The 72,089-nt window shown below is 42.5% G+C and overlaps 1 protein-coding gene across 8 annotated transcripts; it reads right to left on the bottom strand.

Annotated features, from left to right (window-relative positions):
- Window positions 1-17,220: 17,220 nt before the first annotated feature.
- PIK3CG (phosphatidylinositol-4,5-bisphosphate 3-kinase catalytic subunit gamma) lies at window positions 17,221-51,530 on the bottom strand. Of its 8 annotated transcripts, none has more exons than XR_011539402.1 (11): window positions 51,309-51,449; window positions 47,182-49,188; window positions 44,123-44,188; window positions 43,785-44,010; window positions 41,986-42,089; window positions 38,326-38,472; window positions 36,927-37,017; window positions 35,992-36,263; window positions 34,891-35,002; window positions 33,161-33,318; window positions 17,221-20,615 (listed from the first exon to the last, which is right to left on the bottom strand). XR_011539402.1 is itself a non-coding variant. In XM_070617138.1 (11 exons), exons 2-11 carry the CDS (start codon window positions 49,174-49,176, stop codon window positions 20,337-20,339), a joined length of 3,309 nt encoding a protein of 1,102 aa, XP_070473239.1. In that variant the 5' UTR covers window positions 49,177-49,188; window positions 51,385-51,530; the 3' UTR covers window positions 17,221-20,336. The 8 variants fall into 8 exon arrangements, 5 of the variants coding, with proteins under 5 accessions (XP_070473239.1, XP_070473237.1, XP_070473238.1 ...); XM_070617138.1 differs by having other exon boundaries at window positions 35,992-36,122; window positions 51,385-51,530; XM_070617136.1 differs by having other exon boundaries at window positions 35,992-36,122.
- Window positions 51,531-72,089: the final 20,559 nt, after the last annotated feature.

Genomic DNA, 72,089 nt, shown 5'->3' with positions numbered 1-72,089 from the left:
TTAATGTAGTGTATCACATTGATGGATATGCAGATGCTGAGCCATCCCTCAGTCCCTGGAATAATTATGGTGTGTGATCCTTTTGGTGTATTGTCTTTGATTTGCTAATATTTTGTTGTGTGTTTTTGCACCTATGTTCATCAGCAATATTGGCCTATAATTTTCTTTTTTTGTGTTATCCTTGTCTGGTTTTGATATCAGGGTGGTGTTGGCCTCGTAAAATGCGTTAGGAAGTATCCTGTCCTCTTCAGTTTTGGGGAAGAGTTTGAGAAGAACAGGTGTTAAATCTTCTTTGAATGTTTGATTGAATCCACCAGAGAAGCCATCTGGTCCTCAACTTTTGTTTTTTGGAAGGATTTTGATTACTGTTTCAATCTCTTTACTTGCAATTGGTCTATTCAGATTCTCTCTTTCTTCTTGGAAGGCTTTTGAATAGAAGACAACTACTCAAAATAATGATGATGGTGATGATAATACATTCATTGCATGCTTATCAAGTGCCAGATCTTGTTCTACAAGCTTTAATATTATTGATTAATTTAACCTCTGCTATGTTGTAAATGCTTCTATTATCATTCCCATTATGGACATGAGAAAGGGAGAGAGTGAGATTCCCTTATCTTCTCAACATTTCTTAGTTTAAATTGCCAAGACAAGGACTCATCAACTCTGCACCCCAGGATATGTCGTAGGTCACTAGCCAAGCTACAGGTTGGCTCATCTTTAGCTTTAGTTGGATAGTCACAATCTCTTGCAAAAAGCAGAGCTCCCTAGCTCGGACTGTGGAGGGACAGACACCATGGCTGATATATCTGGTACATCCTCTGACTTATGTCATGTGGGCAGAGCTTTTTCTGTTTCCTTTAATGTCTGTTCTTGAGAAAGAACCCCATGTCTACTTTGTGATTCTGAATACGAATGAGCGAATGAACTTCAACAAAACTTATGGGGGGCAGAATGAAACTGCCATAAGAGACGCAGGTGAATTCATCTGAGATCGGGGATTTTTGCCATGTCAGTGCAAGTAAAAATATTTAACAGGTTCACTAGATGTGCTGGGTAGTCAGACTTACCAGTGAGCTTTATCTGGTTGGCCTATCAGAGACTAAACTTTCCGATTTAATAGTGGGTCTGATTTTAAGGTAAGTAGTTGAAGCGTTAGAGGAAAATGAGAAACTATAACGGATGTGACATATGCTGAAAATAGACGACATTCACAGCCAGAGGATTAAGACTCTTTCATCTTCTTCTAAATAAGAAGAATAATCATCTTCTAAAAGCAAATGCTTTTCTGTAACTCTGCCAGTGAGAAACCTCACTGTTTGCTCTAGGAGAACATTCCATTAATTCTGTGGTGGAGAAAGGGAGCTGGAGTTTAGCATTTGTCTGTGAATGTCTCAAATATTTATGCAGAACAGTGGCTGATTTTAAGGTGTTAGCATTACCCATGTGTTTGTGAGCTGTCTAAAGAAAAATCCAACTGTTGAGGGAACCTGAAAACACCTGAATCTTTTAAGATCATAAAATATAATTCGTTTCCCACCAGAGTCTCTGGCTTACTTTGGGAAGCTTCCTCTGCTTTTCTGGCTTATCACTGTTCTTTCTTTTAGAGGATACAAATCTCCCACTGAAAAGAGATTGAAATGCTAGAGAGTGGGGGCTTAGATGTTGCTTTTCCTAGGACAGCCAGTTGGAGGAAATGATATATAATGGTGAGTGAAGACCTCATGTTTTGATGGTTGCTTAATATTTGATTTTATTCAAATTCTTAGGAGCTATTGGGAATTAAACATGCAAGGAAAGTTTTGGGAAATCATCAACTAGATACCAATGCTGATGGACACTTGTCATGCTCTGTCTTGTAGCAGTTATTTGTGGCCTGTGTTCCCTCCTTAGACTCTGAGATCCTTGGGAGTGGTATCTAAGTCATCATCTTGACCCTCACAGTGCTTCACATGGTATTCAATAATCATTGTGCCAAAATGGAATTTCATTTAAAGTCCTCTTTGCAGCCCTTTTCCTCATTCTCCCATCACTAGTTTCAGACTCTCAGAAGACCGTTATGTTTTGAAATGTGCTGGTACTAAAGCGCCTAGGGCATCAGGCAAAGAGAAGTTAATAACTTTAAATTAAGGCACTTAGAAGCACCTGTGGAAAGAAGGAAACGATCTTTTGGGTTTGGCAAAACTGTAAAATAGTAATCAATATCATATAATTTTTTTAAATGATGCTGTTGCTATTGGGTAATACTTTTGCTTTTGTCTATGAGCTCATTTATCAGACAATATCCCATGAAATTGATAGGATCAGGTAAACTTGTTCTAGAGAGAACAACAGGGAAAAATGAGAGCAGGGAGAAAGCAACTCATTTGTATAGCATCACTCTTGTCTTAAATGTGAGATTTCTACTCAGTATTTGCAATAAGAAAAACCAAGCCCGTGATGAGACCAGCAGAGCAGAGGCATAATATATTAGTACCACAGTCTTAGTTCCAGAATAGAAAGAGAAACATCCAGAAAAATAGAAAACACAGTCGTTGCTATATTAATCTCTTCTCCTCAAGGCAGATGAATCTTAGCCTCCAATCTAACGTGGGGTTGGTTTGAGGGAAGACTGTTAATTCATGGGGTTGTTGTCAGAACTGGAATGCTTTATTGAAGTACCTGATGGATGTTCCTTTCCTTAAGGGCCTACAAATAGAAGAGATTTTCATCTAGTGTTACACAGAGGTCATACCTGGAAGCAAGGTAGATAAGTTGACTTAATAAATTCTTGTTGCCTCTTCTGATCTCATGGTTCAAGGATACGAGCATTGATGTTTTTTGGTATTGTCTCTGATTTACTTTTTTTTTAATATGAAAGTTTTATTAAGATATAATTCACACAGCATACAATTCACCCATTTAAAGTGTACAATTTTAGAATATTCACAGAGTTGTGTAAGCATCTTCACAATCAGTTTTAGTACTTTTTATCACCTCAGAAAGAAACCCCATGGGGCCGGGCCAATGGTTAAGTTTGTGCGCTCTGCTTTGGTGGCCTGGGGTTCGTGGATTAGGATCCCAGGTGTGGACCTACACACCGCTCATCACACTATGCTGTGGCAGCATCCCACATACAAAATGGAGGAAGATTGGCACAGATGTTGGCTCAGCAACAATCTTCCTCAAGAAAAAAAAAGAGGAAGATTGGCAACAGATGTTAGCTCAGAGCCAATCTTCCTCACCACCACTCCCCCAGGAAAAAGAAACCCCATAACCATTAACAGTCACTCGCCATTTCCTCCCTACCACTCCCCACCCCAGGCCTAGTAACCACTAATCTATTTTCTGTCTTTATCGATTTGTCAAATTGGACATTTAATATAAATGAAATCATACAATATGTGGTCTTTTGTGACTGGCTTCTTTCACATAAACTTAGCGTAATGTTTTCAAGGTTCATCCATGTTGTAGTATATATCAGTACTTTATTCTTTTTATTACTGAATAACATTTCATTCTATATCACATTTTAACCCATTCATCAACTGGTGAATCTTGGGTTGTTTCCAATTTTTGCCTATTATGAATAATGCTGCTATGAACATTTTGCACTAGTTTTTATGTAGAAATGTTTTCATTTCTCTTGGTATATACCTAAGAGAGGAATAGCTGGCTCATACAGCTACTCAATCTTTAATCTTTTGAGAAACTGCCAGACTGTTTTCCAAAGCAGCTGTGCCATTTTTCATTCCCACCAGGAGTGTATGGGCGTTGCAGTTTCTCCGTGTCCTGTCCAACACTCGTCATTCGCCTTTTGATTATAGCCATCCTAGTGGGTAGGAAGTGGTATCTTGTTGTGGGTTAGATTTACATTTCCCCGATGACTATGATGTTGAGCATCTTTTCATGTGCTTTTGACTATTTAATATTTTCTATGGAGAAATGTCTATTCAGATCCTTTGCCCATTTTCAAATTTGACTCTTAATTCTAATCCATTGATCTGTACGTCCATCCTTATGCCAGTACCACATGGTCTTGAGTACTGTACCTTTATAGTAAGTTTTGAAATCGAGAAATGTGAGTCTACCAACCTTGTTCTTCTTTTTTCAAATGGTTTTAGTTATTCTAGGTTCACTGTATTTCCATATTAAGATCAGCTTGTCAATTTCTACTGAGATTTTGATGAAGTTTGTGTTGATTCTGTAGATCAATTTGGGGAGTATTGCCACTTTAACAATATTGTCTTCTGATCCATGATCATGGGTGCTTCTCCATTTATTTAGATCCTCTTTAATCTCTTTCAACAATGTTTTGTAGTTTTTAGAGTATAAGTTCTGCACATCTTTTTGTTCTTTTTTTTTTTGAGGAAGATTAGCCCTGAGCTAACTGCTGCCAATCCTCCTCTTTTTGCAGAGGAACCCTGGCCCTGAGCTAACATCCATGCCCGTCTTTCTCTACTTTATATGTGGGATGCCTGCCACAGCAGGGCTTTTGCCAAGCGGTGCCGTTTCCGCACCCGGGATCTGAACCGGTGAACCCCGGGCCACCGAGAAGCAGACTGTGCAAACTTAACTGCTGCGCCACCAGGCCGGCCCTGCCCATCTTTTGTTAAATTTATTCATAAGCATTTTATTCTTTTGGATGTTATTGTAAGTGGGATTTTCTCCCTAATTTTATTTTCTGTTTGTTCATTGCAAGTGTATAGAAATACAATTGAATTTTGTATATTTGATTTACTTTTGCTCTAAGGTAACACTCATGCTGGTAACAGGAAACAGCTAGAAGAAATACAGTTTGTTTTAAATAGATTGTGCTAATGCCGTAGCACATTATTGCCCAAGCAGTGGTTTTGTTTCATCCCAAGGACTGAAATATCTCATGAAAAATCGGATGCATAATCCAAGGGCATTTAAACATATTGTTTCCATCATCCCATAGATGGCTTTTGATGCATAGGTGCCCCTGGAATAGGTGAATAGCATCATCTGTTTTTGTATGTACTTAATTTTCTCCAGCAACAGCTAATAATAAACTACTGGCACCCTAATTCTCTTCATTCAGGTCTTGACTCAGATGTCAGTTCCCCAGAAGGCCTTTCCAGACCCTTCTATGCATGGTTGTCCTCCTGCATTTATTTGGTAACATATCACCTAGTTTATTTCCTCAATCACACTTACTACAATCTGTAATTATCTCATTTGTTTACTGTCTATCTCCAACACACCAAGAGAACAGGGATTTTCTCTTTGTTTGTTCACCACAGAATCTCTAATGACTAACACACGCTAATTTTTGGTGTACTAGTGAATAAATGAATTTTCCAACTACAAAAGCATAACGTAGACAACCACTAAACATGCAAAGCAATAAACGAATGACACTGACATCACCCTTGTGTATGCTTTCGATGTACACCCAAGAGAATTGTAGAGACATGAATATGATAGATCAGAAGACTCACTCGTGAGCCAAATGCCTCTGCTCCTCACATGAGCCTCAAAGCTTGGGTTCAGAGTTGGTTTCCTGCAAAAAATGATCAGGTAATACATACCATGGACCTTTGGTGTTGCCCTTTAATAGTTGAACTCCTGGGTGTTCGATCTACAGGTGTCCATGGTATCTACTTTGTGGCTGTCTCAGGAAAGTTTATGAGTGGATTTTTTTTTTTTCAAATCTGAGTACATTTAGATCCTAGTTGTCACAATATCAGTTAGTTGATTATTTATTCCAATAAATGAGACATTCTGAAATCTTTCATTCTATTCCGCAATTTCTGCATCCAGATCTGTGTAGCTGCAAAATGTTCTCAAGTCACTTGACATACTGGGTGAAGACAAGATATTCCAAGAATTCAAAATGTGCCCTACATATTGCACTAAGACAAATATAAAATTTTAAGAGAGCTCCAGGAAATTTGAGGAAAAGGGAGTGCAGCTTTTAGTTATCAATCAACAGCATATTTCACGTGTTATTTGCAGAAACAGAGGATTGAATTTAGAGGGCAGGGCCCCTAACAAAAGTGACAAGACTTTATTGAACTTTGCAGGTGAATTGATGGTAGTTCTTGTTTACACAAATCCTATGTTAATTTGGATTGCTGGCTCCATTTTCCTTCTAAGAAAAGCAAAGGCCAGGAAGGATAAGAATCATTTATCAGTGATAAACATTTGAAGAACTTGAGCTTTTGTGTTTTAGAAAACTTAGAAGCCATGTTGATTCAAGAAAGTTTTTTATAAATAATATTTTATCCAGATTAATAAGGGAACATGATTTTTCCCTAAAAGTGAGCCAGGGAAAAATACAGGCAGGAGACTTAATTACTCTGGCTCTGAAGGAATTGCATGTTATTAATTCTGAATTCCAAAGACTTCACATAGTATGTGGCACGTAAATGTTTGATAATTGTATTCAAAGAGAAAGCACATTATCTTGAAAATAGACTGATTACTTTCAGCCTTGACCCCATGGCATCTTAAGTGTTGAGGATGACTTCAAGTGGAAAAGGGGACACTTACGTTGGAGGCCTTGCCTACTAAGGGAGTCTGGAGTAAGTACTGTTCTGGCTAATATTTCCGTCTCTTGCTGTACAAGACTAGTTACTGTTATAATTGTCCCGCCCGTCCTGTAGTCATGCAGTCTCATCTGTATCTTAGAATGATACCTCCTTTCCCTTTGTGATCTGCTGGATTTTCATCTGCTGTGTTGATGTTGGACATCAGGGAAGATCTTGAAACCAAGATATTGAACCGATTCCTTAAAATGTCAAGAGCTCCCAAGGAAGAAATAACATAAGATCTTCTATGTAAGCATCCCTAAATTAGAGACAAATGTCAAAGAGACAGGCTGATCTCTTCCGGATAACAACCCTAGTTGTTATGGAGATGAGATGGGGAGGAAACACGAAGAGAACTGTGAAATGTTGCAGTGGACGAAGGAGTTACTTATATAAGGCTGGTGGTTTGTAATATATCCCTGAAACCCAGGTAGGATCATTCTCAACCTAGCTCCCAGGGTACTTCGGGAATCAAGGTACCAATAATTTTCTAAAATCCTGCAAACCTGACGGTTCTTTTTTTGGTAACCTTACCCAACAACTCTATAAGATCACAGCTGTTTAAAAAGGTCCTGGAACTGATACTAATATGCACAGCTCTTTTCCAGGTCATTTTTATTCTGATCTGAACATGACTGCATTGAGAACTCAGACTGAAATAACTCATAATAACCAGCGAGCTCTCCCTCTCTCGTTCCCTGAGGAATCCCCATCACCCATTCTGCTGTACACTGTAGGACTTCCTCCTCTTCCCCTTCACTGAAGCCAGAACTTGCAAAAGCTTCAAAAGCTGCCAAAAGCTGCCTGGGCTTATTTTTCTCATAAAACCAGCTGGTAAAGAGAGACTTGATATTAGATAGTCTTCAGCAAAATAAGGCCAACCATTGCTCCTGGAGCTACAGCTGAGGGGCCCTGGCCTGGACCCTGTAATGGATGCCCCGGGCAGAGAAGAATCCCCAGGTTGCAGCACCTGCTTCTTGAGAAAGTGCCTGAGTTTCCTTAGAAGAGGTTTCCAGGGAAACCATATAACTTCTATTCTTTTTTCTTAAACATATTAAACACGAAGCACGCCTGCTAGTGCTTGGGAGTTCTCATTTGAAGTCAGGAGCTGCTGGGGAAGAGTGTTTGCATGAAACACACCTACATAGCCAGGAATCATTTTTATGCTTCCTTCACTGACTGTCAGCTGCAGACTCAGCTGGGGAGAGCTAAATGACCTGGGTTCATTTGTGCGGTGAAAGATAGGCAAGATCAATTCCAGTTGGCTGAATTACTTTTCTCCCATTTTTGTGACGGCTCCTAATGAATGATAGTGACGTTTGGATTGAGAAGTTGTGTCTTACTAGTTAGATCTTATGTACATTAGACCATGTAGAAAATATGAATACCATAGAATGTCTTTGTGTATATTTTTTAATATGCAAAGAAATCTTTCAGCAAGAAAATCACAGAAAACTTGGCTGAAGTGTTTCTACACCTACCTATCTCCATCATGGCCCAAATCTTTCAGAAACGTGGTCTGTTACCCTGCCCATGTGTCCCATGTGGCAGGGGTAGATGCTGGCCGTGATGTGTTTACCACGTGACCCGGCCTCCTGGATCGTAACCGATTGGCCTTGAGGCGGACCAACCTGAGCTGAGCCAACCCACCAATAACCTTCAGTGCAGTATAATTGGAATTCAAAGATGCTGATATGCAGGGATAGAAGAAGAGAGACTTAAGCACACACAAGCAAAAGGTGAGGTGGTGGGGGAGAGAAGATAAAGAGATTGGCAGGATTCTTGATGCTTTTTAGTTCTGTTTCTTGTCTGCGCAGCTTGGACGTACTTCTTGATCCAAGGTTTTATGAGACGGATTTATATCCTCCAAATAAATCCCATTTTGTTCTTAAGTTAGAGTGGTTTTCTATTATTTCCAACCAGAAGGTCCCTCATAAAACACCCAGCTTTGCTAGAATCAGCTTTTTCCACGTTTCTTTCCACGGTCCCGGTGTGCGGGTTGTTGGTCTCATCATTTCTGACCTGCATGAGTGCTGTGGCAGTTGTTCCCCTTGTGGTCCCACAAGGATGCTGACCTCCTGCACTGGCCATTTGAGGGGTGGGCGTGTGACTCCAGTCACGCTCTTCACATGGGATGTGGTTGGGTGATCCGCATGGAAATGCTGCTCCATAATCATGTGACGGGTTCTGGTGGAAGCGCCAATGAAGCTTTTTATAGAACTGACATGGAGCGGGCTGACCAGACAGGGAAATAGATTTGAGGAGATTCAGAATTTTCCCTGGGATGGAGCCTCCCAGGTTTGGGGGACTTTGGAGTTCAGAACCATAGAAGGTTAGAGAAGGAAGGAACCTTATCAGACCCCAGCTCCACCCCTCCTTTGACCAGATAAGAATCACAAAGCCCAGGGAGGCTGACTGGTTTTCTCTGGGGTGGAGCCAGGACTCCTACCTCCAACACAGTGTTCTTTCCCCAACCCATTCTGCCGCTAGCACTTTCTTAATGAAAAGAGAGTTTAGATCCCTGTGTAGCGGAGAAAAAATTCTCCTCTTCCCCATGAGGGTCTCTAGCTGGGCCTAGGAATTAAACTGACATAGGACAGATTAATAGGAGAAAAGCATACAAGTTTTACTAAATTTTTACCTGCCCCTGGGGGCTTTCGTACCCGAGGAAGCAACCAAAGCAGAAAGCATGTATACCTTTCAGACAGGGAAATGGTAAAGTTGTGATGAAATGTCAAGACAAAGGGGTTTGGGGTAGCGGCAGTAAATTGCGGGGAAGTGATTAGGAGATACGTAGGGGAGGAAGCCAGTGGAAGATGAGGGTTATTTAGTAGTTTGGGTGTTTGTACAGATCCATTTCAGTGGCGATTCCCAGTCTCTGGCGATGAGGATGTTCTCTTCTTGGTCCAGGGAGTGCACCTCTTTCTTGGGAATTTTAAGACAAGTTTTCAGGTAGAAAAGGGGAAATCAGAGAGCCCTTCCTGTATTTGCTGTTTCTCAAGTGCTTTCAGCTCAAAACAATCAATACACCAAAGTGGCATATGTTGGAGTGGCATGGTCTGAACTCCTTCATCTGTGTTCTCCCTTCTGCACTAAATTTAGAATATACATAATAAAGCACTTATGCTACATATATAGCTAAGGATTTTATGGCCCTTGTGATGAAATTAAAGACATTTATTTTTAAAACGAAGAAAAATACAAGTCCAGGGATAACGTGAATAAGTAACTGGTTTTTTTTCCCAATAGATCTGCGTGTATGGTATTTATCTAACTTCAAACTAAGTTATCTTAGTTTGTGCTTGTTCTGATAGCCAATAAACCATGAGGACATACCAAGGTCACCTGAACTTATTTAACATGGGTAGAAACATGGTATATAAGATAAATCAAAGCGTTGACTTTGCACCACATGGTCACTAAATCGTATTCATTACACAGAGGATTCCCAAATTTGCCTCTTCAATCTTCTCTTCTCTCTTGACCCCTGGATCCTCTGTGTAAGGTCACAAACAGCTGCTTCGTTCCTGTCACACCCAGGGTCTCTGCCCTGCTTCTTTCTGATCTCCTGCCTGGTCTCCTGCAGAGGTTTTCTTCCCTCTGGGGAGACTCGCTTCCCTTTGTTTTCTCCAACAGACTGCCTTTAGAATTCCTTTTCTATTTTGTAATGGACAGTTATTAAATCAATCAGTTAATTAATTATTTTGCCAGCTTGGAACCTATTCTCTTTCTTTTGAAAATACCGCTTGGATTTTCCTTTGAGGACCTTCCCCCTCTGGTGAATGGGGTTTGGGTAGGCTGACCCCACCCTCTGTCTCCGGGGCCCAGCACTGCATCCCCCTGGCCACAATATTTACATCTCCAGTGCGTGATCCAGGTTGTCCAATACGATTCAGCCGGCTGACTCCTGATGGAACTAGTGGGGAAGAAGCTGTCCCTTCTCACAGAGAGCTTAAGTCTCCAGCTATCGATAACCATCTTAGCTACGGTGTGGAGACAACCCCCCTGAGAAAGAAGTCAAGAAGGGGAAAGTGGAGCTGAGAGATGACATTATTTGTTCCTTGGCACTAGCTGAGGCTGAAGCCAGATGCACCTCTTTACTTCCCGGTTACCTGAACCAATACGTTCTTTTTTGTTTAAGCCAATTTGAATTGGGTTTCAGTCACTAGCAACCTAAAGTGTACTGATTAATGCACGGCCATATCGCTATTGTCCTTAAAAGGCATCCATGACTTTCTGTTAAATGCAGAATAGTCCAGCCTCCTCTGCTCAGCTTAAAGGCCTTTTATAATCTGGCCCCTTTCAACCTTTGCTTCCTCTTTTGCGATGCTTACACTGCCGTTGTGGTGCTCCGCTTGGTATTCCTTGACTCACCTTGCATTTTTACACCTTATTGCTTTTGTCTGTGCCACTCTTGCCCTCACTCCACCTGGAGCACTCCTACCCACATGCTGAGATCCTGTTTGTTCCTCAGGACCGCACTCAAATGTTACCTTCATTAGGAACCCTCTCCCGGTCCCTCAGTCCGAACTAACTCTTGCTACCTTTGTAGTTTTTTGACTATTTATTTATACCTCTATTATAACACATCACAACCTGTCTCGTCTCTCTAGTCAAGAGGTCAGCTCTATGTCGCTGCCCCGACTCCGAGCCCAGGATGGAGCAGGCATCAGTAGATCGCGCTCCATCACGCATTTTCCTCCAAGATGGTCAAGTGTGAAGGTGCCTATTCCCTCCACCAGGTGGAGCTTTACTTATTTCTGTTTCTGGGGATCACTGAGCAGGGCTGAGGGCCAGGCACACAGTCTATGGGAAGAGTGGGCTTGGTCTCACCTGGAAATGCTTTCACATTTCTCATGGTGGTTTTCATATAGATTTCGGTGGTGCTGAGCCGGTTTCAACTCCTAGTTTCAGTGAAGGGCTGTGATCCCTGTTCCGAGCGGCAGCCCCGGGCCTGGGACTATCTTCCCTTAAATGTTTCTTACAGTTTCCATTTGGTTGGACGGTTGCCGGTTAACTTGCATCTTTGAATAAACTAGAAAGCAGGGGAGAGAAACAGGAGAAAAAGTAGGATTGCCAATTTACAAAACCTGGTTCAGTGGAGCTCCCCCTTCTCTTGTCTTCGTGGTCATCGTCATCAGTGCTTGAGGGTCTGCTGGGGTCCTTGAACACAGCTCTAAGATCCATGAAAACCAGACATATTTGACACCTGGGATGGTCCACATATGTCTGTAAAACACCCGTGGGCGCTGGTTATGTCTTTGTATTCCATGTACACGTCATCCTTTTTCGTCTGAAGTTTCTCTGACAAGGCTGAAACTAGCAGACTTTACACACACGGATTATTCTTAGGTTAGTGGCTGCAGCTGCTGTTTACGCAACCTGGTGATGTTTGTGACTCTTGCTGTTTTTAGATTCAAGCTGCTCCTCTGTGCCAGGCACTGTGCTACGTTCACTCACGTACATTAATTCCTTTGTCTTTTGAAATCTTCAAAATGACTGAAATGTCTTAGTTATCCATTACCACTTCAAAGCTCTGTGGCCTAAAACTGCAACACTTATTACGTCACGGTGTCTGTGGATCAGGAATCTGGGCACGGCTTGGCTGGGTGCTCAGGCTCTGGGTCTCCCACAAGGCTTGACTGAAAAGATACATTTCCCAACTGACTTATGCGGTTGCTGGCAGAATTCGATTCCTCACGCTCTGTTGGCTGGAGTCCTCTTTGGGTTCCTTGCCCCACAGATCTCTCCACAGAGCAGCTCACCACGTGGCAGGTGGCTTCCTCAAGGGGAGCAGCTAAGAGAGAGAGAGAGCTGGAGAATGCTGGTAAGAGGAAAGTCACAGGCTTTTCTAACCTGGTCTTGGAAGTGACATTGCATCACCTTTGCTGTATTTTGTTTATTGGAAGCAAGTTGCCAGACTCAGTTCACACTCAAGAGGAGGGAATCACCCCAAGACATGAACACCAGGAGTCAGAGATCACTGGGGATTGTATTAGAGTTCTACCTGCCATGGAGATAGACAGTATAATTCCCATTTTACCGATGAGAAAATTGAGACACCATTTGAAAAAAGAGAGATGATTGATGATGTATGTATATGTACTGATGAGAATTCATGTCTCTGAGCAGTATTTCTCAAGCACAGACTGGGACACATTTTCAGCCTTCTTGTTGGGGTGACCTTGCCCTACCCACAGAATCTACCTCCATGTCCTATGGAGCCTTGCTACGCAGTGTGGGTGGGGACCAGTGCATTGGCCTCACCTGAGAGCTTGTCGGAAATCCGGGATCGCTGGCCCCTCCCAGACCTATGGAATCGGAATCTGCATCCTTAGTGATTTGTGTGCACGTTGAAGTCTGAGGAATGCTGTTCCAGAAACTCCCCTTTCCAGGGCTCTCCGCTGACGTCAGGTGTGCCTGTGCTTTTCTCTCTGCTGGCACTGCCAGCTGTTTGCCCCTGGGCAATAGTGGAGAATATTACGCTCTATCCTTACACTGTTTCAAAAACAGGAAATGAAGCCTCTGAAATGAAGGCTGCTTATCACCTCCTTTCTTCTACAAACAGCAACAAGTAAGAGCAATAATGAGTCTCTCTCAGGAATCTAAGATGGAGCGGGAGCCATCGGCTTGATCGTCATAGATGGCAGACAATTAACAATGAAAGTTGGCATTTGGCTCTAGAGTAAACTGCAGCAAATCTTTCCAGAAAGTGAGCCTTCCTAAATTATATTTTATTTAGACGACATAGATGAAGCTCGAAAGCATTATGCTACGTGCAAGAAGCCAGGCACAAAAGACCATATATTGTTGATTCCATTTATACGAAATTCTAGAACAGACAAAAATCTATAGTGACAGAGAGCATTTCAGTGGAGAGGTGGGAGGGAGTTGACTGCAAAGACGCAGGAGAGAACTTTTCAAGTGATGGAACTGCTCTATATCTTGACTGTGGCGGTAGATACATGGGTGTACACATTTGTCAGAACTCATCAAATTATACATTTAATTCATGAATTTTACTTTATGTAAACTAATCTTTAATAATGCCAATGGAAAAAAGTAAATGGAGTGAGTAGCTTTGTCAATTGATTCTAGTTCCTCTAACTTTCCTGAGGCCTGGAACCCAAGGACGAATTTGCACTGATCAGAATAACTCATCAGAGAATGATGCTAGTTAGAAGATTTCCTTGGTGTCTGATATTGACATGGAATGGAAATTCTTTCTCCTTTGAAGTCCTACTGGGAAGACACCATACTTAGAAAGTTATTAAGATCTCCATCACTTAAAGTACTCCTAAAAGTCACACTATTGATGATGCTATTGAACTTTGTTTTGATTTCTTGAGATTTCTTCAGCTTTCCTTGGAAAGGAACACAGGAATGACAGCTTTCATTTATTGAGCAGTAACTCCAGGCCAGACATTCTCCTTAATGCTTCACTTCCATTATTTCATTTACTCTGCACAGCAATTCTGTAAATGAGGTCCTACTGCCTTTCCAGTTTACAGAGGAGAGAGCTGAGCTCAGAGAGATCGGACAACATTTTCAAGTGACAGTTAATACTTGAATTTGGGATAATCTAATGCCAAAGCCACTTTACTTTCTTTCCTGCCTCACCTACTCTAAACTGCTCCTACAGCATCTAGCTCAGACTCTAAAACGAATTATGCCCAAGTCACTGGCTTCTGGTCCACGTTGCACTTACAACCACGTACGCTTACTCTGCATTTCCGCCAGGATCTCTCAAGTCTCAGACTTTTAAATCTCCGTAGATTAAAGGAGTCAAACCATTTACCCTTTGCAAGCCTGCCAAATATGCTGTACCATTATGTGCAATTATTGCCTAAGCAAGGAGTTGCTTCCAAGATGAGGAATTGTCGTCTCTGGTTTCCAGAACCACGGGTTGGAGAGAGCAGAGCCCAGGACAGAGCAGGGAGTTGGCAGTGGTTTGTGTCCACAGGATCGCCCACGTGGAAACCCTCTGTAGTCACAGGCTGGTCGTTTTGTAGCACAGGTGCTTGGTGATGATGCAAAGGAAAGGTGCAGGGTAGCAGGTGCTAGGGACCAGTATGGCACATCCAGGGATGGGAGGTGCGCGTCAGCCACAAACCTTGCACACGGCTGGAAACGGTGGGTGTAATGATGGGGGCAACTCTGTAGATAGTGGGGACCCATTTTAACTCATAAGTGGAATCAAAAGAATTCTGAGTTTGATTCTCTGGGTATAAAACTTCTCAGACGACTGTCCATCTGCTGTGAGATCCAGAGACGTGCTGCCCAGGTGCTGCCGATGGAGTCTACATTCCTTGGTATGTCCCTGTCCCCATTCCAGCCTCCAAGGCAGGTGGAGAAGTGCGTTATGAACCCAGACTCGGAGCCCAGCTCCAGGAGCGAAGATTCTTACCAAAGCTGCAGACAGGGAGATTCAATCTAATGAGTGAATGCTTAGAAGACAATCGGACAGGCATGAGAAGTGGAAAGGAGGCAGTTTGCACCTCCAAGGGGGACCTTCACCATAAGTTAGAGAGCTCAGCACAGCCGCACGGAGGTTTGCAGAGCTGAGAAGGCCTGGGCCGGGCAAGGCATCCCTTACTGATGGAACAGGCTGCATCCCCAGAAGGGACCCCCTTCTCCCAAAGCATTGTCATTTTAGGGGATAGATCAGGCCAGCCTTCGCATGTAACAGATGACAGTCAGGCAGGGTCGGGTAAAGGGGGAAGCTGTGACACAGGCCTTTTTATGCCAAGAAGTTCCAACAACAGCATCGATGCCAGTGCTTGATAATTATTGACTTCACATGATTATTTTCCCTTTGACAAACAAAATTTTCTGAGCTTTTAATGAGGCTTGAGGGAAGCTAAAGGATACGATTATCACGCAGACTGCATTTTTTCTCCAAAATGAAAAGATTTATTTTTTTTCCCCTTGTTACGAAATTAAAATAACAGAATGTCAAGTTCCCCAAAACCAGGGAGAAAAGATAAACGCAAGGTAAATAAAATCACTATTAACAGTCTGATGCGAATATCTCCTCCCAGCTTTTTAATGCGTGTGCCAACCTCCGTTTTCCCTTGAGTATAACTGTAATGTAATGCTGTCCCGTAACCACCTTGTTCTCCTCAATAGCTCGTGGAGCTGCATGATTGTCAGTACATTTTGAGCTGTCTTATCTTTTCCAGGACTTCGCTTGCAGTCCATTATGTGGACATGATTTAATTAACCAGTCCCCTATTGAGAGACTTTTAGGCTGTTTCCAATTTTTGGTTATTACAAAGAACGCTGGTAACTGTTTTCGTCCATAAGTCTTTACAAATTCGTCCAATAATTTCTGCAGGATAAATTCTGGGATGTAGATTTGCTGGGTCAGAGAATAGATGCTTTGTAAATTTTGATAAAACTTGACAAAATGCCATGCTTGAATTTACCAACTTGCTTTGCTTTCAACAGTGTGATAGAATGCTCTTTCTCTCAAATTATCACTAACTTTGGGCATTACCAGTCTTTGCTAATCTGATGGTGAAAAGGAACTTAAGTTATTTTCATTTGCATTTGTTTAATCGATAGTGATTTGGGGTTTGCTGTCATGTGCTTATTGGCCACACGTATTTTTTGGGTGAATTCAATATTTCTTGATGAGGTATTTATCTTTTATTTATTGAATTATTAGAGCTTTTTATAGATTAAGAATATTAGTACTTTGTTACATAGTTTGCACGCAATTAAATCTTTTTGGTAACAACAGAATATATCAAATAGGTTTACTTACATAAACTCGGTGGTCCACTCAGCACTCCCAAAAAACCCACAAAACTTTTGATTATTGACAGACTTAGTTTCCTAGGGATTCCAGAACAAAGTGTCACAAACCGAGTGGCTTAAAAAAATAGAAATTTATTTTCTCAAAGTTCTGGAAGCTAGAAGTCTGAAATCAAGGTGTTCACCATGCTTCTAGGGGAAGATTCTAGGGGAAGCTTCTAGGGGAAGATTCTTCCTTTCCTACTCCAACTTCTGGTGGCCCCAGGTGTTCCTTGGTGTGTAGATGCATCATCATCATCTCTACCTCTGTCACATGCCTTCTCTTCCATTAAGTATACCAGTCACATTGGATTGGGACCCACCATCAGAACCTCATCTTAACTTGATGGCATCTGTAGAACCTATTTCCGAATAAGATTACACTCATGGATACCAGGGGTTAGAACTCCAACTTGTCTTTCGGGGGGACACAATTCAACCCACAACATTCCCCATTATGAAGTGTCTGCTATCACCAGCCAATAGAAACTCTTTAAGGGGTGGGGACTGGGTCTGTCTTGTTCCAGATTCTAATCCCCAGTACTTAGCACAGTGTCTAGTAGGAGTGGGCACTCAATGAAGGTTTCTGAAAAGAAAGAATTTGAATTTTAGGACTAGGTAGCCTTTAGACCTTAAAAGTTGTGTACAGAGAACACAAGATATCGGATTCTTTCTTTTCATTTAAGTTTATGTGTAACAATTTATAATTCAAATACAAAGGCTAGTGGGAGAACTGGACTGTCTCCACTTTCTGAACAGGTCTGCTGCCCCAGCGCATGTCCTGAAAATGAGTCTTCGAGAATACGCAGACAAGCACCCAGAATGGAAAAAAGTTTATCTGCCAGAATCATTAGGTTGGATTAAACAGAAAATAAGACAAAAGAACCTTTGACAATCAAAATTTATTTTATCTTTTCTTCATATGGTAAAATATAATTGACAATTTATTTCATAATCATGGCAAATAGAGCATTGCTTACCAAATAAAGGCCAGAATTTGCTCCAAAAACTTACTTTCTGAATTATTTCTTGGACTTATTTCAAAAAATAATTAATTTCCATTTATATAGGACTAACAGCCTCCAAATTAAGCTGTGCATTCCTACATCTAACCACTTTGAAAAAATAATTAATCTTTTGTAAAAGATAGATTTAATAAAGTTAATTTTTTTTAAATTCAGGAGTTCTCTCTAGGAATTGGTATATTTTATCTACCATGTCTCTACTTCCTCTTACTTTCAAAGTATCACCAAAGCCAGTCAAATGCAGTCTTATGGGACCAGGTCTAAAATACCCGCTTTGTTTTACTTTTAGTGGCCATGGTTCCAGTGCCAAAGCAATGAGCCTGTGTTTTAAGTCCTAATGTCCAGCCATTCAGATGAGGTATTTCAATTTGAACAAAGGCAACATTTTGATCTGGGCACTTTGCGCTCATACAGAAATGTTCCAAATGTAAAACTGAGCACCAAAGCCATTATTCAGATGCACACAGTGCCAGCCTCACGAGCTGGTGACCGTGCAGTGACCCATGCCAGAAGGGCCCGGTGCTTGGTTTAATGCTCTTTTGTTGCCATCTTGAATTTCTTAATAATTTCTGAACGACAGGCCCCGTGTTCTCATTTTGCCCTTGGCTCTGCAAATCCTGTCGCCAGTCCCAGAGACACATCAAAGGGCTTTGACCTGAATCATCTGACTTGTGATCTCTGTTTTCATTTGTCATTGAGGATAGAGTTGTGGGTAGTTTCCAGCATTTCCTCCCAAGCGAGATGACCCTAGTTCTAGAACATTTTCAAAGATATAAAAGTTGGGGGTCATGTGATTCACTGGGAACGATGCAGGAAGGAAGCATACAAGGATGATTTCTGTTTACTGCAAGTCGATAGAGTTAAAATTACACCTTCATTGGAATATGGAAGAATCAAGCCCAATGCGAGAGATATATATATACACACACACACACATATTCATGATAACGAAAGAACTTGCTCATCGAAAGAGCAAATATGTTTGCACATGTGCCAATAAGCTAAATATAAATACATTCCTCTGTAATTCTGTCACTAAGATGATTATTCCAGCAATTCCAACAAAAAGCAAAATCTGTGCAAGGTCTGAGCTTGGCTATTCTTTATAAGAATAATGAAAACATCTTCCTTTTCTGAATTAGAAAGCATCGTTCTTCCTGTTCTTTTTCAAAAGAATGGTAGGGAGCAGTTGGTCCAAAAATGCCAGAAGAATGTCTATCCTCCATTAACACAGAGGAATAAACATTTCATTACAGGGCACGGACCTCTGCACAGGGGGCTAGAGTGTGATTTTAGAATCAGGAGCTGTCAAGGAAGAGGAATTCTTTCTAGATACCTTATGAGCCAGGGCAAGGCTCAGTGGGCAAGAAAACAGTGTTACCTACACCTCCAAAGGCCACGCAGGGCTTTCTAACCTGGGCTGCATATTAGAATCACCTAGAGGACTTAGAAAAATAATGCTGTCTGGGCCTCATCCCAAACTAGGTAAATTATAACCTGAGGTTGGTGCTCAGGGCACGGTCTGAGCTTTCGCATCCACAAAAAGAAAGTTGTGGGCTATAGCAAAGTCAAACAGCTATCTACTTAGAAAACTTGAAAATTAAATATATATTTCTATCTGATTATACTTAAACATAGACGCTGTTAACAGAGTTATTTCTATGTAAAGTATTAACTATAGGTAATTTAAAAATATTTTATAAATAATTTAACCATCTTTCTCTAAGGTTAAACAACACTTCCAATAAATAGCAAAATATTTAAGAGATGAAAATAGTTTTTGAAGCAGACATTTCAGTTATTTTTAGGAAATCTGAAGAATGCATTGAAGTTTAAAAGTCCTTTAAATTCAGAGCTGGATAAGGCAAGTAGTGTTCTTCCTAACTTGGAGTACTTTTTAGATATCAAGTGTCTTCTTCCATTAAAGAAGAAAGAAAAAGCTGCTCAGACCAAAATTTAAAATTAAGGCATTTGGAAACGAATCCATATTTTCTAGAACATCTCCTTTAATAATATACTTTTTAAAAACTGCACCAAACATTTTTACAAGTAAGTACCTAAAGTTCTAGTAACCCTAAAGGGGAAATTCCTTTTCAGGTAATTTTTGAGTTCCAGGGTAAAGGTGTTCTTGAAGATTTCACAACTCTGGATAAGGAGTCTGAGAGGGTGGCAATGGAGGGCAAAGGGAGGCAAGGAGAAAGGGAGAGAAGAAAATATGGGTCCCTTTAGTTACAGAAGTTTCTAGGCTGGAGAAGGTTATCATAATTGTACTTGATAATTCCCTCTGTGGGCAGAGCAGAGACAAATGGTCTTGGTTCTGTGTTTCCTATTTACAACCTTGGAAGCAGACCAGCTGAGAAGGGCCAGGGCCCTCAGGTTCAGACTTTCCATGTTGTGTTTGTGTGTCTCAGTTGTATACTGCAAAAAACCTAATTACAGAAGACACTGGAAAGACTGACCTGCTCTCTGGCTCTTAGCATGTCGCTAACACTGGCAGTCTCTGAGGGGGCGTTTGGGAGCATCATTTCAGGAACGAGACATCGGGTACAACGATTACATCTTTTTCTGTAAAGAGCTTGAGGAACACAAGGATAACCAAAACTGAGAGCAAACCCAAATGAAAATTGATTATTATACCAATAATTCTTCACCAATTATTCTATAGAATTTCCAGAAGTAGTCAATAAGAAGATAGTCAAAACATCAGGCACGATAAGGAATAAACTTGGAATATTCTCCAACATCGCTGAGACAAACGAGAAAAAGCACATCTGCAAATATGCTTGAACTGAACATCACTGAAACAGCCATGCCAACAGTTTTCTCCAGTGAAGGGTTCAGCTAGGAAAAGAGCTATATTGCGGAAGTGCCAGCTCTCATAATGTCCTTTTACGTTTTAAATCCGAGGTCAATGATTGCCACGCTGACTTAAAGCTTTAGAACACCGACTTCTTTTTAATTCTAGCTCAAAGGGTTAGGCTGAATGTTTCTCTCCTTGTTTGATGCCAAGAACAAGATGTAGGAACCAGTTAAACTGCACAGTCCATCCTTTGTCTCTGCAAACTTCAATCTGATCGAGAAAATACTTCTTCGCATCCTCCTCATTTTTCCCCACTGTTAGGGCATCCCGAATATATTCAATGTCTTCTTTGCTTGTTAGCTGGGGCATCCCCGTCATCAGCATCATGGAGAAGAGGATGATCAGTAGGTTTGTGTGATGCCGAAGGGCTAGATAAGCCTTCACACAGACATCCTGGATAAAGAAGAAAATGCTATTACTGTGGTTGCTGTAACGAGGTAGGCTAAGGACCACTGGGCTGTACTGGAATTTACACGGCATTACTCCACCTGTGAAAGGAAAACATCATGAGCTAGGTGGGTATCTTGCTGCAGAGGAAAAACTGGATGAGAACCTAAGCTATTTTCCTAGCCTCTTAAGCACTTTAGTGTAATTGCACATATCCAGGGTGTGCGCAAGGAAAACTAATTGATACATTAAGTCGCATCTTATCTCTTACTCTACCTTTTTACTTCAATCTCAGTCGTAGGAAATTGAGGGTGGAAATTTCTGGAGTGTCTGAAGAGGAATGAGTCAGGTTTTGAACACCACACGGGGATCAATAAACTTTATGTCAGTGTAAATCATCTTTGCCAAGGGCTAATGGAATCCAAAGAAATGATGGGAATGTGGCGTTTGAGATTTAGTTTTCATCTTTATTTTACAATTTGTCCTAGTCTAAGAAAAGAGATGAGCTAGCTTTTCATTGTCTGACTTTCAAAATTGTTGAATGAACTTTGGGATTTTAATCCAAATTCTGAATACTGAGCGAGAGAGAGGCCTTTAACAAATGCCATGGCTGGTCCCTCCTCCACAATCTTTGGAGCAGGTGACACAGGTGAGTTAATCCACTTATTAAGCAACAGGCATGGTTCCAAAGCATGGAAAAAGAGACTGGGTTCCCAATTCACAACACGAGAATAACCCAACCTCAATATCATAACTTCACAAAGACAGCGTGTTAAAGAAAACTGAAGTTAATGATTGCAGATATAAATATTTCAAATAAAACATTGACTAAAATGTTAAAAGAATAATCCATCATAGCCAAATAGGGTTTATTCCAAAATTGCAAGAGTAGTTCATCATAAGGCACTATGACAAACTAAGAATAAGGACTAAAATCCACTGTTGGCTTTTATAAAAGTAACGTAACTTAATATGTAATGATGTGAAGAGTTGTCTGAAATTACCAGTCAAAATCATTCTGAATAATGAGTACTGATAAAAATGAAGTATAAAATCAGAAAAGGGAAGGTAAAATTGTTAGTATTTACAAATAACTTAATTGTCTTCTTGGAACACTGAAGGGGAACAAAACTGAAATACTATTGTAACTAGTTTTTATTAAACTAGCTTTTTCTAAAATTAATAAATAGAATGTTATAAACAGGAGCCACCAGTTAGAAAGTGTAATGAAAGACAGATGCTGTGAATAATGGCAACCAAAAAACCATTATTCCTGGGATAAATATATACACAACTATGCAAATGCCATTTTCAAAAACTAAACATTCACTGAGGCACGTAAAGAAAACTTGAAGGTGCAGAGGAACAGAGCACATCCTCAGTGATGAGACTGCTTATGATAAAGATAGAAATTCTCCTCAGATTAATCTATAAATATAATGCAATTTCAATAAAACTTCCTACTGGATATTTAAACTCAGATATGGTTTTAAGTTCATCTGGAGTAATTAAGGCATGAGAGAACAGTTTGAAAAAGTCTAGTAATGAAAAACAGTACTTGCCAGACTAGATATTAAAACATATTATAAAACTACAACATTTAAAACTGTGTGAGGGGCTGGCCCGGTGGCGCAGCAGTTAAGTGCACACATTCTGCTTCTTGGCGGCCTGGGGTTCACTGGTTCGGATCCTGGGTGTGGACATGGCACCACTTGGCAAGCCATGCTGTGGTAGGCGTCCCACATATAAAGTAGAGGAAGAGGGGCACGAATGGTAGCTCAGGACCAGCCTTCCTCAGCAAAAAGAGAAGGATTGGCAGCAGATGTTAGCTCAGGACTAATCTTCAGAAAAAAAAAAAAAAAAAAACCCCAACTGTGTGAAACAGTATGTACTCTTTTCCAGAAAAAGATAAGGAGTTTTATGGAACAGAATGGAAAGTTCAGAGACATATCCAAGCACATAATAAATATAATATGTAGTAAAGGTAACTTCTCAAATTAGTGGGGAGAAAGATCTATTATTTGATAAATGGGGCTGGTACAACTGGCTCATCATTTTGGGGCAAACAATAAAGTTTACTCCTTGTGAATACCAAAATAAATTCCAGATGCATGAAGGATTTAAATATAAAAAGGGCAAATATTTAAATATCATGGAGTAGGAAGGGACTTTATGAAGATGACTTCCAAGGTAGAATCTGTAAGGAAAAGATGGAGAGATCTCAGAAACTTCAAACTTTTGAGGGAAAAAAAGCCATAAACAGTATTAAAGGAGGCAAATAACAAGAGAAAACATATTTACAGCATGACAGGTCACTTCTTCAATCCCCGGCCCTCTAGCTCTTATAAATCAATGAGGAAGAGAGAAGTAGTGGGCTAGAAATACAGGCCAAGGATATGGATGAAAATTCCTACTATAAGACACAAAAACAGATATGAAACACATGAAAAAATATGCAACCTAATTAGTAATCAAATAAACGTCACTTAAAATGAGATGGAAACATTCACCTACCAAATTGGAAAATCCTTTCTAAAAAAAATCTTTTTAAGGAATGTTCACATTCCATAGGCTGATGGTAGATGGGAGTAGGTATAATTTTACTGGCAGACAATTTGCTAACATGCATCAAAAGCTTTAAAATACTTATAAGTGTTCTATAGCTTAATCGTGGTGGTTACATGACTGATGCATTTGTCAAAATTCAAAGACCTGTCCACATATAAAGACTGAATTCTGCTGTATGGAAATTATTCCTCAATAAACTTGACTTTAAAAATGACTACATCCTTTTACCCAGCAATTTCCAGGCTAGGAATTTACCTTAAAAAAAAAAAAGGATAATTTTGCAGTGATTTGTCTGCAAGAATGTTCATTAGAACATTGTTGAAAATTGTGGAAACTTGAAAGCAACCTAAATGTCCAACCACTGGGGATGGATAAAAAGCATTTACGAAAGCACCTGCAATCGCCTGCTCTGTGACTACTAGAATGATATTGTAGAAGAATATTTAATAAGCATGTGAAAGTGAGTTAAAAAGCACACAAGTAGTATAATCCCATTTTGGTAAATGAAAACGAAATACTTATATAGAAAAAAGAATATAAGTTTACAGACCAAAATATTAATAGTGATTTTTCGTTTTGCTTTTAGATTATCTTGTCTGTGTCATTTGCGTGTGCAGAGTAACTGTAGTAATAACAGTCGTCATGCCTGTGTCATTCTATATGTCAAGGCTGGACCGCGTACCCACCCATCACCCTGGTCACGTGCAAAACCCCAGGGACCACTCTGCAATTTTTAGGCGAGACGATATATACAAAATGCCTGGCACAGAGTCCAGCCCGTAGCGAGGGTTCAGTAAATGTTCGTCCTCCTCTTTTTCTCCCTGGACGGTAAATCGACTCTGCGTCTCTCTCTGCTTACTCGCCACGAGGTGGGAGACTCGACAGACCCTAAAGACTGTTGGGGCTGTTCCTGCTGTGGCCCAGGCATCCCTTGTCCCCTGGAAGCAGTCCCAGTGCATTAGTGCTCCTGCATTCTTAATGACTCCTCTTACGTCCGGAAATCAGTTTCTTTTGCTTATCCACAGGACCCACCGAAGTGTCGCTCATTGCTTGGTAATTACACAGGTTAAGGGCCGACTTCACCCCAGGCACCCGTCTCATTAATTTGCCAACTCGCACAATTTTCACAAGGGCATAGATGGGGATGCCTGTTGACTTTGAATTAGAGTGCATTCTGATTTTTAATTATTTCCTATCCTTCTGTACACTGGGGGCTCTAGGCAAATCCCGGGCTGTCTGAGCCCACTGTGTGGTCAAACTCTTTAATAGAAAATTTTTGAGCAGGGAAATTAATCTGGGGCCAAGTTATAACACCAATCTATAGGTGCTCTGTAAACACTGGTTAGGCAGCAACACCCCGATTCATCCGCTGCTGTGGCATGCAAAGAGACACGTTAAAGGAGAAGAGCGGACCTGTTTCTCTTGCTGCCATCTCACTGATAGAAGGGATTTCTGCTGGCTTGAATTGACTCTGTTAGTTCTGGTTTAAACACACAAGGGTTGCTACTACCAGAAAGAAATTTCAATCCCAAATTTAACTGCATGGCCCATACTTGTTAGATGCAGTGTCTAAATTCTAACTGGCTGTGTGGATCTGGAGACTTGGTGCAGATTTAATTATCTTTTGCTTAAAGGTAGTATGGAGCAGTGGTTAACGGCACAGAGTCACACCTGGCTGCCTGGATTCAGGTCCTGGCTTTATTACTGACAAGGCAGACCTCAGTTTCCTCATCTGTAGAATAAGAAGAATAATAACAATACCCATTTCATGTGGTTGTGGTGAGGTTTCTGTGCTATGTAAATGGTTGGCTCTTATTAATAATAGGAAGAGAAGTTGCATTATTGAACACACACTTATCAATGCTGAGGAGGTCACCTTCCCATCAGACTACCTGTCCAAAATGTCTCTCAGATAGCCAAGATGGCGAGGTGGGTGGGAGTAGGAGATAAGCCATACGCCAACCAGTGTTGAGGGAGGGCTGTGCTGGCATTGTCCCACTGAGGGAGGCAGGCAGACGGAATCGTCTGGCAGCCTGGCTACATCTGCAGGTGGTTCTCTCGCTATGAGGGGCGCAGCTGAGCACGTGCTCCCCGCACTGGAGTCCCCGAAGTTTCATTTCTGCCCTTTGTACTCAGCCATAGGTCTGTGAGAGCGACCTGACCATGCTGTTGTGGCCCGGAGGCCTGCGGTGGGAGGGACGATGAGGATGTGGCTTGGGGAGCTCAGGGGGAAGCACAGAACACAGAAGTTACTGGCTGTAGCAACAGAATTTTCCCTTCTGCCAGGGCTGCCTGGCATTGACCGCAAACATCCTCATTCTGTCCTTCCCAACTGCCTGTTGAAGGCTTTGTATTATTGAGTGGAGAAGACGGGGTCAGGGAAGACTCTGAGTCCAGGGACCTGGTTTAATGTACTCGTTCGTTAATGAGTGTGACTGGGGGGGACCCTGTAATATTGTTAAGGTCATTCGCTAGAACACTCCCCATCAGCAGCTAATAAATAGATTGGGTCTACACAGGACATCTGCTCTTAATTTCGTAGTTGATTCAAATGCCTCCATTACGGCACCCGGCACCAAAGGAAAGGGTTGCTTTTACAAAGCTCTGACTCCCATAACTCTTGGGAACAAAGGAATTTGTTACCATTTCAGGGTCAAAACTTTGACCTGATTTGTTAACTGGCCCAACTGATTAGTTCACTAAACTGAAAACAAACTACTTTCTACGCACAATCTACTAATTTCTTAACTACCAATGGGCAGTGGCTGCTTTAGACTGTCCAAGGTCATACGAAATAGGCCTACGTTTTCTTAAAACTAAACTCCCCCATTCTCATCTAGAAACAAAGTGGAAGTGAAATATTACTGTAGACATCCACAAGAATGAGGAAGTAATCTCAGGACCATAAAACAGAAATTCCAGTTAAAGAATCAAGGGCTGAGAGGAGAGAAAGAAGAAAAACTCACAAATATTCATCAATGGCAAGAAATCTTCTCATCCGCCTACTTTTCCTAAATAGTAATGTTGCCTCAGTCTGCTAGAGGAAGGAGACAGTGGAGAAAAATATTATTTCAGTCAAAGACAGAGGAGTTTATTTTGTGTTTTATAAAAATCAAGGATTTGGCTAGGCAATGTCTTTAGAAGTTATTTTTGGAAAACAGAGAAGGTCATTGATTAGCAGACCTAATAACTCAGGAAGAAGCACCTTCTGGTAAATCTGAATGAAGCGTGTGTCCAACACTTGGCCGTGCATTTGTTGAGTTTGAATTAGGATTCTTATCTTTAAGGACTGCTTAAAAATGATTCGCAGACTAGTTCTGTCTGCCAGCGGAAGGGCTGTACTGCTGTCTTCTCAAATATTTAGCTAGAAGGTCGTTAGAAACCTAATGGTTACAATTAAACTGTTCTACTTGAGTCAAATATTCTAAACAGACTGTCTGTAGGGGTGGGGGTATGGGTTTATATATCTTCTAGCATTGTTCCAAAAAGAACTGAATGTGGCTTATTTGGACACACAAAAGTCAAAATAACATTAATTAGAAGTGAGTAGAAAAAAGAAAGAGAATAACAAAGGAAATGATCCACAATGGGTTTGGGAAAACACTACACAAATCCTAAAGACTTGCTCTGAGCGGTCTTCAAACGTGTCTGTGGCCAAAAGGAAAACCAAATCTGTACTTCATCCAGTGCTCAGAAGATTTAAGAAAACTATTTGTTTAGGAGAAACACAGCTTTTCCAGAGACTAAGATCGGAATTTCGCAAGAGACCTTTATAAAGAGTACACTTTGTAACATGGTGAATAATGTCCTCGATAATATTCTTACGGTAGACAAAACAGTTCTCTAAAAGAAACTAAATATGAGAGAATGATGCCAGTTGGAAGGTTATTCTTGTTAACTGTTTAAAAGTAAAGGGGTCTGATATCTTAGGCACTGAGTCACACAGCATGCCGGTGGATTAACACACAAATACAACCCAAGACCATCTTTCCAGTCTTGTATTCATCTCTTTTCCAGAAATGAGAAAAAATTCAGCAAGCTCATTGAGTCCTAACAATTCTATAACCCCACACAAGTCCGCATCTGGGGGAGACATCACACCAACACATCAAACTCCCACAAATGGCAGAGGCTGGACCCTTCCAATGGAGAGAGAGTGAAGGACGGGAGTCTTCAGACTTGGATGGAGGAGGCTGAGCTTGGCCTCGCTAGCAGTCCAGGGTGTAAATCCCAGGAGGGACTCTTTTATCATCTCAGCATATTATGGGCAATTTGACAGGTAAACTCATCTCCCTGTTGACCTAAAATAGGCCTTTAATACAGCAATTTGCGATTCATCGATTGAGCTCCAAATGACTTCTTTGCTTTGCTCTCTACCGCCCGAATCCAGCTTGGGCACTGTTTCAAATTTCCTTTGTGGACTCAAATTACGCTACACACTCCCATGTCTGCCTATGTTCCATCCATACTGGACAACTGCACTTTTTCTTCCCATATATTGATACTAAACCCTAACTTCATACCCTTGCACATGTGATTCTTTCTGCCTGGATGTTTTTTCCCTTCTCTATATCTGCCTGGTGAAATGAAATTGAACTCAGCCCTTAAGGCCCTGATAAAAGCACTTCTTTCGCTCCACAGCCCTTGTCTGTTCCCCAGGGCGGCATTACTTGCTCCCTCTGCGAACCACGGTTGAGCATCTTGGTAGGAAGCTGTGTGTGTATATCTTCTGCTGAGCGCTGGGGCTGGGGCTCTGCACTGTGTCACCCGGGCCCAGCACAGCATCTGGCACACTGTGGATACTCTGCAAATACGTGATAAATGAATGCCCAATGTGCAGAAGCCAAGTTCAATGTTGGGCAAGATTTATTGCTTTAAAATCAGGATGGATTGGAGAACGATCATATTTGTACAGACGTCTTGCCTTGTCAAGAGCAGAACTTGAGGCTTCTCTGTGTCGGGCCCAGTGCCTGAAATGCAGTGTGGGTTTAACAGGTGTGTGGAGGCACAGTGCTGTCTTGGATATGGAAGAACAGGGCCTGGGGACTACAGTAGGATGGAGCAGGAGGCTGAGAAAGCCCAGCCTGGCAGGTCACAGGTATAGACAGTTCTAGGTGTAGACAGGTGCAAGGGTTGCCACGCAGGAAGGGGAGTCAGAGAAGCGGGAATAGTGAGGCAGCCTCAGTCTACAGGAGAGTGTTAGATGGCAAGGTCTCTGTGGTCCCCATGTCCCTGTGGCCCGGTTTGGGGACAGTACTTGAGTCTCCAGGAGGCAAATGGCAGGAGGGAGCAGGTCCCAGTCCCAGAAGCAGGTTACCAAGCAGGGCGCTGGGGGAGGAACTGAGGCAGAAGCAGTTAATATAACCTGGGGTTGAGATGAGAACTAGATGGCAGCAGAGATGGACTTTGAATAAAGGTTCCTAAAAACCCTAGTGAGGACTCTGCACAGAGACTGGGCGTGGGGCTGAGCCCGCAGGTCGAGGGGCCTGGGTACACCCTGGCATGGGGACAACACTGCCAGAAGTGGAAAGCAGGCAGGGCCGGGGAAAACTTGCCTCCCAGATTAAAATAACACAGTGACGGGGTGCAGACTTGTCTCCTGTAAAACACTTCTGAAGAGTGACATCTAGGGGCAGTGCCTTTTGAGCACGCTCAGGCAACTGCCTGCCTTGCGCAGAGGTGCTTGTGAAGACGTCATCTGGCTCCCCTGATTGCTTCAGCTTTACCTGACATGCATTTACTTAGTGCCTACTGTGTGCAAAGAACATCTTCAAACTGCCTGTTTATACAAGGCCGAGTTGTTCGTGCTCCTTGAAAACTGGCCTCCTTGAAACTGCCAATCTGTGCCTGAGTTACTACTTCATAAACTGATAGAACATCCTGTATTATGGAGAAGGAAGAAACCCGAGGGGTCATCTCATCTCATCCCACTCCTGCCGCACGCAGGAACTGCCCCTCCATCGTTCGCTCCTTCCCTCAGCCAGCCCCAACTGGGTGCTTACTATGTCTCAGCCCCTACGTGAGGGATTCAGGCGAGACGTGGCCCGGCTGCATGAGCTTACTCTAGAAAGGGAGAGACAGAGAGCAGACTAGTACAAATAACGAGATGCTGTAAAAGCAACAGGCAGGGGCTGTGGCAAAGAATAACACGAGAGGCCTCATTTAGAGGACGGCTCTGAGGAGTGACGTTTAAGCCGAGACCTGAAGGGCAGCGGAGATGCAGAGGAAGGTCACCGTGACCTGAGAGAGGGAATGCAGGGAGAGTGCCAGGGGGGCCAGGTTGGCGGCCAGGGGCTCCACGGCCCAGGGCCTGGGAGGGCAAGCTTAGGTATTGAGATTTTCTTCAAAGTGAGATGAGGAACCACTGAATGGTTTAGAGTAAGGCAGTAACATTGACTCTATTTCTTAACTTCAGTTTTTAACCAAATTCTGATCAATTTACAACCTTCTAAAAGACCAGATATCTAATATAATGAAGGAAAAACAGTAAAATGTTGACAGTGCTATTTTTAGAAGGTGAGATAATGTTTTTTTTTTAATATCCTCCTGATATTTTCAATATTTTGCTGGCTTTCGTGTTTTTAAAGGATTTACTACTGTTAAAATTAGGGGGAAAAATCCCATGTTCTTATTTAAAAATAAACAGGAAGCCAAATTTCATTTGCCAGTGATATAAATGTGTTTGTATGTCGTATATGTTCTATAATTGTTCAGTGAAATTTGAAACAAAGTGGTTCTAGAATAAATTTCCAGTGGGTAAAACATCGTTTTCTTTTTTATCTCTTCGGTAACGGAGAGATTTTTCTAAGGAGAATTTATTTATCAAAACCGTCATCATTGAAACATATCTGTTTAGTGCCCTGTGTGTAGCATGCTGCTCCAGAGGCTAACAGATATTTCTGGGTCAAATAATAGGCCTTGTTTTTTTGTCTTTTTGGCTGATTACAGCTTATTCCTGAACTCTCTCCCTATTCGAGAAATAATGTCTGAATATGGTCCTAGACTACACTGTTTACATGGGAAGGAGAGAGATATGGCATAAAGCAGAGCCCTCCTCTTTCAGTTCCCCTGACTTCCATCCTCTGGCCACTAGCTAGGTATATTTTTAAGTCTTTGCGTAGAAGGCTCCCCTCACCCTTCAAAAAAGTGGGTTAACTTTTCTCTGCCCTTCCTAACAGGTTATTCAAATGTGCTGCATGCATTAATTAACTTTATCTACTCAAAATTAACGATTCACTGGAAATGAGGACACCTTTAATTCAGAATGTAAATATATACAACATTTCCCAGTTACCTAAAAATGGCAGCTTTATTATACAAGATCCTGAGATGCTATTTCGAGAGTTTAGAGATGTGTTCCCTGAGCTTGAAGGACTTCATCTCAAAAAGGGAACATAAAACTAAGAAACAGAAGAGCTTCTGGAAGGCTTAGGAGTATGCAAAAAAAAAATTGTCACATGATGAGTCAAATGATGAAAAACCTTGCTGCTCTTGTTTGTCAAGCTGGAAACTTTAGAAATTCTGCATGTGTATGATTGTGTACGTCTATGTATGTGTGTTCCGCTCTTTTCCTGCTGTGAGTGAGGAGAGGGAGGCACACCTGGGGGTGGGCAGAGCTGGGACCCCACCTGCTCTTTCACCAGAACACTGCTGCCCTGTCATGTTTTGTACACTGCAGTTCTGCTTAAGACCTCATTTCAGAGGGGGCTTCTCAACGAAAAGTTTTCAAAGGTTGAGGACCTGCTGGGATGTACAAGAGAGGCTCCCGTCTGTGGAGTTTCTGCTCTGGTCCAGGCCCTGGGCTCAGCATTCAACATATTTCATTTAAATAATCCCTCAAAAAGCCACATGAGGTAGGTCTTAGTATTTCCACTTTACAGATGATGAAACCGAGATTCTGCCAGGACAAGTGATTTACATCATGTGCACAGCTCTTAAGGTGCAGGGCCAGAATTCAAGCTCACGTTTGTCTGCTCCAAAGTCCATCCTTTCAGCCCCAAGGCCATGCTGGATCATCTGCATTTAAGGCTCAAAATGCATATATCCACAGGCCCTTAAATAGTACCCCAATACTCCAAAACACTGATAGATATCCGTACCAGTACAATAAAATTTACAAAGGTGTGTTCTTAGTGGTGCACAATGCCTAGACATTGCTTTAGTGAAAGAGGTTTTAAAGACTTAAGAAACAAGCCTTGGTCACAAAACATGGAGAAATGCTCCCAGACTGGGAGGATAGACCGTGCAAAGCTCTGTGCGAAAATTTGTTGCTTTGGGTGGAAGCTGCCTGGAGGGGGAGGCGGCCTCTTCTGGGCCTCCCCATACCCTAACTCTTTTAATTAAGGAATATTTCGAAACTTAAAACAACAAAGAAGACAAAAGAGGAAGTACGGCTAGGATTTTAAGGGTGACATGGCATTAGAGGGTCTGTGGGAATGTTGTCAGCAACAGGACAGATGGGCAGACATTCTGGGGAAAACCACTGGCAAAAAGGAAGAGAAGATACACACAGAAATGAAGAGAGACTGTTAGCGAGGTCAAATTCCTGCATCTGTCTGACTCTGTAAACAGCACTGCTGCCACTGTGTTTGTTCAAAGCTACTCGCAAGAACCCCACCTCCAGGAGAGGACAATGGAGCATTTCCCCCCCTTTAAATGGTAAAATTCTTCCAGGTTTTCTTTCTTTTTTTTTTTTTTTGTGGAACCATTCTTCTCTTCCAGGAAGTTGTCAAAATATGAGATTCTTAACTTTAAAGAAAAACAGGACTGAAATATGTCAAATCCCTGGAAATAGTCTGAAACCCAGTTAGTTTACACAGAAAAACACACACGAAAAATCCTCAGACCATCTGGCCACAGAGATCTCAGTTTCTCTGACAACACTCCTGGAACCGCGGGGGCGGGCGCAAGTCCTGTAATCACCAAATCGAAAACTAGCCAGGAGAACAAAGAGGAACAGCAGCTTTCAAAACCACACACCCGAGTTCCTGTTCCACTGAGCTTTAAGGCCCGTGTCATCTCGCATGGATAACGTGGGAGTCTAGGAAAGACTCAGGAAAAAGACTCCTTCCCAAAATGCTGAGTATGAATTGAACCACGTTGAAGAGGCCTGAGGGAGGGGCTCTTGAAGGGAAGCCAGGGCAAACGTACAGCAAAAGGAACCACTCTCGGCCTCTGTTGGTCTGTTTTGTGTTCATAAGGCCATAAAATAGGTATATGATAGTAGTTACAACTTTTCTGAGTTATGTTCCTTCCCAGGTATTAAATTTGCAAGTGTGTAAATTTTACTCCTTGGGTATTTGAAATTTGATAGTCAAAGTGGATGTGGACCAGGAAGGAATGAAAAAGAAGGGAGAATGTGAACACTCCCAGGGAGGGGGGTCGGCCCACAGCGGAGCTTGCTTACAGGTAAGCAGGACAAGCTGGAGCTCTCTGTGGAGCCTGTAGTCAAGCTGACAAGATTCCAAATGAGAGAAGGGACTATCCCTGACAAAAATGAGAGAAGCAGACAGTGGTGCAGCAAGAATTCCCTGTGTTGGTAACTTGATAAATCCACGCTTGTAGCAAAAGTCAAGAGAAGCTCACTATCATTTGAGAGTCCAGAAAAATACACGTAAAACTTGGATCTTCCAGGCGATGTCTTGAACAGATAAATATTCAAAAGCTAAGAGCTGCTTGCCAGGCAGTCTTCCCCTCAGCCCTCTCTTCAGTACCAGCATCCTTCTGGTGTTCTATATTAGCCATCCCACCAATTACAGAATACTTGTACTTGCTATTTGGTTTCAGGTGGGAGGATTACTGAGAAGCATCATTGCACTCGGGGAAGGAACGGAGAAGATGGGGAGGAGGTTGGGGTGGTCACACCAGAAGGGAGTGGGCAGAGGCGATAGGAGCCTCAAAGTGGAGCAAGAAAGAGGTGAGGGCTGCTTCAGGCACCAGCGGCTTGGTGTTGGCAGTAGGCAGTCAAGAGGGAGGCCAGTTACCTGAAATTTCTGGAAGTGGAGGCTTGTCTTCTTTCCAGAAGTTCCCATCACAAACAGGAAGTCTGGGGTTAGCACAAACGGCACTCTTTCTTTATTAATGCCCAGGAAACTTTTGTAATTCCCAAGAATGTGCCCAAAGTCAATATGAAATAGATTTCCTGAAGAGAAGAAAATGACTGACATCATTATACTGGCATAAGCGCTTGTAACCACACTCTGGTTTATTTCTTGAAATATTTTTTTAAGTTGCCTGAAAATGTGCTATCTTGGGTAAGAGAGCTATTTTTACACTGTTTTATCAGCCTGTGATATTTTCGTCTTAGCAGGTGTGTGTCGTAGTAGCCACAAAGCACTCTTTGAACCAAGAGTGTTGTTGATATTCTTCCGGTGTTCTTTAAATGACAGCTGGATGCCATTAAAAAATCCTCATCTCAGAATTATTCTTAGAAATATAAATCAAAACTCTCTGGCTAATAGGTCGTCATTATGCTCAAGACTCTCTTCTCCCTTTATGTAACTCAGGATAGACTGCATTTCACCCCTTCCTGAGGGAGAAGCATTCACCTTGTCCTTTTGAGTAGCATGACAGAAATAAACCATTTTGAGGCTCCTTTGGGTCAATTTCTACTACCGTCACCATCACCACCAGTTACCGTCATCTCTTCTCATTCAAATAGCCCTTTATCACATGTATGGTCCATAAATGTGTCATCCCTTTTGATTCTCACAGAGAGTAAGGGATTTACCCCAATATGGTGCTTTTCTAGACTCTACTCTTAAATTGGTCCAAACTTCTTAGAGAACAGTTTCCTGGCATGGTGGCCAACACTGACCACTGTCAGAGTGGCCATTGAACCAGTAAGGAGGGGTAGATTATAAAGGCACAGCATTTTGGATTTAAGGATATCTGTGAGTTCCTTTTATTGCTTCTCTGCACATCTGACACTAACTTGCCCACCTTCACTAACTTCTGGGATATGATTCTATTCTAGCTTTCTAGCTACTCTCTGACTTTTCCGTCTTTCTTTCTTCCTTCCTTCCTTCCTTCCTTTCTCCCTTCCTCCCTCCCTCCCTCTCTCTCTCTTTCTTTCTTTTTTATTTTTTGAGGAAGATTAGCCCTGAGCTAACATCTGCTGCCAATCCTCCTCTTTTTGCTGAGGAAGACTGGCCCTGAGCTAACATCTGTGCCCATCTTCCTCTACTTTATATGTGGGATGCCTGCCACAGCATGGCTTGACAAATAGTGCGTAGGCCCGCACCTGGGATCTGAACCAGTGAAGCCCAGGACGCCCAAGTGGAATGTGCGAACTTAACTGCTAAGCCACTGGGCCAGCCCCTGACTTTTCTTTCTTAAGTCTCATTTCCTGCATCTTTTTCTGTTACTTACTCCTGGGTCCACTCTAGGGTGATAACAGCATCTATGTCCCTACACGATAATGACTTCTAGATATGTGCTCCAACGTTGAACTCCACTTAAAAATTACTCTGTGCTGGGGGTGGGGGGTGGGGGGTGGGGCAAGGGGAAGGGAGAGTCAGTGTCCAATGGGTCCAGAGTCTCAGCTGGGGACGATGAAAAGGTTCTGGAGGCGGATGGTGGTGATGGTCGCACAACAAGTGAATATACTTAATGCCACTAACCTATACGCTTAAAACTTGCTAAAATGATAAATTTTATGTTATGTATATTTTACCACAATCAAGAAAAGGTACTCTACAAATAATAAACTCACCCGTCTCTGTGATCATAATATTATCATTGTGCCTGTCGCCTATTCCGAGAACAAAGGTTGCCACACAGTAGCCAGCACAGGAATAAACAAATCTCTCCACTGCTGCCTGAAACTAATTAAAACGCATCTGAACATTAGTTGTGTTCTAATTACAAAGAGCAGCGTCAATTTATTGCAAAAGACTTCCAAGAAGATACTATTCTGGGAACCATTTTCAGAGGGCAAGTTAGTTGCGCCTGATTTCATTGATGTTAGACCTATTAAGTGCCAACTTTCTCATCACTACTTATATATATTCTATATTTTAGGTGAGGATTCGATGAATCACGATAGCACGGGGAGGAAACAAGAGTCAAAGGGCAACAGTAACTTAATCAAAGGGCTCACTTCCTCTCCGTGCATCACTTGGCCAACAACCATTCAGAACCCATAATAATTTTGCCTTCCTTGGTGAACGTGTGTTTTGTTTGTGACCACTTACAGTATGCATGGGTTCACAAATCCACATGTATAACAGACTAATAAACGCTACTAATTATATTTCCTCCCCAAAAGGCTGTTAATCGTGCAAATGAGAAGTGCTAATCCTGAGCAGCAGAACTTTAAACAGTCAGCTTGTGAAGGATTCAGCATGTGTTCTTCAGAGGAACGGTGGAACCGACATTTTCAGCATCTGTAATTTACCATTTAGGTTAGAGTGCGGTGGCAAATTCTAAATTACTTTAGAGGGGATGTGGTGTTTCCTAGGTAGGAAAGACTTTACACATGGTAAGTAAATTTTTCTGCCGAACGACAAAAATAGATGGTCATAAAAAGTGCTAACGAATTACTTCACAGAATCAAATTTTATGCAAAGCTCGCTTGATAATCAAAGCAGCAGCAAATGCTCATGGTGTTCGGAACTGAGCGCCTCTGTTTTATACAGAAGTGCTATGTCACCACAGAAAGTACTCAAAGTCCCCACAACCTGATGAATAAAGGACTTCACCAACACGTCGCAAGGCATGATGTTGGTAGATCATTCGAAAAGGTGAAACTGCTATTACTATATAAATGATAACTTGTCAGGAGCCTTCGGAGTAGGGGAAAGCTGGAGCTCACCTTTTCTTCAAGAGGGCATCTCTCTTTGAGCCAGTGACTCAGGACTTCATCCTTAAATGCTCCCGTGTTGCCCACTGTGCTTTGCTGAATTTTGGCAATTGTTGTGGCATCTTTTACAATCTCGATCATTCCTACGGGAGGATGCACAGAGTTTGATGTACACTGGGGCCTCGTGCCTGATCCAGAGGAGGAATGGCTATGTCTTTGTTGAGTGGAGGGCAGAGGGCTTTTTCAACCAGAGGGCTATTTTCTGGGTTCGTGCTGTTGGTTTTCTTAGGAGGAAGAGAAAGAAAAGGAGGAGGATATGGAAGTTGTGGGGGACACCCTTTCAATATCCCTGAATGAAGAGGAAAGGGTGGGTTTTGAAAGGTCCTAAGTAAATGCATTTCTGTGCTGAGAACTTCCTTTCTCACTCGGCAACCTGTGCTTTTCCTTTTTTAAATTACAGGGTCAAATGTAAATGGTTTTGTACAGCTCTGAAATCAGAAACTTGAAATAAAAAGGTTTGACTGAAACTGAAATGTTCAATGTCTGTAAAAGTTCCCAAGAGCAGAGTATGTAATAGCTTTGATAATTCGGGGATATTAAAATAAGTGACAGATCTTTCCGTCTATTTTTAAATGTTATTTGTGAGAGAGAAGTTTCCTGTGCAACGAAACGAGTTAAAGTTTAGAGGTGGAGAAGTCAAGAGCAGGGAACAAGTGCTTACTAAAATCGTTTCCATGTATAGTCACAAGGATTTGAATCATGCCTTCACGGATTTTCAACATATCCACATTAAATTTAGAGTCATATTCACCAGCCTTGCAACATCTTCTTCCTTTTCATATGCATGATGATTGTAACTTTTGAGTTATTAAATGACTACACTGAAGGGATTATGACCCTTTAAAACTAGCCGAGTGGTATATTCATCTCCCGAGGTAACCACATACCAATTTTGTCCCCAGTCGAAATGCAACCATATGGCAGGAGGCACAGATCCAAGGATTCAGTCTCCCAGATAGACTCCATGATCCTTAGAATCTGGGCATCAAAACACAAAAACGTTTCCATTATAAATATATGTTTTTCTTCTCCTTTAAAAAAACAACAATCTTATCTGGTAACACAAAGTATACAAGTAAACATAAAATTTATCAGTAATGGTTGTACTTTCATTTATCAACTTAGTACTTTAAAGTTTCCTTTTCTTAGGAGCCTGTTAATTTTGGTCCCTGGGATGTTGGGGAGGAGGATAAACGGATTTCTTCCGGGGTAGGTTTTAGATAGGATTCATCTATCCCAACGTTCCACTCTGGTTATGTGAACGACAAAACAAAGTACATAACGGGCAAGCGCAAACTGTCCCTCAAAATGAGAGGACGAATAGAGTGATGTGCTGTGTTTTTGAAGTGCCCATCTTCGAATAAGTCAAAAGATTGTACAGATTTATTGGAAATTTAATAAACTTTCAAAAGTTTGGAAAGATTTCTTTTTATTTTTTTAAAGTACTTCCAGGACAACACATATGCCATTCTTGAAAAGAGAGCAAAGGGTATTATTGTTTCCATATTAGAAATAAGTAAAAACAGAAACCGAGAGAGAATTGAAAACATGACCAGTTTTTAAATAGGCTACATTTAAATCAATGTGGTTTGCCTATTTTAAATAAATCACACTAAATATTAGAAATTATGTTACCTCTACAAGGTTGAACGACTAGATTATGGAGAATATCACTCTACGGATTTGCAAAGCTAAAGTTAAGCCAGAAATGTTAGAAAGTATGAAAATGATTAACATTGCTACCTTCACCATTCACCTTGTGCTCTAGGAATCCATTCACTGTTTTATTTAACTGCATGATTTCTCCACTCGCCTACCTATTCATCTTTTTCTCTTTCCTATCAAATCATTCACTTGAGTTTGTGTATGTGGATGTGTATCGAAGTGAAGTATCTAAGGAGAGCACCTGTGGGCATGTAGCTATGTCTATGAATAAGTGTCAAATGGATGCTAGGAGGTAAATACGTCTATATTCTATATTACCATACTAGGGATGGGGTGTATAAAAAAGAGGTTGGGTGAGGGAAGTATGTCTGGCTATTTGGGAATGTTGGATTTGCATCTTCTCAGGAATGGACAGAACGGTGATGCTCACTAGATTGCAAATCTAATGGTCCACAGCCAGATTCCCCCAGTGAGAACTCTCTATTATGTAAACTTTGGTCACTCACTGTTCATCATACAAAATAGACGAATGGGAATAGAGTCAGTAGAAGGCATTTTTTAGATCCAATACAGAATTCTTTTTTCAGATAATTGAAAACAAATTTCTTAACAGTAGCGTACCTGTAAAATAAGCATGTCTTGGCGCAGATCGTCTCCATGTTTAAAGATAATTCCAATGGTTTCATTTGAGAGAGCTGTAGGGTCGGCACGTTTAAACTCAAGCCACAGGGGCTTCTTCTTGGAGGCCATCACTTTGCATTTTTCAATCTGGAAGAAAACAGTCACGTGTTTCCTACCCACAGATGAACACATATGGTGGAGACACACATCCTCTTGCAAAGCATCACCATAAACAACCAGGACAAAGTCCTCTAGTTGGAAAATTATTTTCAATGGTTTGGGTAAAGAAAACACAACAAGTCTTCTCGTCAAGTCTAAAAACACTAGCAAGATTAATTTACAGCACTTAAACCAGTGTTTCTCAAAGTCTGTTCCATGGAACCCTGAGTCTGTGAAGGTGCCTGAGAGGTTTGGCAGATCCCATTCTCTGCATGCCCCACTCCCATAGGGGTCTGATGCTCCCATGTCCCCGTTATTACAGAGCAACCTTGCTGTTATTTCTTTATATATTTGGGCTTCCTCTAAGATTTAATTTGAAAAAAAGAGTTGTACTGCTACCACAGTGTCTAAAAACTATTATTGCAGAATCAGATGCAATAGGCCAAATCTAACAAGATGAAATTTAATGGCAATAAATGGAAATCTAGCACTCAGGTACAATGCCTCTCCCTCCAAAAAAAACCCCCATACATCTAAATAGCTTCAAGGTGGAAGAAATGTGGCTTAGCAACCACTCACTTCAAAATAAAAAAATCTTAGGAGTTTTAGCCAAAAGTGAATTCACCATGGATCAAAAATGTGATGTGGTCTTTAAAAGCAAACGCAATTTGAAGCTGTATTAATTCGTCATTATCCCTGCCAATCTCTAAGTGGATAAGGCCAGTGGATAGTGTGTGCTTTTGCTGTCGGGCCAGTTTACTTCTAATTGTATAGAAAATTAAACACGAAGAGACGAACTTCCCCTTCTGTCCAGGGGAAATATCTTTCAAAAATGAAAGTGGAATAAAGAGTTTTTCAGACAAACAAAATTTGAAAGAATTTCTTGCCAGAAGACTTGCACAATAAAAAATATTAAAGACTGAAGGGAAAATGATGCCAGATGGAAATACGGACCTATGCAAAGCAATGAAGAACACCAAAAATGGCAAATGTGTGGATAAATAGAAAAAAAAGTCTAATCTGTTAAATATATTTTTAACTTTTTTTTTCTTTTTTTTTATTAATGTTATGATAGATTACAACCTTGTGAGATTTCAGTTGTACATTTTTGTTAGTCATGTTGTGGGTACACCACTTCCCCCTTTGTGCCCTCCCCCCACCCCCCTTTTTCCCTGGTAACCACCGATCAGATCTCCTTGTCAATATACTAACTTCCACCTATGAGTGGAGTCATATAGAGTTCGTCTTTCTCTGACTGGCTTATTTCGCTTAACGTAATACCCTCGAGGTTGCTGTGAATGGGCGAATTTTGTCTTTTTTATGGCTGAGTAGTATTCCATTGTGTATATATACCATATCTTCTTTATCCAATCTATATTTTTAACTTTTTAAAGCAAAAATAGTAAGCATGTATGGGGTTTATAACATAGGTAGAATTTAAGAGCATGACAAAAATAGTATAAAAGAGGAGAGGAGGTTAATGGAAGTATACTCTTGTAAGATTCTGATGCATATGTGAAGTGGTTTATTATTTGAATGTAAACAAGAGTGTGTGGCATTGATATAAGGATATTTATTTATTTTTTTGAGGAAGATTAGCCCTGAGCTAACATCTGCTGCCAGTCCTCCTCTTTTTGCTGAGGAAGACTGGCCCTGAGCTAACATCCATGCCCATCTTGCTCTACTTTATACATGGGACCTCTACCACAGCATGGCTTGCCAAGCGGTGCCATGTTTGCACCCGGGATCCGAACTGGCGAACCCTGGGCTTCCAAGAAGTGGAACATGCGAACTTAACCGCTGCGCCACTGGGCCGGCCCTTGATATAAGGATAGATATTTAGATCAATGGCGTGGATTAGAGAATCTAGATGTAGACCCACATATATACGGTCAGTTGATATTTGACAAAAGTGCCAAGGTATTTCAACAGGAAAAGGATAGTCTTTTCAACAAATGCTGCTGAAAAAGTTGGATATTCAGATAAAAAATGAAACCTGATCTTTACCTCACACCATACACAAAAATTAACTCAAAATGGGAAAAAGACAAAATGTAAGAGTTAAAACTATACAACTTGTAGAAAAAAATATTTGTCACATTGAATTAGGCAGTATTTCTCAATTTTGGCACTATTGACATTTTGGTCTGGATAATTTTTTGTTATGGGGTGGCAACCCTGTGCATTGTAGGATATTTTGCAGCATTCCTGGCCTTACCCACTAGATTCTGGTAGCATTCTCCCAGTTGTAACAAGCAAACTCTTCTGCATACATTACCAAATGTCCCTTGGTGGATGGGGTATGGGGAGGAGTGCACCTCTGGTTAAGAATCACTGGATTAAGCAACTATTTCTTAAGACACAAAATGCATGAATCATAAAAGAAAAAGTGATAAACTGGACTTAATCAAAATTAAAACCTTCTGCTCTTTGAAATATACTAATAAGAAAATGAAAAGGCAAGCCACAGACTGGGAGAAAATATTCATAAAATATATACTCAATAAAGAATTTGTGTCCAGAATACATAAATAACTCATAAATAAAAATAAGACAACCCGCATTAAAAATGAATGGAAGATGTGAATAGAAATTTCTCAAAAGAAGATTGAAAATAAGCGCTTGAAAAGATGCTCAACTTAATTAGGGACGTGCAAATAAAAACAACAGTGAGATACCACCTCACACCCATTTGAATGGCTACAATTAAAAAGGCTGATGATAAGTTTGGTTAGCATGTGGAATAACTAGAACTCACATACATTGCTGGTGGAAATGGAAAATGGTACAGTCACTTGGGAAAAACCATTTGGCCCTATCTTGCAAAATTAGACACACACCATCTGACCCAACTATCTCACTGTTCAATACTATTCAAAAGGCCAATGGAAAACAAATTGAAGTGTATCCATAAAGGGAATACTACTCCGTCATAAAAAGGAGCAGACTACCGCTACGCACAGCAACATGGAGGAATCTTAAAAGCATTATGTTAAGTAAAATAATCCAGATACAAAAAATCCATACTGTATGATTCTACTTCATGAAATTCTAGAAAAGGTAAAATTACATGATAGAAAGCAGAGCTGTTGTCCAGGATCAGGGACAGACGGAGGAAAGGACTAGCAACAGAGGGGGACGCGAAAGAACTCTGTCCATAACCTTTCTATGGAAATGTTCTATATCTTGATTGTGGTGGTGGTCATAGGGTTCTATAGATTTGTCAAAACTCATTGAACTGTACATTTAAAATGGACAAATTTTGTTGTATGTAAATGATTCCTCAAGAAAGCTGATTTAAAATAAAATGGAGGGGAGATTGCTCAGTGTTGAGGTTTTTACTACCTAGTGGTGAGAGAAGGGCTTGACAGAGCCCAACGAGGGACTTTCCAGCTTCCCTGTCTCGACATAAACATTAGCATTTATCTCCTAGCCCTGTAAAGCATGCAGAGACATTTTCAAGACATAGAGACCACGTGGAGACATGGAGCTCATACTCACCACCAGCGCTCCTGCTTTCAGCCCAGGATCATAGGGAACTCTAAAGCTTTGAGGGAGATTCAAATTCTGCAGGTTTTCAAGCTTTTGCTTAAGTTGTGATATAACTGTAATTGTCAAAAGCACACAAGAGTCATTGTGAGTTCAAGAAACTATCAATATTATTTAGAACATTTCCTGAGACCACAGCTATTCAAAATGTTCTATACATTAGGTCTGGTGTGGAGGAGAAAAGGGGGTGGGGTTCTGTGTTTGAGGAACTAATCATTCGAGGTGGCAGGAGAAGTGAGGCTTACAGTGAGCAATAGAACCATGTACGCATACTCAGCGGGGACAGAGACGTGAATGTATGTGGGAGCCCAAGACCATCAGGTGGAGAGCGACGTTTTAAGGATAACGCTAAGGAATTGATACTGTAGTTTTCTTTCCAATATGTGAAACTTTAAACTGCCATCCGATTTGGGGAACAGACATTTGAAGACCACATTAAATGGAGTTCGGTTAGGATTCTGTAAATTCTTTTCAAAAGTGGAAGTTAAGTTGTGCAGAGACAATGTCACAGCCTCAAAATTCTAAAGGCAAAATATGTAAATTAAAACTTACTCCCTGGATAACAGATAGACTGGAGGCCAGTACAAATGTTTCCCTTTCTTACAGTAAAAATAAAAGTAAGATTATTATCACCATTATTATTTTTAGGAGAGAGCATTATTGGTGCATTGGAAAAGAATCAAAGGGAAAAAAGGGAAATTTAAAATACTCAGAAGTTTAAAATATCGACCGAAGGGCCAACCCCGTGGCCGAGTGATTAAGATCATGGGCTCTGCTTTGGTGACCCGGGTTAGCTGGTTCAGATCCTGGGTGCGGACATGGCACCACTCATCAGGCCATGCTGATGCAGCATCCCACATAGCACAACCAGGGGGACCTACAACTAGAATATACAACTATGTACTGGGGGGCTTTGGGGAGAAGAAGAAGAAGAAGAAGAAAAAAAGATTGGCAACAGATGTTAACTCAGGTGCCAATCTTTAAAAAAAAAAAAATTGACCAAGTATCTTAGTGAGTGTCCATTACGAGCCATAGTGCTGGGTCTAGGTACACAAACATGAAAGTTACTCAAGTCTCAGACAGTTTACTAGACCAGCAAGATGTGTTAATGAGTATAATTTAATGCAGTGTGAACCCAAAGCTAAGGGAATACAGAGAAAGTGTGATTCTCCTAGGACACGGACAGGATTTCCTGGAAGACTATATTGGAAATGGTTTCAGAGAGGAGATGAGATATATATATATTGTAATATAAACTTTTCTGATATATATGTGTATATATACATAGAATATATATATCTATATATGGATATATATACTTAAAAATTTAAAATAGTTTCTCAATAATTCATTACTTTAAAACACTGAAAATTTGAAAATTATATGCATATACTGAAAGATGGGGAGAAAAAGGTAAATATTTGGAAATAACTAATCTTTTTGTGTGTGTGCACAATTGTTCCTAAAAAATACATCTTACATCTGCACAACGCCCTTTAAATTAAAAAAAAAATTAATATGGAGTATTATAAATTCATCATTAGAATATATATACAGTTAAGAAATACTAACTTGCAAAGGGAGAACTTTCAATTTGCTTGCTCCATGGAAACAGAAGATTGAAAAATTTGTTCTTGGCTGCCTTTAGGAAGGTGCAGCAGGCCTTGCAGAGGAAAGAGGAATGAGAGAGACGATGGCATTTGGAGATGAAGGCATTTGGAAAGAGGATCGGGAAAAGGTCACCACTGTACCTTGAGAACTGACGTCATACTTTTCAGCTGAGAGCGATTTAATGTCAATGGTGACTTTCTGTAACACCTCGATGACTTGGACTTGCTGGGTAAAGTCGTGCAGCATGGCCATACCACAGCCTCTCAGGTAGGCCTCCAGGATCACAGCGAACCTCTGCTGGTAGTGCCTGGACTGGGCTATCTCACTTCGCAAGAACCAAAACAAGAAGTGACCAATTCTTTTGTTCTGAGGGCGGGAACAAGAAGGTCGAACTTATGATGACTAATGCTCTAGATCTATGAGCCAATTCTGGATAAGTTTTGAAATGTCATGCTATTATCAAAATGGAAGCACTTACTCTTAAGCCACGCTTCAGCAGAAATCTGACAAGGGCACTGTCATGGTATGGTTCAAACTTCACAGCCTGCAATAAGAACACACAGGCATTTGTAGGACTGCGTTCTAGGTTGGTTAATCAGGAATAGGAAATGGAGAAAAATGGGTGCTCTGCCTTACTGGGTTTTTGTGGCTAGGGTGACAAGAATCTTATCAGTCACTTAAGGACAATCCTTTCTTTGCGAGGACACTTTGGGCCAGAGTGAACCACTTGCTTAAGGACGGGGATTACAAGCCGGAACTCGCCACTCATAGTCACGTGACTTGATAACTTCACAGGTGAAAAAGGAGAGGCTTTTGCTCCCATTAAGGGCTTACTTGATTTATTGGAAGGATAGAAGGAAAAGATGGAGATGGGTATAATGAATATATAAAAGTGGAAGGTAAGAGAGGTTGTTGGAAAGAAAATAGACACAGAGATATAGTACACGTAAGGAGAAAAATATTTGTTATATATGAAGATCCTGAAATCCTATAAGTTGTCTGCTGCTCAAGATGTGTGTGTGGCATCTCACTGGCAAATCACTGAGCTGCCTCACAGCTGCTTACTGCAAAGAAACAGCAGGCCCGGATCAGTCCACACAGAGGGACCACTACTCCCTGCCACCCTGTGGGGTATGCAGAGCTTTCTGTCTGAAAATCTCTTATCTTATATGCTTGCTCAGGTTTAGCAGTGTTTAGCAGTTCTCACTTCACTTGGCTAATATAGAGATATTGACTTTGGTGACAGCTCTGTGACTGAAGAAAAAGAACCAATAAAATGTAGAAAATAATTAAATCCTAGTGGGTACATGAAGATGTGTTATATCATTTTTCTGTACTTTTCTGTAAGTCTGCAATAGTTCATAATTTTAAAAGCAGCAAGCCTAACAAATATTGTTTGATTACTATAGATGCAGATATAAAATTATAGGGTAGATGTCACGTATAAGCATCATGAGAGGCTTAAAATTGAATATCTCAGAGTATTTCCTTTGTAAATAGATACGGTCCATCCTTTTTCCTAAGAAACAGGAGAAATTCCCATCCCACTTTATGTTTTAGGGCCTGGGGGCTTTTTGGTATGATTTCCAGTTGTTACTGTGGTTTTCCAGTTTGGAAATGATCGATCCCGACTTGATAATATTTCGATTATCCCCATACTTTCCATGGGCGTGGTCAAATAGGTGTCGTTGTAGCTGCGGCTAAGATTGCAATTCTGAGAATGTGGCTATTTAGCCACTGGTACTCACTTCAGAAATGTTTTGAGTTTCTAACCCGAACGTGAATCTTTCTGACCTTCTTCATGTTTCACTTCTGTAAAGATAATGCGGATCTCACCTAGCAGACCATTTTAATCAGGAATGAGTCATTTGGCTGTATCTGAAAATGTCTCAAAGAGTTTTACAAATGACTACTCTTCTTCAAATTTATGACCACAAATTCAATGTTCATATTACTTATTGACCTCTTTTATTTAAGTATTTCCAAGAACACTACTCATTTTCCAATTCTGCAAAGTTTACTTGTGAAAATAACAATACAACATAATTCATGGTAGCCTTGGGGACCTGGAACAGATGTCATCCAAACTTGTTTTATGTTCTTTTTGTTATGGACAGCTAGAAAACTGAATGTACTTTGATTATTCTAAAGTCTTCATTAGTGTTATGCCAGGATCTGAACTCGCGGGCAGAGAGAAATATTGGATATATGTGATAGATGAAGATAAAGGACGAATGTAATGTTTCAAGGATCTGCCTAATGCGAAGGTGCAGATTCAGAGCTAAAGTTGGGAGTGTCCAAAAGGCTCAGCAGAAAACTCCAAGGGCTTCCTGTATATTTAGACAGTGAGTAGACAGTTTAGTGTCTAACACTTAGCCTGGCGAATCCTAACAATCTTGGGTCAAACATCACCGACTGAGAACCGTCCCTGGCTTCCTTGGTCTAAATTAAGTGTCCCAGGACCCCTGACTATTTTCTCATAATACCCTGTGGTTTTGCACCAAAGCGTCTGTCACAATTTGTTTTAAATATCTACTCGCATGAGCGCTCATTTAGTGTCGGTCTCTTCCACGCGCCACAAGCTGTATGAGGGCAGAGACAGGCTCTGTTTTGGTCACTGCTCTATCTCCAGCTTCCAGAACAGGGGAAGCCCTCAGCCCATGTCGTTGGATGAATGAATGAACACGTCTGCACTCTAAAATAGCATTTCTATTCCAATTCTTTGACTTCCTCTTCCTTGTCAAGCAGCACAATATAATTTGAGAATGGCTATAGTGAGTAGAACTGTTCCTCCTTTCTTTAACTTCCTAAGAAACCCTTAGGCACATGACGTAGGCTCTGTGGACCCCAGGGGAAGGCATGAGAACAGGAGTGGAAACACAGTACTGGACCTGTCTAAAGAGAGGGGCTTTCAAGGTCCCATCCAGATATGAGACGTTATTCTATGAATTGTGATAGACGCGACCAGAGAGTATGACCTTTTCTGTCTAGGACACATTGTCCTGACACAGGATTCATGCAGGATATTGGGAGGCAGTGAAAAGAACAGGGCTTGGAGTCAGACTTCCTGGGTTCGAATTTCGGTCTTTCAAAGTACGTGACCTTGGGCACATTATTTAGTTTCTCTGTGCCTCAGTTTCCTTATCTACAAAATGCTCCATCATAGTTGTTGGGAGAGGTAAATGTGATAATACAAGAAGAGTATGTAAATCACTTGGACCCCTGGCACAGGGGAGCATTCAACAAGTCGAATCTATCATTAATATAGTAAATGAGAACAAAGCATTCCCATAGGGCCAGTTCTCCTAAAAAGTGAAAATACCAATGTCTTCAAAATGATGTTGGCAGACCCTCAAAAACAATAAAAAAGGAAATGGAACCGTTGGCTACTTTTTGAGGTGGCTTCATCAGACCTACTATGACTAATCATGAGGCTCTGGACAAGGGGCATTTGATTACAACCCAATGGGGTGCCTGTGCACATGCAAAGAAATTCCTCGAGAAGACTGCTCCGTTGGCAACAGCAGCATCCCCTACCTGGACCAGCTGCAGCAGGTAGTGCAGAACGTCATCGTCCTCCAAGCTCTCCAGTTTCTGGACCGCAATGGCTCTTACATTTTCATCTGGAAAGCTGCAGTCCAGGAGTTGCATCGTTAGCCCAACATCCAATGCACTTTGATCCCATACCTCCCTTTTGGCTAACAACTGATAAGTTTTGGCCACAATTTCTTGCTGTCCCCATTTCACTGAGCTAAATAGCTTAGGATATGCTTTTGGATGCTTAAGGCTTTCATATCTGAAATGCCAGAGCAATTCTTTGTCTTCTGCTGTGAGAGGGTTAAGTGGGTCAGTGGCTATGATTGCCTCCAGTTGTTTCCGAAGCTGGTTGGGCATTTCGGCTCGAACCCGGTCCCCTTCGGGATCAGGGGTGGGCCGATGCTTAGGCAAGGCTATTGGGTGACAGTAATTGTCCAGGAGAATGGAGATGGACATGGAGTTCTCCTTGTCCGGGTTGGTTGCAGAGGTGAGCTTGTCAGCGTTGAAGCTCCCTTGATCTTCGCCCTTCCCGGATAACTGCCACATGTGGAGCACGTATTCCCCATGGCGCAGGAGGAACCGGTGGTCTATCAGCAGCAGGTTCACATAATAGAGAAGCTGAACTTTGCCTTTGGACTCAGAACTGGAAGTGTCTGCAGAGGCCTTGCCAGACAGCGCTGGAGCTTTGCCACAGTAGATCTGGAGGTTCAGAAGAGCCCCTTTGGGTAAGTCTTTGATTTTGATGCTGAATTCAAGCCACACGTTCCAGAGCACCTCCTCCGTGAAGGGTTTGGGGCTGGTTCTCCTTTGGCAAAGGACTTGCTGCCCATGCTGGATGTTTGCCTCCACAAACACCGTGAGGTCAGCGTTCCGGGGCAGGACCGGGATATCAATGCCTCTGACTTTAACCCTGAACTTCCGGTCACAGTCCCACAGGGACACGGTGAACACGCTCTCATGGTCCTTCCCGTGGATGGTCAGCTGCTCATGGTAGCCGGTGACTCCCGTGCAGTCATCCACCAGTGGCCACTCTTCTTTCCTCACCTGGTCCAGGGCTGGGTCCGGAGGAGTGTCAAGCACCAGGTGAATCTCCTCCCCATTCTTGAGGCACTGCCTCACCCACTGAAAGTTTTTGATGGGCGTTTCACCCACCAGGTACTCATCCCGGCCACAGACGCGCAGCACAAAGTCCTGTTCGTTTTGGCTTTCCGGGATATCCATCAGAGACTTCTTCTTGGCCATCTTGGTGAAGAAGCTCTGGAGGATGGTGCCTGGGGTATCATCTGCCGAGACCTTGATGGTCTGGCTGGTGGTGCTGCGATGAATGACAATGAAGATGCAGTTGTTGGTAATCTTCTTCAACAGGTACTCCGGCAGGGGCTTGGACGTCACCCAGGGGTGCATGGCGTAGAGCTTGGGGTCACGGCCGGCCACCTCGGCCATGCGCGGGGTGACCAGGCGGCGGCGTGTGAACTCGAGCTCGTCGTCGTGCACGTTGCTGACATCGGTGACGTCATAGCCAATCAGGGCTGTGAGCTGCTGCTGGAAGGCCACCGTGTCCTCCGAGGGCGCGTGCCGTTGCACCACGTGGATCTGGCCTGGGCTCCTGTGCAGCACCTTCCAGTAGCGCAGGCAGTCCAGGGTCTGCACCACCTGGTACTTGTCGTAGATCTCGTACCACTGCCCCTTCTTCTGGTAGAGCAGGAGGAAGTGGTCCGGCCCCAGCCGGTGGTAGAAGTCCGCTGCTCCGCTGGTCTCCAGCGCGCGCAGCCACACCTGCGCCTTCATCTGCTCCACGTTGCCGTGGCCAGCCACGTGCAGCAGCGCCGTTTCGGGGGTCTTGCTGTTGCGCTGGCTCGTGGGCAGCACGAACTCGATGGGGATGAGCTCCATGGAGGACAGGCTGGCCGCGGCGCTGCGCGGCTTCATCCTCCGGCGCCTGCGGCGGTTGTCCTCTCTCAGAACCACGGGCTGTTCATAGTTTTCCAGCTCCATGCCCTACGCGACCTGGGAGCGGAGAAACACAGGCCTTGGTCACAGGGAAGGCACTTGCCCCTTACATTTTTCAGAGGGTGGTGGAAGGACGCGTAGAAGAACGTGCACACGAGGATACAGGGGCTTTGGGGTCCGGGCCCCCGAATCCTGGCCCCGCTACCTGCTATCTGGGTGACTTGACCTAGTGAGTCTCTGAGCCTGGTTCCCAACTGTCAGATGGGGTTAGTAATACCTCAGAGGGTGGAGGTGAGAATTAAATAGGGTAATAAACTTGTTCAATATGGGTGATGGGTATATGGGGGGTTCATTAATCAATCTATTGTTTTGTTTGGACATTTAATTGAAAAAAAGATGTAACACTCATCTAGGACAGTGTGTGACATCCTATAATGGCTCGAAGTGGTAACGGTTGTTCTTAAGCATAAATGCATATACAAGTGAAACAATCCGATGACAGGATCAAGTCCTAGTTTACGAGGTGCACTGGGAGATGCTGAAACACCCCACTTTGAAAACAAGCCTTCGACTTATTTCCTCTTTATTCAGTCTCACACTTCTCTTTGGGACCAAGACACCTTACCCGACCTCACCTCACATTCTCCATTTTCAAACTGTCTGGATCAGGTATCTACTCCCTAGTCAATTTCCTGTCTTTCTTTTTTGTTTTCATTTTTTTCTTTCTGGTTAGGAGAGGTAGTCACTTCATTGATAAAACTCGAAGATACCACAGTGGTGAAACTGCAGTCAAGAACGTTTGCAGATATTTAACATTTTGAATCATAAAATGTGTAAGCATCCTGGCTGTCGTTGCTACATTAGGGCAGTATCAGAAGAGAGTCAGTCACCCGGGGCCATACTCTCCTAATATGAACATTTAGGTAATTTTAATTTGTAGCAATTCCTTCCACCTGCCTCTGTGTTACATAGTGGAGAAGCCACGGGTTGGAAAGAAGGATTTGTGGACTCCAGTGACCTGCTGTTTGGATCTCAACTGATGATTTAATTTCTTTTTTGCTCTAATATTTTCACCTCTATAACCAGAATTCACAAATTTATTCTCATCAAACTTGCCCACTCTTTTCCGCAAATATTTAATAAGTACCTACCCTGCACAAAGCATTTAAGTATAAATGTGACATTCTGCAGTAGAAAACTCTTCAAATAATGACTGAAATGCTAAAAATATTAAAATTGAAATATGAATAAGGTATTTTGATTTTAATATTTAGTATCATTACATTGTAAGATGTATTCTAAATAAGAATCAATATCCAAAAATTCAATGTTTCAGAAAATACCATTTACTCTCTTAAATGACTAATGCTAGTGAAACCCATAACTAGTTATTTCCTTAAGAAATAAAGGAGCATTTGATATATTGCAAAAAGGAGAGTTTGATTAAAAGATAAGAAAGACAAGTTTCCTTAGCTCAAAACTTCTGTTCGAATCTTGGCTCAAACCTGCTTTTAAAGTCAATCTTCCCTCTCTTAAAATATTATGAAGTTATACTTAGTAAATACATGAAACCAACTGTCCCCAAGAACTGTCATTTGCAGCTTAAAACAGACACCATTTCATCTTTTGCTACATTATAGAATAACTAACAAAGAAGAGAACCGTAAGATACATTAATATTGACACTAACTTGAAATAAAAAGGTCCAAATTTAGGCAACATACGAATACATAGCAGTAAGTTCTGCCTCGATGAAACTAAGCAATTGTGCAAGATACAAGATGCAGGAGAAGACAGGCTGACTGAATACTCACTGCTGTCCTTCATGGTTGAGGCTACGAAGCTTTCTCCTTTTACGAGAAGACGTTAGAAGCACTCTTTCGTACAGTAATCGCTAAGGATGCACTTGTAAGAACATGAAGCCTGGCTGGCAAGAGGCCCTCCCTTTTCCTCCCAAACCAAAACAAGAAAGGACTGATACACCTGCAAAGCCGCTGCCGGAACCTCGTGGATATCCACACATAGAGGTCGGACCAGACAATGAAACAGACATTTGGCGGTGGTGTCATCTCAAGAACTGACAAACAGCTCCAGATAAAAATATTCTAGCCGAGAAGGAAGTGTCACTATTCCGAGTCAGAGCGAACAAAGGGCAAAAAAATAGAAGGATGTAATACCTGATAAAGCAGTGCAGGCGATGATGCTGAAGGATCATTTGTTTAATTTTTGAAAACAAAACAAATTCAGACCTACCCAGTGTGCCTCTAAACCCTTCCGCTTTTCTGCGTCTCCCTTCAGATCCAGATGCAGAGGAAGTCTTGCAGTTACCAGGAAGGAAGTTTTAACCAAGTTGATTATACGTGTGATTGCTCATTTTAAAAGTGGCAGAAATGCATTTCCTGTCATAGCACAGAGAGCAAAGCACACGAATGAGCAATGTTTACCATATATATATTTTTTACTTTTGGAACTAATTCTTTAAAAATTGTGAGAGGCTGGAACAGATTAAAATTACATAGATCCAAACAAAAAGTACGCATTCAAGAGACATAAACACATGAAATATTTTTCTAGCTGGTTCTAAGTAGAAGAAAAAATGGCCACCATATTAGAGAAACAATGTGGTGGGAAGATTTTTTAAGAGCCAGATTAAACCCATGAGTGTCGCAAGCCCATTCGATTAATTTTCCCTCGTGGGAATTCAGATGGACCCTTGTTTCGACACTGTAACTGAGAGAGAGGGAAGAGGAACCTAGTGAGCTAAGCGGCTGAGTTGTCGAGCAGAACATTTTCAAAGTCAAAGTTTGGGAGCACACTTCCTTGGTTTGGTGAGACATTTCTGTCTTTTCAGAGCATTCAGGGTCTAAAATATCACTGGCTCAAACTGAAAGTACAGTGTATGTGTGTGTGTGTGTGCACGTACGTGTGTGTGTGTGTGTATCTGTGAGTGTTGAGAATGGAGCCTTACTGTGAGCAATGATCGACTGGAGACAAAATAGAAGGAGGTTTCTTGGTATCATGGGAAAATTGGGGAACTGAGCACTGTCACATCATTAGACAGTCACTGGGAGATGGCTCCTGATTCCCATGGGAGTAGAGAATCCAGAAAAAAGCCATCCTAAATTTTTTTTAGAGCAATTTTATATCCTCAAGGTGACCTCAATTCCTTCTAGAACCCCCAGGCACCCTCAGATCGTCACCGTGTGCCCCCTCTCCTCCATCCCAGGGTCTTCTGTATCAGAATTCATCCTCCAACCTGGGACCTCGTGGACTCCAGCTGAGCCCCGGGGACAACAAGTAGGATGGCGCTGTCCTCACAGGTTTCTTGGAGGTAAATAATTGAGAGTTCCTCTGAATTACTCTGACATCAAGATAAGTGATCGTTTCATCTGATCTATCTCCTTTCACATAAGCCCCTGGGGTCTTAGTTTCCTACAAACAGCACTATAATAATTGACATCAGCAGGCAAACCATTTAATTCGAAGACTGCCTCCCAAATATTTAGAGGGGGCTTATCAGCTCCCCAAAGTATATTCCTATGTAGGAACACTCCCTTAGGAGGCTGGCAGCTTTAGGAGCCTCAGAGCTGGCCCTCTTGGTTGATTCAGAGGGAGGGACCAAGGAGCCACACTGTAGGAGCTTGCCAAGCCATGCTTCACCCAGAGTGTGTGGGAGGGCTCATGGGCTTGGGTGGGCTGGCTGGGGGTTTGAGGTTGCTAGGGCCAACCACAGAGGGACCATTAGCTTGGCCAGCTCTGTTCCCCAGATCATTCAACAGAGTCCTTCTGTGCCTTGGCTCATTCACACCCAGGGGGCCAGGTCTCAACCTGACACCACATACACACACACTAGTTATTTCACAAATGCTAGACTCTGGCTCTTGAGTCTCCTTGCCTCTGCAGAAACTACTCAGCTAAGTCCAATTATGCAAAGGTTGTCTGTTCTATGACTAAACTTGCAAATACTTCAGGCTTTATTGGTGGTCTGAGATTAAAAATACCCTGCTCTTCCCCAAATCCTAATATAGCCAATAACATGTGACCGAATGTAGTAAATGTTCCAAGGGAGAAGTAATGGCCAATGTCCCCTTCTTCTATGTGGACACCTCCTCCATGCAGAGGAATTCTTTACTAGTTTGGGCCTCTTTATCCCCGGACGTTTGAGGTTAAAAGAGCCCTAGGCCTCATCATTATCCTGTTTTAGTAATATGTTTTTCCTTCTTCTTTTTTTGCCTTCTGTGAATCTCCACGCATCTAGCACCATGTTTTCCCTATAGCAGACATATGTCACATTTTGGTTGGAAAAAAGAAAATACAATCAAATAGCATGACTTTTATTTCACATCCAACAATTACGGGAACAAGAAGATAGAACCGATTAGAAAATGAGAAACAGTAAGATGTGTCAATGGTCAGTTAAGACTAAGAATGAACCTCATTTGACTGACATTATAAGGAACCACAAGGCTTTGGAAATATCCCCTTTATATCCCCCTGCCTGATCCAATTCATTACTTCTCTTTGTTGTTCTCTTATTAATATTAACTGAAATATAAGACAAAAAACTGCCTGTACCACATCCTTGTGAACAGAAGTCCTCCCACATAATGGATACCCAGACCCATCTCTGGGACCTCGCCTTCAGAATTATCAGCAGACCGTCAAGTATTTTTATCTTCTACCTACACACCTATCTAATCACCTACCCGTCTCTATATGCCTCTTGCACACATACCACGATCTGACAGACACAAAGCTGTTTGCAGGAGGGCGTCAAGTTTCCAAACCAAAGATGACGCCTTCATTCACGGGATTTTTCCTAAGGGCAGAGCAGAGGGTCCTAGGAGAGAGGACGACTTAGCAGACCAGCCTGCACGGAGCCTGCTCTCAAAGGCCTGGTCTGAGGCCCGGTGGTGACTTTATAACCGAAGCTGCTTCTCAGGCCTTTGTAGGGGACATTGCTCCTTCCAAAGCCGAGCTTCTTGGCTGAGAGTCTGGCAGGAGGCACATCCCGCTGGAAGGAAGCCAAGAGGATGCCCTGCCTCTCCAGGTTCAGAAAAAGGGCGCAGGAGTGCGGGCTGGGGCGGGGGCGCTGGCTCTTCCCCGGCCGGGACGCAGCGAGGCCACAGCCCTGCGCGGCCGCCTCCAGTGATGGACGGCCGGGGACCTCGCCCGCCTCCTACTGTCCAGCGCCGGGTCCCCGCCGGGCGCCGGCGGGAGGGCGGGGCCGGGCCTCCTCGCTCGGCACCTACGAGGAATCCCCTCGCCTCCAAAGCTCGGTCCGCATTTTCTGCAATTACCCGTTTCGGGGGTCTGCTGCATCCCACGCGAGTTTTCTGCAGATCGGGAAAAGCGCTGATGGGTGTGGCTGAGTGAGGGCGCGAGTGCCCCCGGAGTGTGCCTCACAGCCCCCCCCCCCCCCCACGCTCCTGCCGGCCCCAGCATTTCGCATTTTCTTTGAAAATGGTTGCCCGGGCACCCCTCCCCTCTCTCTTTCCTTCCTTTTCTTTTAAAATAGTATTTACCGACTTGAGCCGGGAGGGGCTTCGGGGTTGCTGGTAAGGTTCCGTTTCTCGAGGAGGTGGGGTGACCGATTTGTAAGCATTCATTAAGCTGTACACTCATGGTCACTTTTCTGTGTGTGCGTTATACATCCATAAAAATTCAAAAGATAGTATTTACCTAAAGTTATTTTTACTTAAAAATGTATAAATTTAAGCTACCTCCCATACTTTATTTATTTTTTTTTTTGAGGAAGATTATCCCTGAGCTAACATCTGCTGCCCATCCTCCTCTTTTTTGCTGAGGGAGACTGGCCCTGAGCTAACATCCATGCCCATCTTCCTCTAGTTTATGTGTGGGACGCCTACCACAGCGTGGCATGCCAAGCGGTGCCACGTCCGCACCCGGGATCCGAAATGGCGAACCCTGGGCCACCGGAGCAGAATGTGTGAATGTAACCGCTGTGCCACTGGGCCAGCTCCCACCATACTTTCTTAATTAAGAAGATTTTTTCTTCTTTTTTCCCCACGTTCTTGGCAGACTCCTTCTCTCCATGTGAATCTGATGTTTCAGGTGGAGGTCGGAACTGGCCCATCGTGTCTGCCCCTTAGAAGCTGTGACCTCTGTCCAGATGCACCATCTTTATCTAGCTGGAGTGCCATCGGGCTGGACAGAATGTCATAAAGGAAACATGGTCACGTTTGGATTCATTTGGAGGGAAGAGGTGTCTGATCCAAGCTGCTGTTGTGGAATTCCATTGAATTATTCACTGACGTCCACATCCATTCCCATTTGTTCATGCATTCCTTTAGCGTTTATTATTGAATATCTCTGTGTGCTGGCATGCAGAGTCCCTGTCTGCAAGGCGCTTGCAAGTTAGCAGGGCAGAGAAGATGTCCACCAATAATCATCATGCCCTGGGGACATAAGAGAAAACCTCAGAGCTCTGCTGAGAAAGGGTTACAGGGGTTCAGAGCAGGATGCTGTCTTTTCCAGCTGAGCCTTCCAGAAGGAAGACCTTAGTAGGGGGTAGCAGGGACATCAGCAGAACTGGGCAGGCAGAGGTGAGGGGAAGGAGCATTCTAGCAGAGGAAATCATATAGGCAGTCCAAGTTCAGAAGAGTGAAATTTTCTTAAGCAGCCAGGAATGGGAGAAGAGGCCAAGAGAGGCTTGGCTGCGGCCAAGTCATGGTATTCGTGACGGGACCAAGGCAAGAAGCATTTTATAGGACTTGCTCAACGATCAGGAAGAGCCAAATGGGACAGGGTGGGGGTGGGAGTAGGGGTGGGGTTAGAGTGCATCTCTAGGGCCCCCTGGACTCTCTTTTTCAAGCTAACAGCTTTATTGAGAGATACTTTACACAGTTTTAACCCTTTGCATAGTTCTCTGAGGCAAATGCCACAGCCGTCATGTATTCGTTAGGTATGCCTCCTGTGCTAATCACTATAACAAAATCTCAGTGCTTTCTTTCTTTCTCACATCATAGTCCCCAGCTGGCTGGGTCGGGGAGGTGATGTCCTACATTCGTTCAGGACCCAGCTCCTTCCAACTAGTGGTTCTGCTCTCCGCTAGAGCTTGGAGTCCTTCATTGGGTCTGTGAATGGCTCACAACTTTGTGCCCAGATTCCATCGGCCAGAACTCTGTCCCGTGACTCACGTGATGCAAAGGGTGGCTGGGCAACACAGCCTCTCTGTGCGCTCAGGGGGAAAAGAAATAGGTTTCGCAAAGCCGTAGAGTTATGTTTGTCACAACATATCAGAAATGATAGGACTTTGATGAGCATGGTTAAATTTAAGTACTATCACATATCTGACTTCATGCGTTATGAATTATTGCTCTCTTGAGACGCTTAGAATATAGCCCATCAGCCTTAGGCAGTCACTGATATTCTCATTCTATCTCGTCTCTATGTTGAGTGGTTAGGGGTAAATAAAAGCTTTCACAAACCCAGAAACTGGCAGTTGTCCCTGTTGCCTTCTCCAAACCACCTCTTCAATAATGCAGTCCTTCCCTCACTTGCTGGAAAATTCTATGCTAATCAGGCAGCGCCGTAATCCAGAGAGCACACAGAAGAGAATGGAGTGACACGAGCAGATTACTAAGAGACTGCCTTAGGTGACCTTGTCATCGTCAAGGCCAACCAAAACATTTTTTAAAATGCACGCTTTTGAAGGTTTCGTTAATTTATTCTACTACCCCATCACTATTAAAGTTTATTTATCATAATAAAAGTTTATGTTTGTAAACTTTAAAAGTAAAAATATTTTTTATAAAAAAGTTTGTATGTATCCTCCGCAGGGTAGGGTATTGGTGGCAGGTCTAGGTCATGTGGTCATTTGGAAACCAGGCAGTAGATGGTGCAGGAGGTTTTTATGGGCTGGCCTGGAAAGTGGTAAATGGCACGTTCGTCTGCATTTCTTTGGCCAGAACTCAGCCAGGTAACCACACCTATTACCAGAGTCTGAGAAATATAGCTGCGGGTGCAACTAAGCAACAACTCTACCCTGTGGTGGTGGTGGGAGGGTCACCCGTCTTTGAACAGCTAGTCATCTCTGCCACAGCGGGGCTACCCACTTCTGTTTTCTCTAAACTTACATACAATACCCCAGCTCTGCCAAAATGAGATGTATTAAGGAGGCTGGTTTTAAGAAAAAAAAGGAGATCTTGCTTTAATACAATGGTTCTAAAAGAATGAAATGTTTTGTTGTTGTTCAATTGATAATATAAATTTGTTGGATGGATAATATGATCCCAAATAGGGTGATAGATAGTGTGGATTGTTATATGTGCCGAGGTCCAAAGGAGATTAAAAAAAAACAAAAACAGATGTGATTGTCAATAGAGCTGGTGACAAGCAACTCCAGTTCTCTTCCTAGGAGATGACATTCTCCCACCCTCTTTGAAGTTAAGAGTTGACTTGCTTGAACCAGTGAAATGTGAGCAGAAGTGTGTCACACGTTGTCATGGTTCTCTCCCTCTGCTGTGGAGAACTTGGAGGCCCATGTTGAGATGGAACCGTGTCAGCCTGGTCCCTGACAGACTGTGGTCAGCCCAGCTCCCCAGTTCACTCACGTTGAGCATGTATATGGGCAAGAAATGCACCTTTGGTGGGTCAGGCTGCTCAAGTCTCAGAGCTGTTGGTGACGGCGGTCCAACCTACTATGTCCTGATGGCTACATCAGGTAAAGGTTCTCCTTGAAAAAATAGGCTGACATGATATTGTGCATCAGATTGTAAAAGGTTAAATTTCACTCTGTGGGATTTGAAATGTAAAGGTACTCTGCGTGGAAGATTTTGTGAATATCAACTTTGGTTTGATAGAAACCAATCCTATTTATTCATTAAAATACAATCTTCAATTTGTAAGTGCTTCAAAAGTTATGCCATAAACTTTTTTGTTATATAAAATATCAGAGAAACAGCAAACATTTTACGTAATGTTTAAGGTACACAATTAGAGAGAGATAATAGCTAATTTCTTCTTCCAGCAGTGTTTAAAAGAGAGGCAATTTTCAGATTTTAGATGTAAATTTTAGTAAAAGTAAGTTATATATAATTCTTTTTTGTCTTCCTTTATAAAACTGTTTCTCTTCCCCTCAGGGATTTCTGTGTGGCTTTTCTTAGAATCTCCTCCTTCTTAATGGTATTGAAGTGACTGGAATTGGTAGCAGAGGATCTTTTCCTTCTTTTGTCTCCTCAGTTCTGCTTTAGAAATTCTATGATTACCAGATTTAAACTGCAGCATCAGTGTGTTTGCCACCAGATCCAGGATTCCCCGTGGATACCTTGTATCCTCTGCCCCAGTGTGCCTCGTGATGAAGAAAGATGGTAACAATGCAAAATCATGTACATATCCTCAAAGGGAGACAGTAGGTTTGAGCCTTTGCTATTTCATGGCACAGCGGAAAGTTCCAAGCTTGGTAGGAAACAGGCTGAGCCATGCCAGTGCCCATAAACCACCTTGGGATTTGGGAGATGTGAGGCCCTTTGAGAGGAGAGAAACTGTCTCATGGGGAGTTTGAACTTCCAGTTAACTAAATATTTACCTCAAAGAGACTTTTTAAAATTGATAAGACTGAGGGACTTTTAATTGGGAAGTTTAATTTTTCCCACTGGTGGGAACAGATGTTCAAGAGCAAGATAAGTCAGTTGTAGAAAATAGGTACATTTTTTTCTTTGCACAACAGAATCATGGTATGTACAATACACCCCTCTACCCTTTAAGCAACCCAGCATTTCCAAAATGTATTTGACATTAAACTGGTTTTTCAAGTAAAATTTATTAAAAGTCTGTGGAAGCTACGATTCCTTGGAATATATTTGGGAAGTGTTGTCCTAGATTATTTTACTTCTTCTCTGTGTGTGTCTGTGCGTTTACACACTGTTACAAAGCATTGTCATGCACAATTGGTGGCTTCCCCAAATGGCAGACTCAAAGCGTTGACAATATATTAGATGGCTGTTATGGGGAGGATGACGCCATGTTGATTTGAAGATTGCAGCTTTAGAAACTGAGATGTAGGAGTGAACTGATTTGGAAAGGAAGATTCAGTGTCTTAGTTTATGTTGCTCCAAAGCAGCAGCCTCCAAAACCGAGACAAGGATTTGGGTGCAAGTGGTTTATTTGGGAGACGATCCTAGGAAGTGTGATGAATGAATGAGATGGGGAGACAGAGAAGGTCAATAAAGGCTCTACTGATGACCACTGTGGGCTCGGGGGCTCAGTGGCTCTGGGATGCTCCAAGAAAATCTGTAAAACATGCCCCAGAACCATCCTACTGATGGGGGAGGAAGTTAACTATTTATCCCTCAGTGGTTGAGGTTTGCTCCTGGCCACACAAACTCTTCGACATTTCTGGCCCGTGCTAGCTTGGGCTGAGCACGCCCTTGGGCTGAGAGACACAGGTGCTTGAGGTTGGAAGCTGTTGATGTGGCTGGGAACTACTTCCTGAAGACCTCTGGGTGGGCCGACAGGATATGAATGGGCTACTGACAGCATCTGCTATACCCAAGTTAACTCCCATCTTTTAAGCTCATTGCCTCTGCTCCTATTGGCAAAAAGTTACCTCTTGTTCTGGGGTTGTGCTACCAACTGGAACTGCCTATTTTGACCCCAACTAGCATGTGATGCACTTTTAAAGACTTGCCCTAGAAACTACTTCTGGAGACATCTGTTCTTCTTGTTTTGCAGGAAACAAATGGTATTCAATGAAATCTGACCTATAAATGACTAAGGACAGGATGAAGTGTAGACAGGGCTTTTGATGACCAAGTCAGTCTTTGTGATTAGAACCCATCACTAGTGGCCTGTGAAAATGGTCTCAGTCAATCTGGTCTACCACACCTACACAACGTGACAGGCCATCATGGTACTGAAACTGAAATTAACTGAAAAGTAGTTGATTCACTCAAGCATTTAATGAGTCTTTAGTATGTCTTATAATAAAGAGCATCCTGAAGGTGATTTTAAAAGTAGGATCATAGAACTTTAGCGCTGCTGGGAATTACGCAATATGTATTTTGAGTCTGTTTGGTGTAATGGTTAGGAATTTGGACTTAGGAACCAGACTGCTTGGGTCCAAATCCTGGTTCCACTGTTTGCAAGCCTGCCTTGGGCAAGTGACTTCATATTTCTGTGTTTTAGTTTATTCTATATAATAGTACCTACCTGGTAAAATTTTAAGGATTAAGCGAATGAATATTTATAAAGTTTGTGGAACAGTGCCTGGCGGGTGGTAAGCAGTAGGTAAATTTAGCCATTAGCTAGCTCTATCCTGTTTTACAGATGAAGAAACTCCAGCCCAGAGATGTTTAGGGACCTTCTCAAGGTAATGCCCTTAACTCATGGCAGAGCTGAGCCTGGAACTCCTGTCTTCTAATTTAGTGAGCAATTTGTTTTCAGTACAAGTTGCAGAACGATGGCAGACAATCTTTAAAGGTGAGGTCTTTATTATTATTTGAGAGACAAAGTGGATAACATTTTGAGAGCAATTTCAAAAATCATAAATATAGCGTAACATAGCACATACTACCTATGCACATTAACTGTAGAAGGAATTCATCATGGCATCGAATTATTATAGAAGCTTCCTGAAAGAGAAGAGCCTTCAGCCTAGTGCCTTTCAAAAGCATTGGATTTGACTGGGAAGATAAAATGGGAAAGGCCTTCCTGGGAGAGAAAAGGGCACAGTGGGAGCAATGACTGGGTATACATGAAACAGCAGCTCCCAAGGAGACGGGCTGGATTGTAGGGAACTGCGATTGCAAACTGGGGCCTTGTACATAGAGTCTGGGTTCTTGCATGTGTTTTGTTTGGCCTACAGAGTTTCACAAAAATTTATGTTGGCTACTTTAGATATCTATATATGAATATATAAAGAGAGATTGATCGATCGATTGATTTTTAAGGAATTGGCTCATGGAATTGTGGGGGTTGGCAAATCTGAATTCTGTAGGGCACGCTGGCTGACTAGAAATTCAGATAGGATTTCTATGTTACATTTTTGAGGCAGAACTCCTTATTCTTTCTTCTCCAGGAAACCTCAGTTTTTTGCTCCTAAGGCCTTCGACTGATTGGGTGAGGCCCTCTCCCATTATCAAGGATAATCTCCTTTGCTTAAAGTCAACTGATTGTAGATGGTAACCACATCTACAAAATGCCTTCACAGCAATGCCTAGGCTAGTGTTTAACTAAACAACGGTGCGCCATAGCCCAGCCAAGTTGACACGTAAATTAACCATCACAGCTACCAACATTAAAAAATCTCTAGATTTTAAAAAGAAGAGCCTGCTTTCTAGCTTTTTTGGAGAAGTGGAAAGATGTGGCAACTCTGGACCTGTAGACCCTTTAGATGAGGGAAAGACTTCTGGATTGCCTCAGTCTCCACCCTGTCCGTGGGCATTTGGGCTTGTGTCCTGAACCCTGAGGGGGAATGGAGAAACCTGAGTTTGGTAACGGAAGACAAGACCATTTAATGGAAGACATTGAATCCATGGTCAGAAGAGAATCCGAGAGCATTGCCGCCACAAGAGAGAAAGCCAGAGGTCTTCTGGATGGGTAATTTATCTGTGGAGGCTGCTGGGCGGGGGAAGAGGCCGTGGTGGGAGTGATAGCGTCTGGTTCCTTTGTATGTTTTAATCTGAGCAGCTCTGCTTTAATCTGGTTTATGTTTTGGGCTGCTCAAAAGTTGGAAACCACTCCTGAGGACCAGCGTGGCCATTTTACAACCGAACAAACCGGATCTTCGGTTCTCAGTTTGGTTTTTATATGTTAGGCAATAGAGAGCCTTTGAAACACACTCTCCAGGAAATAACTAGCAGGTCATCAGAGCAGACTTATATGACATCCTTTGTTATGCTACACATGATGATCTACTTAATGACCGTGGCTCTGAACACGCGTTGATAACTCTTACTGATCTCTTGCCCTCAAATGTATCTAAATCCTTCTTGAGTCTACTCGTATTTCTGACTTTTCCACTTCTCAGGGTAATTAATTATCTTCACGCCTCTAGTACTGAAGGTAGGTCAAGTAGTTTGGTCTGTTGCCTATTCCCCCTGCCTATACATCTTCACTTTAAGATTGAATTTTCAGTTAAATAATAGAAGCACTCAGATGTGAAAGAGCCAAATATCACAAAGATGCAGGCAAGCATGGAGACAGTTTTGATCTCCAATGAGATGTAATTCATGGAAAGAACACAAAGTTGTTATGTGTTGGGCTGCACGTGTAAAGGAACAAAAATTTATCTCAGATGATAATGATTTTTTTAAAAAGAAAAAAGCCTTTGAGTTCTCTTAAACTCGGGCAATCTTGGAATCGTAGGAAAGATTCACCTGGAGAGAAATAACTGAAGTAGTGAGAGACTGGAAGCAGGTGGACCATGAAGAAGCCATTTCACTCCCCGTGTTCCTCATGGCCTAGCCCAGAGAGTGGCTCTGAAAATAAAGAAGAAGAATGAGTAATAATTGTAGACAGGCTGGAGATAAATAAGGAAGAAGTGGGCAGAGGCAAAGAATCTGTAAGGCGTCAAGCCTGTGGGCCAGGAAAATAATGATACTTTTGGCAGAAGTGGGGAAGCTAGAAAAGGAGCCCATGTGAAGCGCCGACATTGTCAACATCATTTATTATGTTTGGGGCTCAAATATATTTTTAGCTGAGATTGAGTGATTTCACCCTTTCTTCATTCCTTTAGAGAAATAGATGTTTTACTTTTGCTCAAGGATTTGCTGACAGCAGGAGCCAGGATAAACACAGTGTTTGATAGGAACCACCGAAAAATCGGCAATATTATAAATGTATAATTTAGACTTACACTTCAGATCCTAAAAGATGTACTTAAAACTTTATTATTAATAGGCTTTATTAATAAGATTTATTATTAAGATTAATAATTAATAAGGTTTATTAATAAATCTTTAATAATAAAGTTTTTAATAAGTAAATTTTAATTTAAAAATTTCCTTATTAAAAAACTTCAGTCTTAAAGCTTGCAGACAAAGATAAACTTTAAACATGTAGTAAAATAAACATATGTAGTATTAAATTAATTTTTTGTTAAAGAAAATGTGTGAAATGAGTAATGAACTTTTAACCCCGGTGATGACTTCTTTTGTAGACGTAGCTTTAATTGACTTCATATGACTGCCTTTTTGATGTATGTAAATTAGCACCTAGTGTAGCCCCAAGTTGGCTATTGAATTTTAACATAATTTTCCCTCTGAGTTAGTTTCCTTCATTGAACTAGTCTAGTCCTCAGTCTGAATTAAACTCTGCCCCATCTCACCCTTAGATAACCCTCAGATTTTCTCTCTTAAAATGCTGTGTTTAGATATCCTAAGTCAGAATAGCCTCTTTAACTCCAATATCAAAGGTTCTCTAGGGGCTTGACCCCATGGCCGAGTGATTAAAGGTCCATGGGCTCCACTTTGGCGACCCTGGTTTACGGGTTCAGATCCTGGAAGGGTCCCTGCTCCCCTCATCGGCCATGCTGGGGAGGCATCCCACATACGATGTGGGGGAAGATGGGCACAGATGTTAACTCGGGACTAATCTTCCTCAAGCCAAAAAAAAAAAAAAAAGATTCTCTAAACTGACACTGACTTAAATGGGCAGCATCCTTGCCAATACATTGTGTATAATATTTTGCATAAAGGCACATATGCTAATGTTCTGTATAAAAACAGCATTCAAAGAAGGTATGAACTAGAGGACCAGTTCGAAAACCGTAGAACAGAGAAGTAGAGGAGACAAGGATGGGTGTCATCAAAAGGACTGAAGAATGAAGACTGAAATTTAGGAGACGACTTCAGTTAAGGGCAGAAGAAGGAAAATCCAGCCATTCAAAGAAATAAAGAAGAGATAGGGAGAGAAACAGAAGAAGCAGGAGAAGCCGGTATCAGAGAGTCTAAAGGAGAAGTACTTTCCAAGAGGGTGAAGGTGGATGCTGACCAACAGGTGAGGAGCAGCGGATGAAAATGCTGGACGGACCGTTGAATTTGGGCAGGAAGTGTCTGGTCCTGATGCGGAGAGAATGGTTTCAGGGGGTGGTGGATGTCCTATGGAGATGAGAGTGGATATGAGAGAACAAAGGAGAGGGAATAAAGACATAGGCTGAGCTTCAGAGAAAATGTTACCGCCTTTAGCCGAGAGTTCATTGCTGGCTGGCTTGAAATGCCTCGTTTACTTAAATTAATGACTGAAGCAAATCTGTTAGTGTCTGTAATTCCTACTGAGAGCAATGACTCCATATTGTTTCTGTTAATTACTCAAGACAGGACTTCATTAGCCAGTGAGTGCACGCCCTAATGATCAGCCCAGGTAGTTGTAGTTGTGCTATTATTAAATTTATCTGTTCACAGAGGGAACAGAGGTTGTCAACTACAGTCGTACAATTTTGGTCTCTAGAGCTATGAATCTTATTTCTCTAAGGCTGGCAGAAAATTTTTAATAAGGAATTCACCTGGCACCAGCTCTTCTCTGGTTCTCTTCTTCTTTGATTGTTCCCTAAGTCTCCTTGATTCCTTTTTCTCTGCCAGCCCCTTAAGGGGTGCTTTGCCCTCCCAGATTCACTTGCCAGCTCTCTTCTTACTTTATGCCATTTCTTGGAAAATCTCATATCCTCCCATGGCATCGCCTATCACCTATACTTAGGTGCTTTTGAATCTACACGCCCAGTTCCTTCCTCCTGAATTTCAAACCCCTATTCCCAGCTGCCTACCGAACAGCTCCTTCGAGAGGTTTTACAGACACGTTGAACTCAATATGTTCAGCACCGATCTTGCAGTCTCCCCACCCACTGCCTCATTCCCCACCAAACCTGTTTGACTTCCCTTGGTTGATGGCATCAGCTCCACCTCACTAGCTGAGCTAGAAACCTTGGAGCGATCCTCGGAGCTTTCCCCTTCCCACCGCCCGCAGCCAGTTTGTCTCTGAATCGTGGCCACTCTGCTTGTTGACATTTTCCCTATTCATTTGTTTATTCATTCATTCATTCATTCAACACGTGAGTCTGTTGCGTACCAGGCACTAGAGTAATGGCAATGAACAAAACAGATAGAGTCTGTCTCCCCATATCTAATAGGGGGAACTAGGCAATGGGCAAATAAGTGTGTAATGGTAGCTGGTATCGAGTGCTAGGAAGAAAAATAAAGCAGGTTAAGGGGGCAAAGAGTGATAGAAGGGAGTCACCATTTCAGATATATTGATAAGAGAAGATAGCTCTGATGAGGTCACAAACGAAGAGACCTCTGAGTAAGTGAGGGAACAATCACCCTGAGAGTCTGGATGCAACCCTGTGTCTGCATTCTTACTGGCCCTGCCTGGATCCAGTTTTTGGGCTCCATGCTTCAAACTTCGTATTTCTTGGTCTCCTATGGCCTCTCATTTCTTTCCAGCTCTAGCACGTTGGCCACGTGGTGACCACCTTCTTCATCTCCTTGGGGGTGTTCCGTGTGTGATTCCTGTGGCCTGAATGTCCTTTCCCGGCACCTGCAGTAGCTCTTAGTTACCCTTTCCACAGCCTTGTAAACTGCCTTCAATCTTTTCTCAAGCAAGACAAACAGGAATCAATCTCTGAATAGAATCCAGTCTAAATTTTACCTTTTAAGTGACATCGCTTTTGAAATCCTACAAAACTTTAATTTCCCCCTTCTCAATACTGCCAAGGCATTTTGTACTAGAATCTACTGCCGAGGTTAGTAAACTTTTTCTCTAAAGGATCAGAAAGTGAGTATTTTAGGCTTTGTGAGCCATATGGTATCTGTCAAAACTACTCAGCTCTCCCATTGTAGCATGAAAACGGCCACAGACAACACGTAAACAAATAAGCAGGACTCTGTTCCACGAAAAGTTTATTTACAAAAGCAGGCAGTGAGCTCCAGTTCGTGGGCCCGTTTTATTGTCATTTTGTATTGTAATTATTAGTTTATTTTTCTGCTTCCACGACTAAGTTCTGAGTTCTTTGAGGATAAGGACCCAGTGACCACGTATGATCCATTTTTGTGTCCTAGCCTGTGGCAGATTGTGTTTTCCAAAGATGGCCACATCGACATCTCCTAACCCATCTGCTCTTCTGCAGTGTGGCCTGTCTCTGCCCTCCCTCGAATCTGGGTTGGCTTGTGACTCACTTGTCACCAAAGAACATTGTGGAAGTGAGGCCATCTGCTTTCTGAGTCTAGGTCTGAAAAGGCCACGCTCTTTGGTTCTCTTGCGCCATTCACTCTGGGAACCCAGCCACCGTTCTGTCAGAAGCCCAGAACACATGGAGAGGCTGGTGTAGCTGCTCAGCTCAGCAGTTTCAGCTAAGCCCACGCTTGAGTCATGCCAGTCCGGCTACACACGGTGAGTCAGGGAGCCTCCTATGATTTCAGCCCCTCTTCCCCCCGTGATCCAGGTTTCTCAGTGGAGGCCCCAGATATCATGGTGCAGAGAGGAGTTGCTGCCCCCAACTAGCCATGACCAAGCTGTACATTTGTGAACAAAATAAATGATGATTGTTGCTTTACTCCATTAAGTTTTTTTTAACTGAGATATAATTGACATATAATATTGTGTAAGTTTGAGATGGACAACATGTTGATTTAGTACACTCATGTATTTCAAAATGATCACCACCGTAGCTTAGCTACCACGTAAATCGGGTCACACAATTACCATTCCTTATTGTGTAAGAACATTTAAGATCTACTCCCTTAGCAACTTTCAAGTATATAATACAGTATTATTAACTATAATCACCATGCTGGACATTAGATTCCATTAAGTTTTGAGATGGTTTGTTACATAGCAAGATAATTGGAACATAGCCCATGCTCTCGGGTTTGGGGGTTATTTTTGACATCAAAGCAACAACAAAAATAAGAACCGGAGGATCATGTTGTCTATGCGTGATTTTTACTTTAAAATATTTCACTATGTGATATATACTGGTATGAGTTAACATTATGCAAATCCTAGGGGCCTTAAACTAACATTTTGAGGCACTTTGACCAAGAACACCCCTTCCAGGCAGGATTGGTTAATTAGCACTTAAATGCGCTCTAACTAGGAACCCACATTCCAAGGAGGTGAGCGTGAGCGCTAGTGTTTTAAATAGAGGCATCTAGGTCTCCGTCCTAGGACTTGTTAATTAGCTTAGAGGATGTTAGGAATAATATTTCACTGGTGCAATGAGTAGTTGTGGTTAGTTAGAAAGATTCAATGGGCCCTGCCTCCCTTAAGAAATAAACTGTAACCTCAGCAGGCCCAGCAATAAAATGTGTTTGAGTTAGGACCCAAGGTGGTGAAGTCCGTTGGGTCCTGCGTTCCCCACTTTCTGGATGACAGGCCACCTGATAAAACCAGCTTTGCTGATCCTGCTTTCAGATGATCCCTGGCTCCACTTCAGAGGGAACTCTTCATGCCCGTTCATGCTCATTGGAGCATCTTGCCTGGGACAGAGAGCAGGGACTTCTCTTAGAGTAGCCAGGTCTTGTTCCCAATTACTAAGATATTTGTGTACGTGGCAATGTTGGGTCTGAGATTTCTATCGTTACACCCACCTACTAGGGGGTTTGTGGAGGAGCCTTACTTCTATTCTGATCGTTGTTGATTGAGCAAATTAGCTTAGGTTGTTTGCAACACTGAAATATTGATATCCTGCCCTCAAAAGGTGATCCAAATAGTTTTCAGCTTACATTGGATTTCCATTTCAGGAGAAAAGGAGGTTCTTTTCATCAGGCAATGTGTCAAATGGAGGCAATCACTGTTGAGGACGTGACAGACAATAGGCAGAAGTGAGTTGATTCATCAGTGCCATGCTAAATTGTCTCTGTGATTTCCGCTGGAAGTGGACACAAGCACACCCCTGGGCCAGGCTGTAGAGTCACGGATTGAGTGGGGCAGGTGGTGCATGAACAGGGACTGGGAGACACTTGTGAGATCCGTGAATGGCGTCACTTAGCGTGGGATCATTACGTGTGCACTCTGAATGCCGTTTGGTTTCCCTCTACGTGTTACTGGAAGACAAATTTCGATTTGCAAACTCTAATGGATATGGAATTGGCATTTGACGTTCCAGATGTGCTGTTCGTTTGAGAGCAGTGGAGGCGAGGAGCGCTGCGGAGTGTGTTAATGGCCTACTGCCGCTCTAAAGGAGATGTATGCCTCCACTCTAATGTGCTTAATTACCAATCAGTCAGCCCGTCTTTGAGAGGACTCCCGGGCTGCCGAGAACAAAGGGCTGCACACTTTGTCGCCCTTGGCACAGCTGGCTGCTTCCTCTTCTGATTCGCAGCTGTCCTCAAAATCTGCTGAGATGTCCCAGAGGCATCTCAGAACCAATGGTCCAAAGCCGAATGCATCATTCCTCCTGCTCAAACCTTCCCTTCTTCCTGTGCTCCCGACTTCAATAAATGACACCACCATCTGCCCAAATTAGCAAGCCAGATACCTGGGGATTCTCTGTGACCCTTCGTGGTTCTCACAAGCTGTATCCAACCCACCTCGGGTTCCCTTGACTCTAAGTCCAAAATAACGCTCAGATTAAATCTCCTTCATTCTGCTCCACACTCAGAACCCCAGTCCAGGGTGCCACCATGTCATACCCAGATGGCCACCTGATCTCCGGTGTCCTCTTGCGGTAGGATAACATTTGAGTTAAAAACATATATTTAGTTTGTTCCTGTATTTTTTACTTTCCTTTTCCCTCATTTAAGCATGTCCAGTAATACCTACAGTAAATATCTACCATAAAGAATGGGAAGAGGAGGATCTAAAAAATTCAACAACAAACTGTGGGGTTATGTTATTTCACGAGTAGTGAAGGGCCTGGGGTGAGTCTGTGTAGTTAGCTGGCCAGGAGCTCCGTGAGTCTGCACGGACCATCCTGATGCTAGTGGTTGACTACAACTTACATATCAATGGGGACCATTCCGAGTACTGTGCCTGATTAGGACTTCCAGGACAATAACAGTCATGGCAGAAATTTCCAGGTTTGTTGGCAGAATTCCACCCTCCTCCCTGCTCCCTGCTCCGGGTCACCTGCCATCTTCCCATCCAGTCTTCTCTTCCATGTCATTCCCCCACATCTCTAGGAATTTATAATTAACCTCCCCTTATTTTAGAATGGGGGCTGGGTAGAGAACTGGAGGTCATGGTGATGAGAATTATTTTAGGCTGGTTACTTTTAAAACTGCAGATGAGAAGGGGCCTGGTTACTTTTAATAAAAGCAACTCTGAGGAGGGGAGTTTGCTTGCCCTTTGTTGGGAAACATTTACATTTATAAGGGAAACCTCCATCTGTAAAGATGCCTCCCTCTCTGTGCCAGGAAGAAGGGGGATGACCTTATCTCTAGAAACTCTTAATCAGTGCCAAAGGCAAGAACTTAAGTTGTTACTGTCCGGCAACCTCATGTAACTGACCCCCCCCCCCCCCCCAACATCCTCCTTTGTCTTTAGCTGAAGATAATATTTAAGCGGTGGCTTCTGCCATTTACTTAATCTGGTTTGATTCTTATCTAAAAGTTGTGGGACCGCCCAATGGCCAGACCCTTCAGGCATTTTTAACTCTTTTTACATATTCTTTCCTTTGTCTTGTAAAGAGATAACTCACATACCTATGCCTTAAATTTAGCCTTACTCTCCATCCATGTGCGCAGCAGCAGTGGCAGCATCACCTCTGCCTGCCCATGGGTCCTGTCCCCATGTTTGCAGCAGCAGCGGTGGAGGCAGCAGCTCCTCCTACCCTTGGGTCCTGTCCCCACGCAGCAGCTCTGACTGCCCATGGGTCCTGTCCCCATGCCTGCAGCTGTTACTGCCCTTGGGTCCTGTCCCCACGCAGCAGCTCTGACTGCCCATGGGTCCTGTCCCCATGCCTGCAGCTGTTACTGCCCTTGGGTCCTGTCCCCACGCAGCAGCTCTGACTGCCCATGGGTCCTGTCCCCATGCCTGCAGCTGTTACTGCCCATGGGTTCTGTCCCCACGCCTGCAGCTGTTACTGCCCATGGGTCCTGTCCCCATGCCTGCAGCTCTTACTGCCCACGGGTCCTGTCCCCATGCCTGCAGCTGTTACTGCCCATGGGTCCTGTCCCCACGCCTGCAGCTGTTACTGCCCATGGGTCCTGTCCCCACGCCTGCAGCTCTTCACTGCCCATGGGTCCTGTCCCCATGCTATTCCACACTATTCTCTAAACAAAAGAGCACTACTGCCAGATCTTGAGAGTCCAAGAAATCTTTCTTTCGACTCCTCGGCTCACTGACCCCACATCAATGGCAGTCATGTTATGGCTGGATCATGACATCAGCAGGCATGTTATCATAAATTTTTGTTTTGTGCTCATTACTTTAGGAAAGGGATCTAGAAGATAAGAGGACAAAAATTCTTGATTTTGTCTCCATAACTTCACCAATAGATTGTGAAGTGGAATATGGAAAAGAACACTCTCTATGTCAGAAGTAATAGCAGAAAAGACCTTACCCCTAGACTGAAAATGCGCCCTCCTGCTCCTCCCCTGCCCCAGGGCTTGAAAGGGGAGTGAGAGGTGTGTGGATAGAGTACAAGGGCCTCCACTTGTCTTCTTGGAAGTGCCCAAGGAGGCAGCAGGACCCCAGGATGAAACCGCTCAGGATACATCCAGGAAGAGGGAGCCCAAGAACCTACTGGAAGATTCCTAGGCTCCGGGTGATCTTGGGGAAGAGGCCGGTAAACTCAATTCCATTGTTTACAAATGACAGAGGCCTCAAATGTTTTACCTCTTAGGGGAGATTTTTATTTTAATGTTAAGCAAATCAGTCTGTAGTCTTGGAATTTTAGGCCTGAAGGTGAGGCGGGGGGAAGCGGAGGCTTCAGGTCTTTCCTGGCTGTCGGCAGCCCGTCTGTGGGGTCAGCTCAGCAGGGAAGCTTCCGCGAGGCCCTCAGCACAGGCCTTTTCTTTCATCTTCAGTGTGTTAGGAAAAAAGTTCAGAACTGTTCCTATTAGACTTGTAAAGAATTGAGGATAATCTGATTTTTAAAAAATTTTAATGGCACCAGAGCTTAAGGTTTTCACTGCCATTTCAGAAGAGACTTGGTTCTTTATATTCTTCAATAGAGCTGATGTAAATTTGGTAGTGATAGGAGCTGAGTGTTTTCAGCTAATCTGTGTCAAATTACAGGAATAGGTAATAACAGCAAATCTCAGAGTCATTCTTGGATTTGTGACCTGAGTGGCCAATTTTCTGACTTCCCCCAGCTCTTAAATCTATGCATCTTTGTTTATAGACTTACTGCATTGTAAAAATCTTAAGAGTGACTTATAAAATCTTAAAAAAAAAAAAAAAAAAAGGTGGGGGGCCAGCCCCGTGGCCCAGTGGTTAAGTTCGCGCACTCCGCTTGGGCAGCCCAGGGTTTCACCAGTTCGGATCCTGGTCATGGACATGGCACCGCTCATCAAGCTACACTGAGGTGGCATCCCACATGCCACAACTAGAAGGACCCACAACTAAAAATATACAGCTATGTACTGGGGGGCTTTGGGGAGAAAAAGGAAAAATAAAATCTTTAAAAAAGAGTGACTTAGTAGGTAAGATTGCCCACAGGTGTGAAATAAGTTAATCATTAACTGATTCTTGCTTACCAATAACTTGTGTATATATAATATATGTGCACACACACGTTAGTATATATAGCATTCATTTTTAGATATATTTAACTTCTGCATCAATGGGAAAGCTAAGTATGTAGATAAAACTGTAAACTTAATATATACATGTTATTGTAAACATTTCCTTACAAAACTAATACAGAACCTGAAGTGAGTTCACTCACCCGTTGCGCAGCCAGCCAATCTCTGACACCGGGTGTGGTGGAAGAAAGTAGGAATTTTATTTTTACACAGCGCTGAGCAAGGAGAGAGGGCAGCTAACGCTGAAATCCCAAACTCCCCGAAAAGCTAAAAGGAAGGGTTTTTATTTGGGGCTTTAGGTAGGGGAGGGGG

The sequence above is a fragment of the Equus przewalskii genome, chromosome 4 (assembly GCF_037783145.1).
Source record: "Equus przewalskii isolate Varuska chromosome 4, EquPr2, whole genome shotgun sequence".
Lineage (NCBI taxonomy): Eukaryota > Metazoa > Chordata > Mammalia > Perissodactyla > Equidae > Equus > Equus przewalskii.
This window is presented reverse-complemented; position numbering and strand designations above follow the sequence as displayed.

What these genes read in the sequence shown, in the direction of transcription:
- PIK3CG (XM_070617138.1), bottom strand. Translation starts at nt 49,176, where the DNA reads ATGGAGCTGGAAAACTATGAACAGCCCGTGGTTCTGAGAGAGGACAAC. An exon ending in ACCTGCTGCAGCTGGTCCAG is followed by an intron (nt 44,189 to 47,181) that starts GTAGGGGATGCT and finishes TTCTTATTGCAG; the next exon opens with GCTGTGAAGTTTGAACCATA. An exon ending in TGAAAGCAGGAGCGCTGGTG is followed by an intron (nt 38,473 to 41,985) that starts GTGAGTATGAGC and finishes GTTTTCTTCCAG; the next exon opens with ATTGAAAAATGCAAAGTGAT.